We start from the raw sequence: 72,089 nt of genomic DNA on the forward strand, positions 1-72,089 counted from the left end.
CCTATCAAATTTAGATAAAAGATCATCCTTGTCTACTCAGACCTCCAGATGCAGTAGAGTTACAATTCATTACTTAAACCACCAAACATATCATTTTGAATATAAAACTACAAAATATAAGAACAATATATAGAGTTTCTCAAATGAACATTTTGCATCTACAATGAATAACAGTCATGTCACTGAATGTTCATTTCTAGGTAGGAGGATAATGATTTTTATTTCCAGAAAGACTGAATTATTAAATGGGGAATATTGAGCTGGTCATTTGGACAGTGGAATGGTTAGCTGAAAGACATTTTCTGTTTATATCTTTTACCATATAAAGGCTGTGGCTGTTGGATTACGGCTTCTGGAAAACGGAAGTGGAAATATTATATATTTCAGCTTCAAAGCTATTCTACCCCATCCTTAAGAAATCCTCTGATCCAGTTTTATCCATGAATTAACACTTTAATCAACAAAGAATGGAGAAACATGTTTTGCAACATTTCAGGTTCTAGTGTGGAGGCAGAAGATGAGCATTTGAACTGGGAGAAAGTGAATGACTGACTACAGGCACAAGTAATTCTCGTGTCAAGGCTTTGACAAGTCGTTTGTTGGAAAACCTATTTTACTGATTGCAGTCTACACTTAACAGATGTGCCATCCAGGGATATGTCAGCTCCCTTGCAGCATACCTATTAATGGCAGTCACTGGTGGTGAAAGTAGCTCTTTTAATCTTATTAAGAAAGTGGCATACAATATAATTTCCTGTGTGGGATTGTCTGAATGTGTTTTATCTGCTGAAAAACACCATATTTGAACAAGCTAGACAAAAATCCTGCCAGCCTCCTTGTACCTTTCAACTAGCTGTATTTATTTTTTCACACTTTTTCAGTCTGATCAATAGCATGGTAGTTTGGGTGCTTGTATCCCTCATATTCACACTTTATATTACCACTGATTTGAAGTTAATCATATTTTGGTTTGATAATTATTAAAATATATCATGTGGCAGAGAGTTCCTTAAATAGGAAGCTCAGTCTGTTAGACAGCCTTTTCTTGTTCTTCTTGATTCTTATTCAGATGCATGAAAAATGGAGATTATGAGTGAGTTTTGATCTAGAATTTAGACACCTACTTGCGCTTTTGTAATCCTAAAGCTACAAAACCCTGTGCTCTGCTACAACCTAACCCTCAGGGTATGTGGGGTTGCCTAGATCTTGATTCTGCTCAAGTCCTTGGAGACCATGACTACAGCAAGTATCTCAGCAGAGAAATTCTCTTATCTACTATGTCTGCTATGATCTTCTGCAGAAGACATGGGGTCTTACATCAGTAATTGCAGTCCATAGATAAAAGAATAGATCACACCCCTGGACTGTTTTCGATTAGTTTTTCTTCTTGTTCAGTCAGATGTATCGGAATAAGGAACAGGTTACCCAGAGAAGTTGGGAATATCTGTCCTTGGAGTTATTTGAGATATGATCAGACATGAACCTGACCTGATTTGATCTACTCGGCACTGAGGAGTTAGATTAGAAGACTTCCAGAGGTCTTTTCCAACCTAAATGACTTGATGATGACCAACTGATTTGGAGGATAGCCTGACCACCAAAATGAAGTGGTTAAATGAGTCTGGGATGTATGTATTCTTTGTAATTTGACTTTGTCAGTCTCCTATTTGAACCTCCATTTGGTGAGAATTAAGTCTACTCTGGTAGATATATTTTAAATTCCACAGTCAAGGATCAGTTTTTGTCTGTAAGGGGATGAGGGGTGAGAGAGAAGGGTTTTCAGCTCATGATGAAAAGTATTGAAAATCAGAAGTGAGTCTGCCGAATTAGGTAGATTTAACCTTTGTAAAGTTGGTGCAAGCAATAAAAACAGCAGGCCATATTTTGCTTGGCACTTTTATTAACAGGCCCTGATTCTTAGCGGTTATTGAAGTTGAACCAATAAGACTAGTGGGTACTACTTTCATTATTTAGTGGCTGTTCATATCATTGATGTTCCACTCACTTCACGTGCATCATTGTCTACGTTATATTTATTCCTTCTCCATGTTTGTTACTTCTGATGTGTTTCTTTTAGGTTCTGGGTTCTTGTTCTTCGGCCAAATTATCCTTTTATTGAAGTCAATTAAGTTTTTATCCTGGTTTCACTGGGAACATACAAAGAACAATCTTAAAAGCTTTTGTGAAAATGCTTCCTGTTGAGTCTAAATGACTAATATCACTCCCAGTATGACACAAGTAATAAATTATTCTCTTTCCTTGGTCTTTAAATAATATTAACATTTGCACACTGGCATTATGCAACTTTCCCTCAAAGACTGAAATCTCTTAGCAGAATTTTAACAGAATTTTAACAAGCTTTAAGCTTTGTCATCTTTTCTGATCATTCTGTCCTTAAAACCTGGTAGTAATTTTTATTTGCTCTTGTCCCTACACTCTCCCATTTCTCTCAAATTCTCTTCCACAGGGAATAATTCAGGAACATATACAGTAGTATAGATGCAGCCACCCACCATTCTGTCCCACCCAACCACCCACTCATAGTGGCAGTACCCCAACATTATTCCATTTCTGCCCTCTCTTTTCCCTTATAAACTAGCAACATCATAAAAGCCTAAATACTAGTACTGATTAAGCCCACATACTAGGATTAGGTTCAGTTCAATTACTCTTGGGTGAATGATTGAATTATACCTGCTATGACCTCACTGGTAGTAAAAGATGGGGCTTTAGTATGCTTTATTGTATGCCAATGAATTTAATAGGCTTTTTGGCACTGATTTCAATGAGAACAGAGGTAGGTTTTATTATCCCCATTTGCAATACTTCTCTGACTATGTAGCTGAAAAGATGTTGTTTATTGCTTCATTTTATTGCAAGTTAAAATGAGTTGTCCACTCACTTCTGAGATTTCTGTCAATGTTGCTGATTTCTATGTTTCTGTTCTAGCTTGAGAATGTGTGTCCTAGATTACGCTTTCATAGGTAATATTTGTAATGGCTTTGCAGGATGAGGCCTATGGTTCATATAATTCATTGCCCTGTCATTTCCATAAGCCAGTAGCAGGTGCTTCAGGAAAGGGAGAAAATTAGTACTAAGAAAGTATAATGTAAATTGTCAAGTGGGAACATTTCTTCCCGATTCTTGCTTATATTTTCTTTTTGAAAGTGAGTCAGAATTTTTTAAATCATTCTTCCATTAGTTTTTGGCTTTTATCCATTTTTGTATTCATAATGAGAGCTGTGTGAATCCTTCTGATCTTGTTTTGAACAGCTTTCAGATGGACTCTCCTGACATTGCTCCTTGCAATGAATTCCTGCTGAAATTTCAAACTCCGTAAGCAGTTGGTGTGCACTCAAGCAGAAAAAAGACCCGCTTTAAAAACTGTATTTATACCTCCTTGGAAATTGTCAGATAGTGCATGGAGGAATTTATAGTCTATATCTATACACACACACACACACACACACACACACACACATATATAAATATATATATAAAAGTCATAGCCTGTTCTCTTATGACAAATAGCTTGCATACATTCAGCTAAAGTCCTCCTCCTTCCAAAACAGGCAGGACTAATGGAAATAATCTCAGGTAAATTCCACCCCTAATCTGTCCTTCGGAATTACCTGTTAAAGTGGAATGGATCAGGACTAAGAGAAGCATTAAGTAGGAGTTTGACAATGTGTACCATCCCAGGGCAGCACATGATCTGCCTCTGTTTAGCCATAGAATCTCTTTAGGGATTTGTCCCTACTGAATCAAAACGTCGTGTTCCCTGTCACTGGTCCAGTAGCCACATTGAGAATGTAGGGTGTACCGTAACTGTTGTAAGTACTGTATATAGTGTGCACACGAGTGAGTATTGTTACAGGGCAGAAAGCATCTGTAGCTGCAGCTTCTAGACCACACAGAATTCTTTGCTGGGTTCCAGTCACTTTTGAAATGTTGAATCTGACATCTGACTTAAAGCTCCCCTAATGTTTCAGACCAACATCCGAAGAATTAAACGTATTTTCACCCCCAGAGACATACTAAAATTAGAGTATTACTGATATCATTAAAAAAAAAAAAAGTGTAGGGGGGGAATCAGTGATTTACTTCTAGGTGTAAAGTTTGCTCAGAGTGAGTAGTGGATGCAATATGTCATTGATGAAACTGCACCAAGTTTTCCATAAACGTATACTCTGTTTTAACAAGGCCTGATATCTTGTATCTTACAAAGCAGACACATTGCTTATAGAGTCTTTTCAATACGGAAAGATCTGAATATTGACAGTGTTAGAGAGAAGACCAGTTTTTGTTTTTGCTTTTAAGCAGCTGTTTTGTTCAGCGCTGAATCACCATGCAGCCTAGGATAATGTAATTCATGTATTTTGTGATTTGTATCTTTGTCTTTCAAGCGAGAGCAACAATGCTACTTTATGGGAGAATTAATTTGATACTTTCACTTCAGTGAGAAAAGGTAGCAGGGTTCCAGTTGCAGGACAAATATGTATACTCTATCAGGGAGTCATAGCTTCTTTGGAAGAAGATGAATATATTCTTAAACAACTACAAAAATGGGGAACGAACTATGTTCACGGCACTATCTGCTTTCACAAACAACTCAGGATATTATTCAGCCTCATTATCCGTGGTAAGGGAGAAGGCAGAAAGTGGAAGTGAGTGGAGCTCAGTGCTTTTCTGCAAGGCAGCTTATGAGATAGTTAATACAAACTGCAACTTTGATGCTCTTTATAACGATTCTGTATTGCAGAAGCACAGCTCAAAATATCTGGGTATTGCTATGGTCACTGAAAATCTACTTCTGACGCTACATATCAGAAATAGTTCTCAGGAAACAATAGTGACAGTGTAGGAGGTCTCTCAGACTACCTGAAGAATGCAAGGGCCTTTGACATAATCCATAAGGGTAAATCACTGTATCCAAGGAGATATAGAACGTCATTCTATGTTTTCTAAAGTATGAAATTCATTATCATTATTTTTGATTTAGTCATTATTAAATTTCAAACAGAATTATTATCTGTTTTCTATTTTTGTTGCAGAGCTTCTCTTGCTAGTAAATTGGAAGACTACTTTGTAACATCATTTATCAATGCATTTACAGACATGGTCCTTTTTGATTAAGGTTCATGCATTAGGAACTAAAGCCATGTGTTACTAAAAAAAGAGGAGAGAGAAAAAAGAATAAAATGTAGATAAGCTGTTCAGCAACACTTCTTTTTTTTTTTTTTTTTTTTTTTTTTAGTTTGGAAGAACACATTTGCATCTCCCAAAGCATTTTCCAGAATGTTAATGCATAATAGAAATGACAGCATTTTCTGGAGTGAGCTTTTCAGATTTGTGACTCTTTTAATAGATATGAAAAAACACAATAATTTGTGTTTCTCTTACACTTCCATAAAAAGTAAGAATGTCTTGATAAATTAAACAAAAGGCAAACATGTATTGATAACAATGATAAGTTACATGAGCTAAATGTTCCCAGAAGGTGACATTCTCTTAGAGATAAAGGCGTGCTATGTGAGATGGAGGAAGATACTCTTACTTTATAATGCTATAAATAAATAAATAAACATACACACACACATACACACACAAATATAAAATATTGCATATGTATGTGTGTGTCTATACACACACCCATACACATATATAACAAAACACACACATAAAATTTTGGATGCTTGCAGTCCCCTTTTATGGCCCTCAAAGGCAGTGGAGGTCATCGAGGGAAATAGGAAGCATTCAAAAGCCACAGGAGGTCTAAAGTCTGGAAGCTGGAACTGCCTTGTTAAAATCATTATTCTGGAGGTCTTCTGTTCATTTTGTGCAAAATAGTTTGACACTGAAGAGTGTACTACATATGGAAATGAGTTGGAGAGTGTAGGACTATAACTTTCCTCTGAAGAGCAGTAGTATTTCAGTTCTCTGAAAGAATTTTTCAGAATGCCTGTAACTAATGAGAAAAATAAGGTCTGTTCTTAACCCCTTGTTATAACTCCAATTGCAGGGACAACCACATTTTCTTAACTTTGCACACTGTGAGCATCTCAACTGACTTTGTGTGCCTACTCCCACTGTATAAAGTGAAGCATGTGCATGAAATTGTGGCAGGATTTGGGCTTAAGACGTTAAGTTTGCAATGTATTCTGCAGAAGACTGATGGAGGAGCTAATTTGACTGGTGCCAGCCTCCTTTTAGCTAAGCGTAAGTGTGTACCTTAATGACTGCAAAACGTGACATGAGTATTCTAGAAAGCTTGACAATACATTGGAGGAGTGAGAGCAGCAGATTTCTCGTTTGCATATTGTATATATTCTGCAGTGGGTAGTTACTGATGGCTTTTTGCTGCTCTACTAGCCTTTTCAATATGTAAAATGTTGAGTACCAGTGAGCTGGCATTTCCTACTTTAATTGGCACATGGATAGACTGCTTCTCTCTTGCAGTTCTAGGAGAATGTTATGGGCTTTGTGCTGCGTAAAATGGGTGCAGTTATTTCAGCAAATGCAGAAATTGCTAGCACCATCTATTGGTAAAAAATATAAAAAAATAAAACTGTTTTCACAAAATATGCATGTACTCAAATTAGACTCTGATTGAATAAATGACTGCTCTTGTTTTAATTATTTTAAGTGTCATTAAAATATATGTAAATACATCTTTTTATAACTAGACATTTTGGCTGGTGTGTGCATCTTATTGAAGGCACTCGTGACTTTAAAAATGATCACTGTTTTGTATAAAGTCCCAGTAAGTCTCTGAAAACAGCATTATTTTTCTTTCTTCAGAAGGGCTAAGCAAGTTGTGAGACTGGACAGAATCTCAGCTCTAGCACAGGTTTAAAGAAGTAAATAAATCTCAATGTTAAGCTATAGGTATCTTGTTGGGCTTGACTACTATACATGTTTTATTATTCAAAAGTTCTCATTTTCTCTAACAAAGATAGCAACAGAATCCAGGAAGAAAAGGAGTTTATTACCTCTAGGAACCGAAAAAAGGGTTTTTGAGGAATGCTTGCCTTTGTGTTAAAGAAAGCACTGTCACAATATAATCATCTAGCCCATACATAAACTAGCTCGTACTCTTACTGTTTTTACACATTGACTCAACCTCTGCAATAATAAAACTAAGAGAAGGACTTGACAGGCTTGACAGTTAAGACACATGTTGCTAATATGATGGTATACTGACTTCTCTGTGATCTTTGAGGAAGGCAGAAATACAAAGCACAGCATGTTTCTAAAGTGATTGCCAATGGCTAAGGCAGATTTTTGGAAAAAATATCTAGAGAGCTCTTATACTACTGTATGTCTGCACATTTTTTCATATTACTTCCTCTGATTTGAGGCCTTTTATTTCTAAAACAAGTTTGACTGCTATTCAGATTTGGTGTTGTGAAAGCTGAGTAAACGTGACTGTGAATATGGTGGAATATCCATAGCTAGATTTTTTTTTTTTATACCCTCGCATTTTACACAACAACATACGGAGGTTATACATAAGCTAGTGGTTATCTTGTGAGGGATGGTAATGACATGCCATTTGCTTTCTGATGTACAGTTTATCTCAGCTTGAGCTGTTTTGTGTTTCCCTATTTTGGCTAGTCTTTAATTCATCCTGGTAAAGTCACTTTCAGAAAGAGATCCTTCCCTTGTGAGATTGCCAAGATAACTGGTAGGCTCCCGAGCTGAGGCTAAAGATAATATTTGTATTGTTTTTATGAAGCATTTAATTATATCTGAAATTCTGATTGAAGGTCAGGATGCATGGGAGCATAGAAGTACTCAGCCTAAGTTTTTAATATATTGCCAGTTACAGTAATCACTGGGGAAGCTGAGGAAAGAGGCTATTCTGATTCCAAGTATAACAACGAGTAGGATGCATTATTTTATTCACCTTGAAGCTAATGTAACTCAACAATTCTTTTTTCCTTTCCTCAAGAAAATCATGCCAAAGGCCTAATTTAAGAAGTGTTTGGAGAACAGTTTTGGAGGATTTTATGAGTCATGCATTCCTTCATGGGTAATATCCAGGGGGATATCCCTTGGTTTAAAGACCGTGTTGAATAATGAAGCTCGAGGCCCTGGACGCTGCCTCTGCCCCTGCGCCACTCCGTGGTGGCGCAGGCTGACAGCTGTAACATGCCTCCTATCCCCAAAGCACATGCTTTTAGGGGCCAGGTCATCTCCTGTGATCTCTGCTCTTGCATCCTGATTCACAGCCCCTCACACACTAGCTATTTTTCTAGCTATGCTGTAACAGGGATCATTGAAATAAGAGGCTCAAAAACAATTCTAGAAGCAAAAGGATTATTTTCAGCTTGGCTCATGTCACAGTTTACAGTATGAACTGATTTCCAGACACAGTGTTTACTGCTCATACAGAAAAGATAGCGACATTTTTCATGGCTTTGCTATAAACAGCTATGTCTTGTGGAGCTGCATTCTAATTTATTTTAAAGGCAGAAGACTGGAAGTGTAACAACAGAGCTAAATGCTCTACTATATCTAAGAACATTTCTGTCTGAACTGACTTCTAGTCTTTTACTTTAATCCTGCACCTTCTGTGTCCCCTTGAAAAATAAATCATCTGCAAATGGGGCAATTTGTGTGTGAAACTCCATCCTTTCTCTTCTTCTCAGCAAAATGTGCTCCAGGTTCAGACATATGTTTTATCTGCAGAATGACTGTTGGCCTCAAGTAAGGTGAGAGTAATCACAGTGAATACAGGAAAACGTGCAAGAATTCCCAAGCTAGCTCTGAATGAATTAGTACTAAGAGAAGGATAGCCTCATTAGCAAGTCAAATCCTTTAGTATGGCCAGATAACTCCGGTAAAGTAGTATGCTAATGTGCCTAGCACAGGTATCTACACATGACATTGCATTGTACACATCCCATAAGACAACCAGCCTCTGCTACATGCCACAGCCTTGACAAGGAAAACTAACAGTAAGTTCACCTGCGTAGAATTTCAGCCAGAGCAAGCTGGTAGGAGGAAGGAAATTGGCAGTTCCCACGTGCCTTCTAGCTGGTAATGTCTTCAGAAATATTCTATCAAGGAGTGCTATACAAATAGCTTGCTAGTTCCCAGAAGCTTTGGACCAGCTGTCATATACTTTCCCCTTAGGTCAAGAAAGAGAATTTGAATATAATAAAAATTAATGTACAGCAGTTTAATCATTATGGAAATATTTTTGTCGTATTGCCTTGCAGAAAGCATTATTTTTCATTTTTCATATCTAAGCTGGCTTCAAACATGAAGAAAGCCTTAGCTGGAGGGGGCCTTACTTAGAAGATATTTCAAAATCCCTAAAACAAAAATAAACTATGGAAAATAATGATTTTTTTTTGATCTTAGATCTCAGTAAATCTAATGGGCAAACTTTTTGCAACATTATAATCTAATGAGAATGTTGTTTTCCCTCCTGAGAATCAATATCACTTTGTTTATCTGTGGATAAGTCTCAGCAGTTGTTTACAGTCCTCACTGACCTTTCTTGCTACATCATCTTCCTCTATCAAAAATCTCTGCAGCTGCATCATCTCCTAAAAGAATTGTCAAAGGCATAAGTGAGTTTGAAAAGCTTTTTGGTGTCTCTCAAGCCTTCTTGCTGTGCATAAGCACTTTCTTTGCCCTGCTCTACTTTCCGTGTTACAGGCAAAGTAGGCTTTTTAACAAATCTTTTCAAAATGAGCTAGCTTTTTCCTACCGCTACTGGAAGATCAAATTTTATGGTCTTGAAATAAAAGGTCCAGAGATTAGAAATTCTAGTTTGGAGATAGCCAACAAGATTAAGTCACATTTCATGAAATAAAAGAAAATGTGATTTTTTAGTTAGTTATTACAAAATCCTATTAGAAGCAAAGTTCCAAAAGCACCGTGTGGGAAGTTGTACAGAAATGCTTTGAGCCAAACCTGGTTAGGCATGTTTAGCCTTACAAATGGAAATGAATCTTGATTTTGCTCACAAAGACAAAATTGCACATATAGCATTTTTTTTTCTAATGGGAATTCTTAATTTCTTGAAGGGTATTCATGCATTATGTGGATTTCAGTCTTCCAATGCCATAAGCTTAGACCCACTTTCTGATCTACCATAAAAACATTAATTTCTTTTCATTCTGATATAGAACAATTAAAAATCATTTTTTACAAAACAAAACAAAATAGTACACCTAATTCTTTTTTTTTTTTTTTTTTTTTTTTTTTCCTTACTGAAACTGAGAATAACTAGAAAGTGCCTTTCTAGTACAGCAGGAAATAAAAAATGAACTATTTCATAGTTCCAAGATAATTTTACAACAACATTGCTAAATCACTAGAAAAGATAGAATCACATCAATCTTGTACAGTATGAGAAAAAATATTAACTCAATGTATATACTAGATTAATGAGATGAGCCACAAAGTAAAGCTTTTCTGTGGGGGCTCTAATATGTGTTAGGAAACTTTTATCCAAAGTCCTACTCTTATCCATTTTCATAGTATTCATATAGTATTTAACTCCTATGGAGTTAAATTTATTAGACTTACTCTACTTCCAAAAGGTGGACTATTTCACATAAGGAAAGCTTGGTAATATTCTCTTTTATCTTTTAAAAGAAAAAAAAAGGTATGTCTTCATGGTGTTCATATATTTCAGTCCTACCTACTTAGTACCGTGTGTATCTCTGTTTCTCTCTCTCTCTCTCTCTTTTTTTTTTTCACCCTGCGATTATTTAGTTTTTAATGGAACAGAAAACAAAGCACAGGTTGTGCTTGACTAAGTTACATACAAACAAATAAAAAGTGAGGAATAAAGGACTTAAAGCACATTATTTTTCAGACTGATTTTTCAGAGCCTGATTCTGTAGTGACACTGCATGCAGAATACTCATTAACTGCAATGCAACTACAGACTGCTCATACAAATGTCCACCTGGTTGGAATAAAAATAGCTAGCATAAAAACCTAAATCGGTTGTTGATCTGGTTGTCATTTTTAAATGACCTTCACCTTAAATCTACTTCCTTCTGTGACCACTGCTCTACCTGACATTTTCCCTAATACTCTAGGTAAAGATCTGTTGTTTCTCCAGACCAGGAAAGCTCCATCAATAATAAGGAGTAGTTCCACTGGAGGTGACTTTCAAGTATGAGGTATACACTAATTTAGCAGCCTAGAGTGTAATTCTGCTTGATTAAAGCATCAAGTCCTTATCAAACTGGCAGGGAGGAAAGAAGGCCATTTCCCTGTCAGCCTCTTTCTTTCCTCCTTCCAGTTTCAGAGATGGTTTGTATGATGGTCTAATGGTCCTACCGTGGGAGTCTGCCCTAGGCTAAAGGATTTTTATTCAGCAGTTCCTGAAAAGACCATTGAAAAATACAAGTGTTTAGAAGATCATCCTAAAGAAAGGTATTATGAAGGCTCTAGAAAACATTTTGGGGAAGGGGTATTGCAGATCACATATTGCTGAAAAGAACACTGAGACAACTTTTAATAAGGATGTAATTTTAAAGGAATAAAACTCAAGGTATTAAAAAGCTCTTAAATCTATTGGGAAAAGGCACAATATGAAGCATGTGCTGAAAGCTGATGATCTTATTCAAATCAGAAAACACATATGTATTTTTAATATGGAAGGTGATTGACAGATGAAAAAAGTGATCAAGGATTCTTCATTTTTTAATGTCATTAAATCAAAATGAATTACAGTTTGAAGAGATGTACTTTAACCAAACAGAAGTTAATGCATTCACTGTGGACAGCTTGATTGAAATTCTAGTGTGTATTCTCAGGCACAAAAATTGCTAATAAAGTCGCTTCCAACAGTCAGGCACGTGTATGCGCCCTATTCTTCTCAGCCCACAGTTCATTGGGAGTGGCAGATGCTGCCTTAATAAGGCAGATCAGCTGATACACTGGGCTGTCCTATGGAGTTTAATTGGTTGTTCATCCTTATCAGCCAAGCTGAAGGAAAAAAAGTGTGACTAGTTACAAGTAAGACCTGAATATTTTGCTGAAAAATTGGAAACTATTAAAAGTACTTTGTTATTTTATCATTTTTATTTTTTAAAAAATCTGTCAGGTTCCTCATTAGATACTGCAATGTTTCAGTTAACCTGGCCTTTCTTAACTTTGGTCTCTGTTACCCTAGGGAGTGTCTTTGCTTTCTGTCTTTAATGCAGTTGCTCTCTTCACATGCTCACTCTCCACTGGGGCTGTGAGGAGCCCTTTTTTCTTTGTACAGGTTGGAATGACTAAATCTTTTTCATCTGCCCTTCAGGAGGACTTTTCCCTTAGATTTTCACTTATAAATCTTTTCCATGACTGACATCATTATCATAGCTTTTCTCTCTCCTATTAGTCTCTGCCAAGAGACTTGAGATATCATATGCTCACAGAAATATAACACTCTGCATTTTTCGGGTGTTCAAGTTCCCTCCCTTCCTCTCCAGCATTTCCTGATTTCTTCTTTATACTCTCTAATTAGCACGTCCTTAGTTCCTCAGGTTGATTATTCCTGTTTATACCATTTTCAAAATAGTGACATAAATTCATATGTTCCAAGAATCAGTTATTACACAAGCCACTTATTAATGTCAGGATGACCAGCTTATTCTACAGTGTTGTATAAAGACTAGATGGAATAAAGAATCAGAACAAAATCTTTAGAAATGAATTGTTAGCTATGCAAAGTAACTTCATACTTGTGACACATACTGGCATTTTCAGATTAGATGCATATTATATGGAAAGCCAAATTAGATGATCAAATATCCTTAATCTGCAAAAGCAACAATCAGAATTGGCTCGTGTTACAGACTGGTGTAATCACGTGATGGGACAGTGCAGCTTTTCTTCACCTTTTGCTCACACTATGAGTGAGCTGTCAATACTTCTTATGTTCTGGACACATCTGTAGTTTGCCAGGCTTTATATTTAACTTTGATAATATATTTTTTTCTTTTACCTCTATTTTTTTATTTTTCTTTTTCTCTTTATCTTTCTTTTTCTCTTTCTTTCTTTTTTTTTCTCTTCTTTCTTTGTATAAAAGACATCCCTTCACCCACCAAAATTTTGCATTGGTTTTAGAAGTTACCCAGATCTTTTTGGAGAGGTAGATACCAACATAACTTGTAGAAATATGTAAATTTCTTATTGATGTGACTTTTTTTTTTTTTTTTTTTTTTTTTTTTTTTTTAATTGGAAAGATCTTGTGGCCTCTAATACATTGATTTTGGACAGCCTGCAATCTAACCTCTTTGCAAATATTCTTCCATGATTGACAACATTGTGTCTCAGGAGACACTGGGAGCTGTAGTCTCTTACTTAAGAGTTTTCCTCCCCTGTCATCCCAAATGTCATTTTTGAAACATTTATCACAAGACACTGTCATTGGACAAATAATGGGGCTGCGTGATAGCAGCTCAGATATACACAGCCTCTCTGCTTCAATGACAGGTCCTGCTGTTGGCTGCTTGAGATAATAGGAGAGTTCAGATCTGTCAATAGATGCAGAGGGAAGGACACAGGACACTATCTGAAATGGCACTGCGCATGCTCAGTGGGGACAAGACAGCTGTCAGGGTGGAATAAGTGCAGATTGCAGCAGAGATAGTGCTCCTTGGGAAATGATAACATTTGTTGAAAGGGCAAGAGAGAGATCTGCTTGCAGCACTTGCATGCAGGTAGATGCGCATCAATACAGAGCATGCATGATTACAAATTGTCTACTTTCTTTCAAGGGAAACTCTCTGCTTCCTTCACAGACATTGCAAAGCTTTCTACAATATTTCTCACAATTGCTGCTTTTATTTTTTGTAATGCAATTTCCCTCTCAAAGTAATTATTTTCTACTCCAGTATTGCTCTTAATTTTGTTTGTGTTTCAAATGAATGACTATGAAAGAGTAAAAAGGGGAAAAAGGGGGCTTTCCAAAGCAACTAAGAGCATAAGTCACTTTGGGGAGATTTTCAAAGACACTGTGAAGCATAAATAACTCTCCCATGGCTCATTCCCACAGTAATGAAAGGAAGTTAAGTCTCTATGCCTGAAGGATCTGTCTTGATTTTCACTGAAACTTGAGCTCTGAAAATCACACAATCAGTCTTGTTTTTATAGCGTTTAGAAGCACTTTGGGCATTCTACAATAACAAATAATAATAATAAAAAAATACCCCCCCCACTATCCTGTGCTGAAACAATCTATGATCTGGATTTTGTTGTGATATGACAAACAGTAAAAACTGACAAAACAGAGATGATGGCATGAGAAAATACCACACTCCAACAAGACAACACATTTAACTTAATTTGAGCATATGGTCCTCATCATGAAGTCCTGAGGTGTTACTTTTGTTTGCTGCAAACAGTGTTGTCAGTTATCTCCAAGAATGATATTTTTTTTCTTCCTTGCACACAAACACATATGTTACATACAGTTAATTCATGGAAAGAAAGAAAAAGGATATAAAACATTGAGAAGGTAGGAAATCTGAACTAGATAGAATTAGTAGTTAAGAGCTATATTTTCTATTTTTTTTTGTTTAATGTTGGTTTTTTTTGTGTAGATTTTGACTAAACTCCCAGTCAAAAGAAGATACATAGATGCACCCCCAAACCTAAGCCTATAAAATCAGAGGGTACTTTCTTCCACCCTGATGTTTATAGGCCGTTACACGAGAAATGGCTGTTCTGTCTACGATAGCACCCTGGAAATGTACTGCTATTTAGGTTGAAAATTTCAAATTTCAGTACCACCATTTAGATGCTCAAGTTTTAATGAGAGCTAGTGGAATATTTCCCACAGTTCACATAATATATTTTAGGAACTTTCACCTTTAGTTAATAGCTTATAAGGTGCTTTGAACTTCTTGGATAAAAAAAAATGTTATAGAATTATTTTGTACTATTTATTTCTGTAACAAGCTATATTAGAACAGAAACAATTTTTCCTATGAAGGGTTTTTTACTACTCTGGCCAATCAGTGTACCTTCATTTCTTAGCTCCTTTGGATTTTTTTTTTTCCTTCCTCTCCTATGTACTTTCTATTAAATGAAGAGTTTAAACTGTGGTAATAATAGAGCCCTTGTAAGCTCTGTCTGCACTCACTATTCATTATTTATCCAGTGACCAGGTACAGTGGAAGCAGGCACAAAGCTAAATGCTATTGGACTAACTTTGATGCAGACAGTTCATTGTCTGAGAAAAACACATTTAAGCCTCGATGTTCTCAGTTCCACGATTTTCAACACTACCTCCCCGCCCCCTCCCCTCTTTTCTTTTCTCTTTTATTAGTTGCTTTACTCTAATGTCCTTTTGACTGTGGTAGCTGGCACTGTCTGCAAAATCCGGTACAATGATACTATTCATCCTGGCTGTGCCATTTATAGATTCCATAGCATGCTCCATCCCTATGGTAAAGATCATTCCGCCTTGTCGCTTTCCCTCTTTTGAGGCTGTGATTGCTGAAGCAAAGGCCAATATTTGGAATCTGATTAGTACATCCAAGCCAGAGCCCTGTCTCTAAAAAGCTGAAATCAAGCCAGCAGCATTGGAAACTCATGTGCATGCACACAGGCAGGGTATAATGAGACATAGAAGGTCTCACAACACTGACATGGTCATGCTTCAGCAGAGACAGTGCCAGATGCACTGTTCATTAGCACGTCCTGCCTGACCGTCCGCAGAGCAGCATCGGTATCCTCTGCAGGGGTGCTGCTCTCCTGCCTTCAAGGTAGTAAAATACCACAAAGAAGACAGAAGCAGTAGTGAGAGGAGTCTTAGGAAAATACTGATACTGACAAAGTGAACTCCAGAATGAATGCGTTAATATTGGTTGATCTCTCAGCCAAAGCTGTTATCTAGTCTTCCCATGAGAAGTGGTTCTGCTTCCTGCTAGTTTGAACATTTTATGATGATCCGTGAAAACACACCACAGTCTTGGATCTGCTATTGAACAAGTGCTAATAGTTTTCTTTTTATTTATTGCTTTATGGTATAAAAGTTTCAGTTTTCTAATTTTTTTCTACTTGGAGTACTTATTTTTCCCATATAATTTCAATTTACATAAGAAGCTCTAAAGATGTATATTTGTGAGCAGAACCCTTGGGTATCCCATACTTAGATATGAATCTAGCTTTATATCCTAATATGAGGGAAGGAGGGAAGGAAGGACAGAAAGAAGGAAGAAAACAAGGAAGAAAGGAAGGAAAAGAAGAGAAAAGGAAAGAGAAAGCCAAGCAGGAAAGATGGAAAGAAGAAAGAGAAAGGGAGGGAGGATAAGATAAGGAAAGAGATATAAATTATATATAGAGAAACATTATAGAGAAATTAATTAAAAAAAATGTTCAAATCTGGAAAAAAATCAGAAATGGAATCCATGTAGAATTTATTTCCGTATGAAAAACAGACAGGGAATGGATATCATGTAAGTGAAAAGTGAAGGAAAATGAGATAGAAACAAGATGTCTGCTGTGGGCTCAGCACTGCAGTGGGTATTTCTGTAAGGCAGTGTTTGCCACTCAGTGTACTCACATAAGTAAGGTTTGTGACCTAAATGTCTTGATCTGTATAAATACATTGGAAGTAGCCACCATCAAGAAACTGTCTACAAGTCACCTGTTTGACAATGTCAGATAGAACATGCTATTTATATGGAAGAAGAGATGAATGGAAATGTTACTTAATTTTCACAAATGATGGTCATGAAACCACAGAGGATTTTCTTTCACAAACAATAATGAATACAAAAAGCTTAACAAAATGTCAAAAGTTACTGCAAATTTCCTTAAGAAAATATTACAATATTTGAACCTTAAGAGTCATTTATAAACTTACTTGAACTAAAACAAACACATATAGAAGAACGTCTGTTTTGAGCTTTGGGCAACCTGGCCATCTGTTTATGTCTATTCCTCTGCCACTATATCATGAATTAAGTATACTGCATGATAACTCTTAGGAAACTCAAACAGCAGCAAACATTCAGACGCCACATTGCAAGCTTATTCCACAAATCAAATCAACATTAAATTATACCAGCAATCCTGTCAAAACTGACAAAACTGCTAAGAGCACCTCCTTCATAAATATACTATCAAAAAAATTGTGGGTGATATGTGCTTCTAATTACGGCTTGCTATCATTTAATCTTTTACTTGTATAGTGAAAGTTAAGTATTGTCTAATGACCTATGTGATGTTTACAAGAAGATTCAGTTGATTTGGACTTGTGAGAACATTTGCAGATGTACTGAGAATCAGAATAGGGAACGCTATTCATAGTGCTACATTTTAGATCTCACTAATGTTTACTACAAAATGGGCCTGTTTCTCCTCTTTCAAAGGCACTATCTGAATGCTAAATCACAACTTTTGAAAGTAGATACTAGAATTTTGTCAGTAACTTCATAGGCAGTTAATAAATCAGGGCTTAACAGTTTTTGTGGGGCTTCTATTCTCTATTTTCTACTTTAATTATAAGAATACTTATCTTGAGACTTATTCTTTTGTTTCACCTAATAATAGATAGAAAGGTCCTTACAGTTTAAACCTGTTAAAATTAACCGCAAGCAAAATGGGAGACCATCAAGTTCCCTCAGGAAGGTGAGTCTGATAAATCCCTGTTGACGATTCATAACGTCCTGATGGTATAGTTGACCAGTGAAATGAAACTCCCAGGCAAACATGCCTGATACTGTCTGCTTCAAAAATGCAGATAAAAGTTCTAGAGTTCAGCACAATTTCCAATTTGTCTTGAGGCCCTGACTCAGCTTGAGTTCTTCTTCACTACAAACAAAATAAACGAAAAGAGCACCTGAAATTTCTGAGGAAGCTTAGTGGGGTAGCTCCAAGTATGGCACATTGCAGAAATTGTCTAAAGTCATAAAGGAAAGCATGATCTTGGTGATCCAGAATAAAAAGTAGAACTCCTTGAAAGTAGAATAACAAATGTTTTCACTCTATTGCTCTGTGTGCATCAAGAATAGTCTGAGTATCCTTTGTGCTGGTGGATGACAAATTGACGTTGAGCCAGCAATGTGCCCTTGTGGCCAAGAAGGCCAATGGTCTCCTGGGGTGCATTAGGAAGACTGTTGCCAGCAGGTCGAAGGAGGTGATCCTGCCCCTCTACTGATGAGCCCTGGTGAGGCCTCATCTCGAGGACTGCATCCAATTCTGGGCTCCACAGGGCAAGAGACACATGGAGCTACGGGAGAGAGTCCAGCGTAGGGCTACAAGGATGATCAGAGGGCTGGAGCACCTGCCCTATGTGGAACAGCTGCCAGAGCTGGGCCTCTTCAGCCTGGGGAAGAGAAGACTGAGGGGGGATCTTATCAATGTGTATAAGTACCTGAAGGGAGGGTGCCAAGGGGACAGGCACAAACTCTTTTCAGTTGTCCCATGTGACAGGACAAGAGGCAATGGGCAGAAACTGAAGCACAGGAAGTTCTGCCTGACAGTGAGGGGGAATTTCTTCCCTGTGAGAGTGACAGAGCACTGGCAAAGGATGCCCAGAGAGGTTGTGGAGTCTCCTTCTCTGGAGATGTTCAAGGCCCACCTGGATGCAACCCTCTCTAACATGCTCTAGGTGACCCTGCTGAGCAGGGAGGTTGGACTAGATGATCTCTGGAGGTCCCTTCCAAACTTACTGATTCTGTGATTCTATGGTTCTATGAAATTGAGAAAGAAAAGATGAGTCATCTAAAGCAAGAAGATACAGCTAGGCAATAAGTACATTCAGATAGCAGTGCCATGTGAGGACCTGGATAATACACTTAGTACAGTTTGTGTTAAAATTAATATTTACTTTATACTTATTTACTAAAAGGCATTTCTGCCTCACTCTAAGGAAAAAAAAGAACAGACTGTTATTCAACAATAGCTGGCTGCTGGCTGAGTGTGCTACAATGGCTTGACTTGACATTTGTGCACATATAACACATTCATGAAATAGAACAGAGGTTTTTTTCTGAGAGAAATCCCTGAATTGAACAGTATTAAATAGTCTGCTCACGAATGACTAAAAAGTTTCATGTTAAATTAAAAAAAAAATTGCACTTTGGTGTAATAAGGATATAGCATTTCTCCCTTTAAATCTTCTCTCTCCCACTCAAGAGTGATATTCTTAGAAATTTTCTCCTTAAAAAAAAGTTATAAACTGTGCACTGAAGCTTTTCCAGTTTAAATCAGCAAAGAATTTTACATATAAAAATAAATTAAGGATCAAATTTGCTATCTCATTGAAACTAGCACCTACTTTATGAACTACTTCCATCTCATTTAGATGACTGGCAAATATAAAGTGTAAGAAGTTAACAGCATCTGTGAGTTGATGAACGGGTTGTGCATTTGAAAGGATGAGAAAATAGCCTGATTAATCCAGAGCTAAATTTCACACTGTCGGGATGAAGTGAAACGGTGTTTGCATCATCAGCTTTTTTTGTTGTGATGGCTTTATTTCTAACAGTTAACTATGTCAACTGATGTCTTCAGATTCTATTTTGAGAAATGATGAGGTAATAGGCCTCTCCCAGCTCTGTTAAAAGAGTAGTATTAACCAGAATAGAATTGGGTCTACGTAATACGTTTGGCTCCAGAGCAGGGTTTTGCTATCAGGGGGACAGAGACAAACTCTTTTCAGTTGTCCCGTGTGACAGGACAAGAGGCAATGGGCAGAAATTGAAGCACAGGAAGTTCTGCCTGACCGTGAGGGGGAATTTCTTCCCTGTGAGAGTGATGGGGCACTGGCAAAGGATGCCCAGAGAGGTTGTGGAGTCTCCTTCTCTGGAGATGTTCAAGGCCCACCTGGATGCAACCCTCTCCAACATGCTGTAGGTGACCCTGCTGAGCGGGGAGGTTGGACTAGATGATCTCTGGAGGTCCCTTCCAACCTTACTGATTCTATGATTCTATGATACTATAATCGAGTGTTACTACAAAAGTTTAATTCAAACTCTTTCTGAAATTCAGATTGAGAAATCTTAAGTTGGAAGTGCCCATTAGTACCATCTCTTACAAAAAAGAAAAAAAAAAGAAAAAGAAAAAAAGAAAAAAAAGAAAAAAGTTAAATGATTCTGATTATAAGTTTTTCAAAAATAAATATGCAGACCAGTCCTTTAAATGGTTTTTGCTTGATTGATGAAACAACAAAACAGTGGTGTGTAGTACATACCTTCACTGTTCTTTTCATGCAAAAGCACCTTTATGATAAAGGATGTTGAATGAAAACATTCTGAAAGGCCAACAGTTCCTGCAATTTAAAAGGAAAACATCAGTGCGTCGCTCATTTGTTCCCAGCAAGCTTGCTGCTCCCTTTTCCATTTTCTTTAGCTGCTAATGCTATCTTGCAGTAGCGCTGTTCAGCAGACCCAGGGGAGGCAAATGTCAGTTTTCCAGATGGCAAACTGCCAGTCTGGTGATACAGCATTGAAAAGCACTCAGGGAATTCACTTTGTTGCAGGAGCAAAAGAACATCACTTCATAACACACCTTGTGTACACAATCAGTTCACAACAGCTGATGAAGTAGCCAGAAAAGAAGCTTCAGCAGCCCTCCTCAAATGCCTGTTTACATAGTGTCAAGTTTCTACATGGCCCCAGCAGCTGTTTAAAGTTATTTCCAATTTCCAGAAAGGAAACATCCCTCTTATGAAAAACAGACATTAAATCTAAAAATTACCACTGTCAAATTGACTGATTTTCAGCTTAAACTGATACAACTTTTATTTCATAAAATGCTTCTTAGAGATGTTAGGGCAGACGTCCATCTAGTATTCTTAAACACCTCATACCTCTACAGAGTAAAAACAACCGTAGAAACATAAAATCTTGAATGGAAAATAACTTTAGTTTAATTAGTACTATATTCTATTATGGTATCTCTATTAAGATAGCAAGTTGTTAGAGTACCTGCTGTTTAGGAAAGCCTGGTCTGTGGAAAAAAAAATGTTAGATATTTTAATAAAAGCTAAAATGCTGGAATTCATTCGATCCAAGGTGTTATTTTAGGTGGAAAGTATAAACATCTTTCAGTATAATGGACCATCACACTTAGGATGACTGATTTTTTCTTATGCTTTTTAATGTAACAATATAATTGTCTGAGAAACATACACCTACTTTATTTTGCATTTAAAAAGAAAGTACAATTTGATTCTGACAAATCGGACAAGTTTAACTCAACGCTTTCTGTGGGAAGTGCTTGTTTCTAGGTCTATATATGCTGTGTTGCAACTCTTTGTCATAAGAGATAAAGAAGTTGCTTTGTTCTGCTTGAGAGGAGCCTGTCTGAAGGTAACACCCTTTCACAGGTAAAAAGTTCATGGAGATGGCATAGCCCCTTCCTACATTTGTTACTGGCTGTTCCAATCCTAAGTGGATGAAAGAGTCACATATGACACCATAAAACACTTTTACACCTGTCTTGCGCTAAATGAATGTCTTGTCCAGAAAGAACAACACTTGTACAGGATTTGTAGAGGGCAGCCAAAGCTCTTCCTACTTTTCCATTTTCTTTCCAGACAGCAGTAGATGTTAAGTAAGGAACTGGTTTCAGCACTGCTAGCTTCAAGGCTATTTTGAAGATATTTAGGGAAGTAGAAGTGCATTGACTTTCAGTAGAACATCTATGGAGAAAGACTATAAACAACATGTGGAGAGACAGCATCAGTCCCTGATGGGTGCAAGTGATTAGGGCAATAGAATGGATTTTTTGAGTAGTTCCCTTTCTTGCCACTTCTTTCCAGATCTCATTTAAGACTGGCAGTCAAAAAGCCCTGTACAAGAATTGCTTTTGTAGTAATGAGCAATGTTGTATAGTGTGTTCTCTAAATATTTTACTTTCTATTTTATTTTAATCTTTATAATAATAGGAATATATGAATTTCAATAATGTCTCATTTAAGCAGGGTTTGATGAAAATAGTTAGAATAAAATATACCAAATTTTTATGGCAAGTAAAACAGTTTTTAAAAATACATTCGTATCCTCAAAACTAATGAATTACTTTGAAAATTAGATTATTTAGAAAGGTACACTACAGAGATTTTGACATCAGCTGCAGCTTACTTAAAATATTTTGGGAATTTGTTTTCAGATTAACACTCCAGAAACCCAAAAATTTATCACTGAGAAAATGTCTTCAAAGCCAATATAATGCATGTGCCAGCAAGAATTCATATTTCCATATTTACATGATCAATATGGTATTGTGTTGGTGTTTATTTACATGTGATTACAATTGCTGGTTTGTATATGCAAAAAAAATCATTTACACATACATTTGTGCATGTTTGTTCATGCATAAAGTTTGCTGCAGCTGTTGCAGCTGTTATCATAAATTTGATCTTCCTTTGCCATGCAGGGCCTATTCAAAACAAAGTTTCATTACTTTATGACCCAGTAACATTCATTTGGAACTGTTGTCCTTCAAACATCCAGCCAAAATATCAAAAAAAGGTATGTAATCTTATTTTCTAAAATCAACTTTAATAATGCTTCTGGTCTGACCAAGGGGGGAAAAAATTCCATTCTTGAGAAGAATCCAGACCAGCCTCATAGAACAAAGAGTTTTGAATGATTTTGAGAAACAATAACATTTTGACTAAGGCAAAGATCTCAATAAGTGAAAGATCTCAGTTTTGTTTTTCTATCTTAATTGCTGAGCAAATCCTAAGCAGGTGCAATTTCACTTCAGTTGCTCAGTTCTATAGATAATCAACTGTATTATGGAACAGATAAAGCATCCATTACTTTTTTGTCATCAAGTGGTTAATTACTTCTTTGCAACAAATTCCCAGCTGGTCAACTAACTCCTCACTTGAACTCCAGAAGAAAAGCTTATATTATTTAATCAATGAGGGAATAAAATACAAGCTTAACTGTTATCTCATTTGCTAACTTCTTGCATTATTGAGAGGAGGCTCTGCTATCCTGAGCTGTTTCCTGAGATGAAAAGGTGGTGTTTTCTTTCATGAACTAAAGGAGTATTTATCTGTCCTCTGTAGTTTGCTAGAGCATGCTCATCATTGTAGTATCAGAAGCCTTCAATACTGCTTTGATCAAAGCAACTAGCACCTGTCATACATTTATTTCCTCCATCCACTGGAGGAGAAGGGTGGGCAGTTGAGTGTTTTGTTTGGGATTTTACAAATATACACACTCACACACATAGTGCTTGAATACTACTTTCGAAAATTATTTTCCAGCTCACTTATGGCACAGTTTTAATGTCAGTTGGAAACGAATGTCACTGATATGACCTCTCCTCTTAGATGGAAATAAGATAACACAGTCACAGTCAGTAGCCTGAAGAAGATAACTAAAATAATTTAAAAGAGGAGGAACAGATGATCTGTTAATGAAACATGGGCAATAGCCCTGTACTGCCACTTGAACCTCTTTACACTGAGAGAAAAAATCTATTTTATTACAATTCAAATACAGATGGAATTATTCTTAATCATTTGCCAAAAGTTTTTTTTCCTCAAAAAATTTCAGCTAACTGTAAGTAGAACTAAATCATCGCATACAGCTATTTAATATTTCCTTTGCTTTTTCTGGGCTGCTTCAGGTTGAAAGGGCAAAATGTCAACAAATTCTGAAACTCCATGAGTTCAACAGTCCTTAACTCCTGCCAGTTTATAGTTTCCTTTTTCCATTTTTTTAAGATTATTGATCATATCATTCATAAAGATTTCCTTTTCTGTTCTAACCTGTTATTCCAGGACATTGGAAAAGGCCCCCATTCACAGGTGAATGCAGCCCCAGCTGCTTAGAGTATCCTGTTCTCTGAAGCAATCACTTAAAGGGTATTAAAATCCAAGAGAGAGTTTTAAGGCTTCCAAGGGTACTAAGTTCCTCACCACTTGTAAAACCCCAGAAAACTGAAGTTTCTTATTGGACCGTAGCTTTAAAAGTCAAAGGCAACTTTCCAAATTACCTCTAGAAATATGGGGATGTACTGCACACTAGAATCATAACCCTGGCCTCAAAAAGCTGGCAAAATTAGTCCTCAGCATTTTTCAGAGTTTCAGGCCAAATCTAGTACAACTAATGCTTCATGTAAGATTTGGCTGCAAATTCCCCTACTAATTTAGTTTTCTTGGGTTCTTTAATATGTTTTCCCTGCCAAATAGCATTCTGCAATATTTTGAATGCCTAGTGTAGCATTTAATGTCTTGCTCAAGAGAGAAGTAGTGTATGGCTGTCCTGCCTCCTCTGGCTTCCTTTTCCCTCTCCTACCTCCATTAAGCGATGGCCAGAGGGAGGGAAACTCTTTTGCACTCTCTTTTACACTCCTTTCTCTAGTCTCCTCCTTCCAATTAGCTTTACATCCTACTTACACTACAAGGAGTTACTTGTATTATGAGTTGCACCATGGGTGCATCCCAATAAGGTAAGGAGGAATTAAATGCTGGGAATAAAGAGCAGCTGGGTTTTGCCCCCTCAGTCCATCAAATGTTAGCTACATAAATGAGCCAGCACCAAGGCAGTTGAAGTCATTTATGGCTGGGAACGAGTATACATAAACTATATGGTGAGACATCTCTGACAGGTCATAGTTGTCTTTCTACCAATTCTCACTCTTTTTGGTCCTGACGGTGAGAATTTGGAAAGCTTCCCTCGACTTCCCTGCAGCTAGGAGCACCTCTTACTCAAGGAGCCTGATGGCATCAGGCACTGCAGTTCCTCTATCAGCTATATTCACAAACATACATGTGCAAGCATGTATACAGGCATTATATAAGAATCTGTTTGCATGAGCATAGCCTGTAGGAAATTTCAGCCTTCACCTTTATTTTAATTCTGTCTTTTCCTTTAAATAGGTTAAATTCTAATTGCAGTAGGATCTGCTGACATTCTTTTATTTTTGGTCTATTTTCTATGACTGTTTAGGATTTTTGAGCTTTCATTTTTTAAATTTGTGCGTTATCAGTTTTCTCAGTAGGATAATAGCTGCTTCCTGACTAGCTATCTCTTAATACAGAAAAGCAGGACAGAGAATCTTTCACTTAATCCTGAGGTATGAATGTGGATGTCGCGCATGTATAATAACCCACCCCCACCTCTTTCCACCCAAAACCTCTCCTTCCCATCCCCATCTTACATATTGAAATTCTTCACAGCAGCTGTTCCTGATAACACTTAAAAAGTGATTATATCTGTTGTCAATTTGGGTAAATTATTAACATCAAAGCTAGCAGCAGGCTCCCTGACATTAAATTTCAGGCTTCCACTAGAAAAGAAGGACAAGCTGAGGGAGAAAAGAGGGGGGTGGAAGGAAAAGGGTGGAGTAGCGAAGGTTGGGAGGAATTATAAGCAGATGAGAAGAAAAGTAATTGATTAGGAAATTGCTTCAATTTCTAGTTCAGTTTAGAGATGCTTTTCTGTTTTCCCTCACGTTTCCAATACACGGATTATTGTTAAAGCAAAGAGCACTGACAGTGGAATGAGATGATGTCTAACCTGTGCAGGGGTTGAGGGGGGTGAGGAAAATTAACATTTTTGTAACCTCTCTCTCTTCCTCCCCCCCCCCTTTTTTTTTCTAAACTTGTGTCCCTGCAGTGACAATGAGTTAGTACAGTCATTTCTTACCTAACAATAGCTTGCTGTTTTTCCAGATTATTCAGCAAGGAGTTTCTGACTGGATTCATAAAACAAGAATTTATTGAATTCTAAGAGATGAATGATGAAGATAAATTGAGATATGTCTAAATGAAATTAAAAATTATTACTTGTACAAAATTCAAAGTATGGCTGGCTGTACCATCAAATTTGCAGTTAACAATGTTAGGAATTAAAGGTATGTAACTGATAAAGATGGATGTCTCACTTTCTTGGTTCCATCCTGTGCCGTTGAAAGTAAATATTATAATAATTGATCTATGTGAATGATGTGCGTGTGCTAAATGACACTTGATGTATGGCACCAACTTCCTCCTTCTGGCACTGATGGATGAGCTTAGTCTTCCTATAATGAAAAGATGGTCAAACTTTCAATTACACATATCGGCACCACCACAAAATGCGATGAAAATAAATTTGATACTATTCAGCCACTGCCATCCTAACATTAGCACAGACCAAAAAAAGATTTAATCGAAACTGTGTGAGAATGAATTGGATACCATTCTATATTTACTTGTGAATATATTACTGTGTAGCATTAAATGTGAAATGCACAGCTCTTTCAGAGAGCTTGTTACATTGCCTCCTCTGGGATCAATTGCACCTTAAGTGGGATTTATGCAGAGCCATAAAGCACCCTGGGGAAACCCACAGGAAAAAAAAACCCTCCTACTGAAGGAAGGAAAAATTCCCCTCTTCCTCATGCACACCTTGAGGAACTGAAGTATAACATCTAGGATACATTACTATGTGGTGCAGGGAAACACCAACAGTTGGGGATTCAGCTCTTATTATCACTACAAGTTGCTAATTATTTTGACATTTTCAAAGTAAGCTAAGAAGATAATGTCATTTCTGTAGCAACGAAATCTTCAACAGAATAATAAGGATCTTTTTTGTAGCTCTATGTCCTTCTTTCCCTTTAACAAGTCCTGCAAAAAAAATGGAAATTAAAGGAGTGAAATTGCCGTGCAACTGAGTAAGAATTTTTCCCTAACTGATGTCTTTAGAAATCAATATATGCATGAAATTTTATAAGTATTCCACTTTTTTTCCTTTTATATATGATGTAATTATAGATACTCATATTATCTATAGAAAGCTCTAATTCTTTTTGCATTATTGTAGGAGTCTCTCAATTTAGTTTGTGATGTGCATAATTTATTTTATCAACTTTACACAGATACGAAGACTGACTTTCAAGGTGGGTTTCAGATCACAGATTAATATACTCAGTGTAACTGTGAACTAGGTATCTAAATTCCCATTGCAATCAGTCACAAACTGTTTGATGGAGTCTAGAGAGTGATCTAGCAGAACAAATACAGGCGAACAGATGCAATGCAGATATAAAGTATTCTAGACTCCATGGACTGTATGATACAGAACAGATAGTTTTCATTTGCCTACAAATGGCTGGTTTGTGACGTTGAAAGGGAGCACAGGTGGACTTGTCTGGAACAGCAGCAAACACCCCAGTATGACATCCACTGACTCCTCGACTGACTTGAGCCCCCATTGCATGAATGGACGAACTCAATGTCTTAAATCGAGACGAATACTTCCCCCCTCAATTCATGCACAAGTCCATTTCAGTTGAATAAACATTTGTTAAATTGAATTTTTCCTTGTTCCTATATACATATGCATCATAGAAAAGCACAGGCAGATGAGGAAAACAGCTTACCTTTTTATAATTAGTTCCAAATTTAGGAATCTTTACCAAATCTCAGCTTTTCCACAGCTTCTTTAAATTTCACATGGCAATATTTTCAGAATAATGAATAAGTGTTTCTGTACTTTTATTTATTCACAATGCTTCCTTGAATGTCTGTCTTCTGTGTTTTTGTTGTGACAGGACCCCACTAATTAATAAAGAATTTAGAGAGAGAGCTTACAATTGATTTTTTTTTTAATGGGATGATAGTAATTTCTGTCATTTTCTGTTGTATTTCTGATACAATCATACACCATTAACAGATGTCCTTTTCTAGATTCAGCTGTGTGTTCTATGTTTAGGTATTATTGCTTCCAGATGCTTACCACAGTTTGCCAGCTGATGAAGGAAATTTGGGTTAACTCATCTCAAGTGATGTATTTTAAGGAGTAATCTCTCAAGAACTTTCTTTCACAGGCAGAGCTGAGCAGGAGTTAAAATCTAGCAGAGTAGCAGTAGAAAGTGAGTGAGTGACAGTAAGCATCTCACATGGCACAATTGTTTGTAAATGAAATCCATGGCCTTTTTTTTTTTTTTATATATATATATATATATATCATTACAACCTGTTGGGGAGAAGTTTCCAAAAGGGTGCCCACAAAATTTTCTGATAGTTATGATTAATACTACAACTAGAAATCTAGCGGGTAATAAGTAGAAAGAAGTGTCAAGAAGTGGTTTTCTAAGATTAGTCTCCTCTCCGCCATCTTTTATACATGAAATAGAAAGTGGATAAACTTTTTTTCTGAAACATTTAAAAACCTATACTGGAGCTGCGCTCTGTGTAACGTAGCACTATCTCTTCTTAGTCTTTCCTTCTTCTATACTGAATTCTTAATCAGGCTCAGGGAAATTAATAATACCCCTCTGGACTTTTACTGAAATTTCTGTTTATACATGTCAAGTCAAGGCACCTTTTCCCATAGTAATTATCTGTTATATTTCATTTACCAGGACAAATCAAATAGTCCATTTTTTAATTGATGCAAAATACCTCCATTATTTTTTACAAGCATTATATCATGCAAGGTTAATTTCTGTCTTCAGTTACACCCATACTAGTGAAAAAAAAAATATATTTCTCAGAAAGCACATCTGCTTCATAACGTAACATTAGAATTTTTCAAACATAAAGAAATTAAGATAGAATTTATTTTCAGGACTTGTTCACCAGAACCTAGTCTGACTACCTTTTAGAACATATGCACCATTTCCTTCAGAGTTGTCTTCAATCTCACTAATCATTAAATGTTAGCCTGCATGAGGATACACTTACATCCTGGAACTGGGCAAGTCTTTTTCTCAGTGAGACTCTTACTTAATTTAATATATTTTACATTTTGAATGTACTATAAATTTTGTATTTTAAAGTATTTGTTGTGTGCCTACAGCACTCAAAGTTATTTTAATAATTTTAAGTAAATTTAAGTAATTTTAAGTAAAAATATGATTCATGTGAAATAACCATATCTTAGGAACATCATGTCATGTTTTTGAAAGTTTTATTCAGCATATAATGCCTATATATTGCATACATTACTGTTATATTTGATTAAATCTGTACTTTAAAGGACTGATAAACATTCTCAATCTGTTCAGTGTTTTCAGATTCCTTATAAGAAAAAAAAATTGGTTACAAGTGTATTTAACACATTTTCCATTAATGTTTTTGAAAATTGGATAATTTTCATCTTGGTAGTTAGTAATGACAAAATATTACTAAGACCAATGTTAATACTCACAAAATTAGGTCAGATTATAAAGCATGCGAGCTGATGTCCATGGAAGTGAAACTGAGATCAGATCCTACGTTTAAATACATATTAAATACCTGAAGCAGCATATTTTTACAAAGACTGCGAAATATTTGTCTGGTGGAATGATAATTTCATTTTTGTAGTATCTGACTTTTCTATAATCATTTGAACCTTCTTAATGTAAAGAAATGCAGTGTACTGGAGAAAGGAACCAGTAAAATATATTTCAGACTTTTGCAAAGAGCAATATCTAATGATAATCTGCTCAATAGTGGTATTCAGAATCGTCAGAATGAGTTGAAGGAGCTCTGGAATTGCTTACATTAAGCAAGCATATATCACTTCAAGAAATTTATCAAAGATATAATCCAATACAAATATATATTTGACCTTTTAATGTATTGAGCCATTCCTAGATAGTTTTGCATGTCAGTGCAGCTCTATAATCATGGCGCAGCAGTAAAGAGTAGCTTTCTGTTTGAGTACCCTCACATCAAGAATGAAAAGGCTGAATAATATAAAATGTATTTGGTGAGCAGGGGTATTTATGTACATTGTGCAAGGAGATGAAACAACCTGCAAGTTTGACTGTGCACTTCTGTAACTGCAGGTCCAGATGATAACAAGATGCTTTATTCTTAATCCATGCTGGATTTTTTTTGGCATTCATTAAAGTGGCGATATACAGGAAACGAGGAACGTAGTCCTCATGTGCTAAAGAGCAGATAAACCCGCAAATATAAACAAACAGTAAAAAGCCCTAGCATAAGCCCTGCTTCTAAATTTAATAATAATGGGATCTAGCTGCCAAAAATACCCAGTCTGTAAAGCCATAAAGACTTCCTATGTGTAGCTTGACACGAGGAACAATAGACAACTGAGCTGTTCAGAGGAAAACAAGAACTTAGGCAGATGAATTACTGCCTGCTCCACAATTACTCTTCCTATTGAGGAGGTGTCTTCTTCCATGCACAAGCATACGGGGAGCCGCATAACCCGATTTCTCAATGTTTTAGTGTTAGACATCATAACGTGAAAGAAATTGAAATGTAGCCGTATGCATATATGCTTATATGCGTCACACATTATTATTAGATACCCCTTTGAGACAGAGAAGTGATGTTATTCCAATTTTATAGACAAGGGTCTGCAATAAGAAAGTTATTTCTGAAAAATACGACTCAGGGAAAGCTTAAATGAAAAGTCTCGCCAGAGAATTTGAAATCAAGCCTAAAGCCAGTGTCCTAAGTATGTGACTAACTACATGCCTTCTTTTATAATTAGCACTAAGGGTTTCTGCCCCTGGAAACCACTGGTACTGTGAGATGATCATATGAGTCTTATCAGTTATAGTGTATCTTATAATAATTTGTAATTTCTAATATTTTCCCCTCTCATTCATCTGTTGTGCCCTCATTCAAATACGTTGCTGGAAGAGATTATGAACTTACGGGTTTCCTTTTTGCACTTCAGGTTTGAAGCACTAGCACACTTTTGTTTTTAGTGAAATAACAGTAAAAAAAACCCCACCATATGACCAGGAAATCTCATCATATTTATAAATATATATGTATATAATAAAATAAGCTCAGATAGGTTGCATTATTTTTGCCTATCTTTCAAGCACTTACCTGAAAATTCAGTTTTCATTTGTTAACATTTTAATTAGAATTAATTTAAGTTGTAATATGAAAGATCACCAAACACTAAAAATTATGGTCGTTTTAACTTAGAAAATGTTAAAACAAGGATGTTTCATCAACTTTGAATTTTCCCCCCTATTTTTTTCCAAACATGAATTTTGTCACATTTAACACTTTTCCATAAATGTGTGCATTTTCAAAATTGGCATTTTCTTATTTAAAAATAAATTCTGAAAATAATTAATCCTCTTACTAACAAAGTTCAAAGCATTTTTTATCTCTTTCTTTGTTTTAAGGAAGTTTATATTTAGCACACCTGTTAAAATGATTTCTTTTCAAAAATTTTCTTTTAAAAATATGGCACCATTTCTGATGGCTTAGATGTAAATATCATCTGGATCAAAATAAGTAGATGGAATAAGCACCATAATATTATCTGGCATAGAATCAAAAGTTTTTAACAAAGTCTGAAAAAAACCAAAAACCCTAACACTGATTTTTTTTCCCATGAAATTGTCTGAGGACTTAACAGCAAACCAAAACAAACAACAAGTAAGTTCTTATTTAAAATTCTCTTCTTTCTCTGAAGGAAAGCATCAGAATAAAAAAAATATATATTTTTACTAGCCAATGTTATTCACAAAGAAAATAAATATTAATGCTTTGGAATTTTTAGACTTTTAAAATAATACTAAATAATAAATAATGCTTTAGGTTAAAATTAATAATAATAAATTATACATGCAAAAATAAATTTTACAACCAGGAAAATAAAACCAACAAAACAAAGGGTTCCTCAAAAATTATAGATGAGCTAATAACATGCCCAGCTATCTAAATAACCAAAAGGGAAGATTTAAAAAGAGTAACCTGAGAAGTTTCTCCAGTAAGAAATGAACATTGGAAATGAAAGCTAGTAATGAGCTAGTAATTATGCTAGTGATGCTTTGCAATGTAGATATATTCCATTTAGTTCATTTGATGTTTTATGTAAAGCCTTATCTTTGGAGAAAAAAGAAATACTTAATTTAGACCAGGACATCCAGGGACCAGTACTGATCTTGGTGTTAGTTGTATTGGACAAAGTTGTTTTTTCCCCAGAACAGTGTATCAGAAGAGGGACAGACGAAGCCTTCCTCTCACTTGAGGGCAGAGGGAGCCTTGCACTTACTAAAAGGGGAAGAGGGTGGCTTTCCGATAGCAGTTCTCCTCTGTCAGTCGAGGGGAGCTTTAGAGGAGGCACAACCCTCTGAGATAAAGGTTGTGGGATCAAAACAGCATGGAATGGGCAGCTGGACGTTCATACAGAGGCTGCTCACGTGGGAAGCATGCAGCCCTCCTCTCCGTTGCTTATTCTGTAGCAGAGCATTCTCCTGGGACTTCCCAAATCCATGGGCTGAACCGCAGATGCTTGAGAGCCGCAACCTGCAGAAACTCAGCCAGTCGTGATTTACAGGGCTGTAGTAAATCTCACAGACGCAGAAAGGTCAAGTGCTCGCTGATTTAAAAAGTGCAAGGTACACAGAGGAAACTTTCCTCCTCGATCGAACCCTTCTCTGAGGGAGCAATACGCCACCAGATCTAGCACTTAACAAGCACAAACGGAAGCCTCGATCATCCTTGTTTCAGCACCACCCATGCCACTGGTGGTGTCACCTATTTTGATTCCATAGCTAGTTTCTTCTTCAAAGACAGCCATATAACCACAAGCTCTGATTTACAAATGATAGCTGTTGAGAAGCATGGACACTCACATAATCACTACCATAATTTTTCAAGCAGCTAAGTACAAGGCCAAGTGAGACCTACAATCCCATGGTGTATTTCCTAGAAAATTCTGGCATATGACCTGTGTATATGTTTCTAAAGTGTTGCTCTTTGCGGGAGGGTTTCAGAGGCAAGATCATGGATACTGAAAGAGTCTAGACTGTCTTGTTTGACAGTGTGATAACATAGAAAGGAAAAAAGAGATTTGCAGAGATCCATCACTTACAACATTTTATAGCTTTGGATACTCTGACACTGAATTATAATGCAGGGTAATCCTTTCAAAATGACAGAACGTCTGACTGCCAAGAACGGATGGCTCAATGAATATGAGAAGTCTAAGGTGGCAACAGTCTCCTTAAAGACAGCATGCTATCAGGTGGCAAATGTGACTTTAAAAGGAAAAAAAAAGGATCAGTGGATTTACACTGACTTTACTCTAGGTTAGACATAAGATTACAATCAATATCTTTTCCGGGCAAAGCAAGGTTAAGACTTTAAGAGGCTAAAAGATGAGATGGAAGCCGTAATTGTACAGAGAAAAAGAAATCTCTGTCTCTCTGGGATTATATATTTTATACACATAGTGGATGAAAGTACAAGAGAGAGCTTGTGCAAAACTATTTAGACTCTTTTAAAACCACCACGTCTTAAGTTGTCTTACTGCGACTGGAGTAAAAAAGATGGAGAAGACATTGATGGAGCAACTATGTACAGGGGACTATACTTGCTGTAGGTTATAAAGAGGTCTCTTTAATATAATGTGATAACATAGGCCAAGTAATAGCCAGATTAAATCTCATGGGCTGCAACTGTAATTCCTGTACATAATCTGCATAAGTGATGAAAAAGGCAAAGGCAAAGGAAAAAGATTTGTTTTTTCAAGTCCTACCTGTAGCTGTAGCTTGGTTTTCAGATCCTTTCCTACCTCAACTGTGACAATTTGAACTCTGCTCCATCTTTGTATGTTGTAGTGAATGTTTAATAAACATAGTTGTTAAACACCCATTTGATACTCTTTCCTGATCTCTACAGATTGAGAAAAACCCATCTGATTGCTTTACATAGCCAACCTACTAATTTAGGGGTATTTCCATAGAAGACATCACCATATATAATAAATCTTGATAATAAGAAATACAGAATTTCCTCAGCCCAAGTCTCTCCTCTGTTCTATTTGTGGATGTCTTTTAATTCTGTGTGAAGGTGTTGGTGATTGATTTCTTTTTCACTGGCTGCATAATTATGGAGACACTTTTAGAAATATTTAGTTATGTTTATAAGCTTTGTAGCCTGTTACAGGAAAGCTTGCTGAGATCTGGGTTGATCTCCCGTGGAAGTTTGTTTCGTAACAACCATAATGAGCATGGTATAATTATCTAGATGTCAAGTACTGAGAACACCATTGAGAACACCAGCATCAGAAGATGATACTGAGCTCTGTATGTTGAAAAAATAAACAGATATTAGATGTCACACATTTTTATAGTAGTACAGAGGAGAGAAAAAAATCCCTTGGCATACTTATTCAAAGGTTTAGTTCAGAAAAAAAAATCAATGAAATTTCTAATTTCTTGACTAATTCTTTGCCAATCCCAGATTATACCCATATATATATATATATATATACATACACACATTTGTATGTATGTATATATACATCTAAATGCTCTTTTCTAATCCGTTTCTGGGAATACTAGATGTTGACCTTGGGGCAAACTGCATGCAAACTTGCCTTTACTGAGAAATACAAAATAATACAAACAGTTCCTTGAGCTTATGAGATAGTGAGCATGATTTTCCACAGCTCTTGTCTTTCTGAGATGACTAAAAAAGTATGAGAACTGACTTTCCTTGTGATTCTGGCACTTACAAGTTTTCTCTTCCATCTGGATTCTCTTGAGTCTAGTTAGAGGAGTTCTCATCTTGTAGTCCTTGGGACACTAATAGAGTCTCTTCTTCCTACCTATTGTCCTACATCTGGTAGGAATTATCTTTATAACATATTCTTCTATTCCAAATTTAACTGACATTGGGAGAAAAGACACATGAAACACATCTAGACAGTATAATCTTATATAGTTTTTATCAATAGGAAATGAGGCTAAAAAGCAAAGGGATTACAAGAAGTGGAGAATATCTGGCAGACACAGTGGATGGAGAATGAAAGGAATTAACACACATATGAGTAGGAGGAAATTTATATTACCCACATATATTTGTCTTTTGATAGCTATGTGATAAGTTTAGTCTGTACATCTGGATATGTCTTTCAGATGTTCAACTTCAGTAAAAGCTTCTCTTTAAAAATAGACTTGTTCTTCCTGTTGCATTATCTTTCAAGTAATAGAATTGGAATTAAAGGAACAGCCTCCATTATTCCCATCTGCCTTTTGCAGAAATTATCCTTACAGTATATTCTGCTATTTCCTAATTCTATTTGCAAAGAACTTGAGTGATAGGACCTCCATGATTTTCTTCAAGATAGTATCATACAGTCAAAATAATTAAGTTACAAAAGCCAGTCATTGGGACATTTTTTTCCTCCTTTTTTGATATGGAACTGTCCTAAAGCAGCTTAATAAAGGTAAAATTGACCATTGTTTCTAGAAATAATTCTGAATCCCTTTCATTAGGGAACGTGATTCTTTCTGTACAGTTTATAAGACATCCAACAGAAATGAAGAAGCCCAGTTTCTATTTCTGGATTAAAATTTTGCCTTAAAATTTAAACCAAATTTCCATAATGAATCCAGAATACATTTTTTCACTAGTAGTTCTATTTTTTCCCCATGATACATGTTTTCTCAGAAAAAGATATAAATTCTTTGCATTTAATGCACTTGGGACATTAATGCACAGCCATTATTCCATTTGCCTACTGGGGAATGGTCCTGTAATTCAGACTCTCACTGCTAATAACCCCAGGAGTTCCAGGAAGGCAAGATATCCTCAGTCCTGTCTCCAAAACCAAGAGCCTAGAAACCCTGGTATTCTCTTTTCACTGAGCCATCTGGGCTTTAAGACATGGATTCCTCGAAGTTCTAGGAAACATAGCTACTCAGTGATGAAGAATCAGCCACTTGAAAGCTTTATGACCTTGGTATAATGACTAGAATGTCAAGTTTACTTTCCTTTCAACATTTTCCAAACATAGTTTCCATTCAGTTTAACTGAGGTTGAGGTTTAAAGTCTCTTTAAAAGGAAAGGTAAAACAAATGTTTATTTTTTAGAGCAAAATTTAAAAAAGAATTTTAGAATTTATTAGAAAATAGAAATTATACCTTCTTATCAGTTCTGGTAGATCCCCCTGTGGCAAAAGGAGCTACCGGAGAGAGTCCAGGGTAGGGCTACAAGGATGATCAGAGGGCTGGAGCACCTGCCCTATGTGGAACAGCTGCCAGAGCTGAGCCTGTTTAGCCTGAGGAAGAGAAGACTGAGGGGGGATCTTATCAATGTGTACAAGTACCTGAAGGGAGGGTGTCAAGGGGACAGGGACAAACTTTTCAGTTGTCCCATGTGACAGGACAAGAGGCAATGGGCAGAAACTGAAGCACAGGAAGTTCTGCCTGACAGTGAGGGGGAATTTCTTCCCTGTGAGAGTGACAGAGCACTGGACCAGGTTGCCCAGAGAGGTTGTGGAGTCTCCTTCTCTGGAGATCTTCAAGGCCCGCCTGGATGCAACCCTGTCTAACATGCTGTAGGTGACCCTGCTTGAGCCCGGAGGTTGGACTAGATGATCTCTGGAGGTCCCTTCCAACCTTACTGATTCTATGATTCTATGAAAAGAAAATTAAAATTGATCTGTATCTTTGCCCCATTTTTGAGATTGAAATATTGGATAAAATTGAATAAAAAACAATTTCCTTTTTGATTCCAGATACCTCCATACCTCTAGATTCTGAACCTAAAGCCAAAGTACTAAAGTACTCATAATATTGTCAGAAGTAGAAAATACTAGAAAATTATGTGAAGATCTTTTCTTGCAATATTTCCAGTTTGGTTTTTGAAAGTCAAGGAATTTACAATACAGCATTTCAGAAAAGGATTTAGACATATTGAACCTTTTACAATTCATTCTTCACAATTAGAGGTTTCATTTCACAGGTGTGTATCATAATCAGCACAATCCAACTCCACTTTCCTCAGCAGACTCTTTTCCACTTAACACAGTGAATTGCTTGTTTTTACTGTTTATTCAGCCAAGTCCCTTTTTTTTTTAGTTATATGCCACTTTTTCCACTCAGAATGTATCTCTTCTTGCCCTTACCTGCAGCAGTTGATGCCTAGAGACTCATGCAAAAGATGCCATCCCTCTCAGCAAAGCTGTGATCAGGCATTGCATTGACTGTGTGATGGAAACTTTTTAGCTCCAACAATGCCTGCTAGGGATATGATGACCATTAATAAAAAAATAAGCTTGACAGAAGTCTTTTAGTCTTGGCAAATATTTGTAGAAAATGGTACTACTTTTCCATATAGTACCATAACAGCAGTGTTATCTGTCAATAGAACTTTTGCAAGCATACTACAAACCTTGTAATGCAGGGCCTAGTAAAACAAACCTTTTTTTGTTCCTCCCTATACAACATTAAATGGTTGATTAAAAGACAAATATTGTCTTTAGCTATGAATCCATACTGATCCCTCCGATGTTGCTAGAAGTGAAGCTTGGTAGGGATCTTGGCACAGCTCATGACTGGGTATGTATTCTCAAGGCATTCTGAAACACATACCTACATAGTTTATACAGTTGCCAAATGATACTGCTTTTTTGCAGGTGGGGGAGTGACACAAACACTTTTAGGTGAAAATTTTAGGAGAACTGACAGCTACCAATCAAATAGTCACTCAGCACAGCAGTTAACCCAGGAATGGTCATACTTTATTCTATTTCTAGTAAAATTGGGCTTTACTAAGTATTATCACACTTGCTGAATAGGCAAATTGTTTTTGCTCTTGCTTCTTTGGGTTTCAGTCTCTTAGGCTCTACAGACTCCTTTAATTAGTGTGAGAGCCCTGAAAATAATGCATAATTTAGCCTCATCATTTTTTTTTGTCTCTTATTAGTTGAGATCTTAAATCTGAAAAGGCCTTTTTAAAACAGATTTACAGCATAACAGTTGTGACTGATCTAAGTAGTTTATGACTACAAGAGGGTTTTTTTTTTTTTAGGAAAAAAAAGAAAGGTTTGACTTAGACATATGTTGTCTAAGTCTTTCCCTTTTCTTCTTTAATTCACAGAAGAATGAATATGAATATGTTACCTGTAAGATAACACAAGCTACAAAAGTTAAGTTAAAGAACTGGTTAAACACTTTATCACAAAGTCTGATATTCTTAACCTAGCTATATTGATCTTTTCCTGAATAAGGATCAACAGTGGGGTTCTGAGGCAAGCTTTCTTTTGATCTTAGGAATATCCTGAACTTCCAGAATTCAATAGAATTCAATGCACTAAAGAAGAGCAGTGATTCAAAAAAGAAAAAAAAAAAAAAAAAAAAATCCCACTCACAACTTCATATTAAATTATGTCTTCCTGATCCGATTTAAAGATTATTAACTTTTAAAAATCCCCTGGAAATCATCTGTAACTAGATCTTATATTCTCAGCTATCCTTTCTATGGTACCAAACTAATGCTGACTCTGACCAAGCAATAAATAACATGATTAGGGCATCGAAATCCAATGCTAATCTTTAAGTTTCTGCTGGGGGTCTTCATTGCCAAATGCCCTGTTTTAAAGTGCAGGAGCACTTTAAAAATGTGGAAAATCTTAGTAAAAGATTTCCTTAGAGAATACTTTTGGAGTGGTTAGCTATGCTGTCACATTTCTGTACATCATCTTTGGCAGCCTGGGTCATAATCTAAGATCCAAGAGCTGCCTCTCACTCTACAGCACAACATCAACCACAGCACTGACCACTCTGCTGCTCCCACATTCTTGGGTATGATGTGTCTCACTAGAAAACCCTTAGCACACTGAGTGCTCATTTACTGAGCTGGCCATGCTAGGTAGTGTGCCTGCTTGTAGTGAAGCTTCCACCCACAAAAGACCACAGTCTTGTGGGAAGACTATGCATATAGCCACAGTAAGAGTCAGACCTCACCTTACCTCCAAACAGCAATGCTACATGCACTACTACATGATTTTGGCTTTCAGAGGCAGTGCAACTTCTCTGCTTTATCTTCCTTTGCTTCTTTCTAGCTGAACAGATATGAACCTCCAAGCAACTATTCACATCAGAGTTTGGGTCCGTGCTGTCCAAACACAACAGACCTGGAATAGAGCAAAAGGTACTGTTCACTAACGTGTTCTGAATGGGACACTAAATAGAGGTTAGTGCTTGGGAGAAGCCAGAGTCAGTCCTGTAGGGGTCTGCAGCATCAGTTTTCAGAAAATTTTGTAACTGAGTATAATCTCTGTGGGTTCCTCAGAGAATGCTGTCTGCTGAGATCACAGATCTCACAGTTCAAGGTTTTAAAACTTCATAATTTGGCTAACTTAAAAAGTTTTGAAATCTGATAAGATGATTTTGGTGATTTTTCATAGGGACACAGAATGTGTGTGCTTGACCCCCAAATTACCTTCAAATCCTTTCTTCAAAAAGCAATGAGGGGAAATTAAAGTATCTATGCTTTATGTTAGACATAAGACTGAATTAACATCACTAATCACTCTCTTGAATCAGCTAAAGCATTTAAGCATAATTTTCACCAAATAGGAAGAAACCCCTCTGATCTTGTGGCAGACACAAAGCATAAGAAATATTAACCCAAATATGTAAAAATTACAAAGCTATGAGCAACTGAAAATAAGCTCTTCTATTATGAAATACCTGGCAGTTCTAATAATAGTTGGTATTATCAGCATACATGCAGTAATGTATATTATAAACAAGTATAAAAGATATATTTACATACTTGGTCAAACCAGGAAGGTTTTTTAAGACCTCCCATTACCATAACAGATTGTTTCTCAAAATTGTCACTTCATTAGAGAAAGTAGTAAGACACAATTTAAAGATTACTATACCAGCACCCACTATAATATTACTTACTGGCACCATACAGTAGATAACACATTATTAAAACCTACTCCTACTCTGTTCTCCATCTGGACATAAGCTGCACATGCTGCAAACATTGCACATATGAAGTAGTGGGTAGGAGGACTTTAATACTACAGTAAATGACTCAGGAAGGTTGACAGCTCTATTAATAAGGTCTTCCGCTCCAGTATGTCCTAGTCTTGGACTTTTGCAGATGCTGTTTTGATTGTGGAAACCTGTTGACAAAGCTACTGCTTACAGGAATTCATAAAAAACACCCTGAGACCTCTCCAAAATGCAAATGCATTTTTCATATGCACTAGGATAATGAGACATAACAAGACTGCCTTAGCAGGAATGAGAGGAGAGAGAGGCATAAAAGATTCATCAATTTCAGAAGTTAAAAATAATTCGGAATATTCTGTAGGAAATTGCAGCTTTGTGTCAAACCATGGATGAGGTAGCCATGTCTTTGTAAATTATGGCCATTGCATGCAAACAATGGCCTCATTTATTGGCCTGCTGTATGTGTGCTTACAGTGCTTGTAATTGAGGATGATTATGGTTAATGATTCTAGTAATGTGTACTTTCAAACCAGCAGGACAGTGTAATTTGTATCAAACCTATTCAGTATCTCTTCAGGCATTTTGCCTAGTTTAATCTTAACCCAGCACTTGCTGTAAAGGAAACCTCTGGAAGCTTCACAGCTGGCTCAAATAGGAGATTTCATGCTACTTTCACAGTACATTCAAAAGGAAATAAAACTTCCACAGCCTTCATATCATCTGGATGTCTCCTAGTCTGTCATACTTTAATATGACAAGACCAAGATCTCTAGTACAGGAAATAGTTGCATGTAGCATGTAAAAAGAAGACAAAACATCCGTCTATGAAACAGCTGACAACAAATTCACAAGAAAAATTGAGTTCTCCTGGAGAATGGATTTACATTTCTAATACTCTGGAATATGGAAGTAAAGCCCATAGCTCAGTATTTTTTTCCAGAAGTAGTATTGACTTGTCGTGGCACTTTGTTATATGCCTTTAATAGAAAGAACTTTCTGAGCTTATCCTTCAAATAAGGAAAAACACATTTTCAACAGAAGTTATAATCAACTTGGAAGGAAATATTTTCAAAATTATATTGTTAAGGAAAAAAAAGGGGAATTTTCTCAATGCTATTTATTAGTGTTCCTTTTTTGCCAAATTAGTATCTTCCTTACTAAAAGCAGTTCTGGGAATACATGTACAAACCCAAAAGTTCTTAGCTCTAGTTTACAGATGAGGAAAAGAGATATTAGAAGCATATCTAAAAAAAATTAAAAAAAATGCAAAGTCAAACAAAGATTTGAACATAACTAGGGACTTAATTATGCTTCTTTGCCGTTCCATATATACGAGTTTTATATTTGTTTTTTCTACTTCAGTGAATGCCATTATTATGTTTATCTATGTCTTTTTTCGCTTCCTGGCTTTCTTGTTTTTTTTCTTTTTTTTCTTTTTTTTCTTTTTTTTTTTTTTTTTAGCGGTGTTTTCTGTTCTTTTACTTGTTGATGTTAGTCAATAATCGTTCCATACAATAAAGACCATTAACATGACTGTACCAGCTTGCCCAGTTTGGTCTAGCACACTGTCTATTTTTATAATGCATATGCATTTAATGGCATGTTGACTTTTCATTCTGGAAGGCTGTCTGAGTACTTCACCAGACTTGCTGAATTGCTCATTGATTTCATAATTACTCAGTGTCTGTTATTACTTCAGTGTTCTTGTCTTTTGTGTTTTGCTTTGTTGGCGTCATTTCTTCTCTTCTGTGCTAGGCCTTTGAGATCAGTCTGTGACTCACACAATGTCATTACCCCGAGTTTTAGCCTTGAAGAAGGAATTCCTTTTGGTTCTGGAGCATATGTGAGAACGTTTTTTTTTAAGCTTACATGACATTCTTAAGGCTTATAGAAACTCCAGGCTGGTGTGAGAAGTTGCAGGGTGGAATAGTGCATATTCATCTAATATTTCCTCTCTGTATAGGATCTACAATTTCTGTTCTTTTCAGGCTTCCATTCTGAGATTGAGCATTGTAAATGTCAGTGAACCATGCTCCTTCTCATGTAAACTGTACTTCACTTCTACCATTGAAACTGCAATTCACCGTTTGTAACCCCATCCCTAGGGGAAAAGGCAAACTGCTCCCAAATGCCCATACTTTATATTTTAAATTTCTATGAATAAAATATTCAGAGGCGCAGAGGAAGGGAACATTTTCCTTTTATTGAAACTTCAGAAGACTGTAAAAGGGAAGAAAAGCCTAAACCTTGAAATAAAATGAGAAACTTATTACCATGGAAATGTATAGCATAAACATAACCATCTGATGTAGCTCTTTCACATACAACTTGCTGTCTTGTCAAAGGGAGATGAATGAAATCTCACAAAGACTCCAAACTCCTCATGCATTTTCATAGTTGCAGCTGTAGTTTTTAAGGGTTCCATTTTCCAAAGAGAAACAAGTCAGAATTGCTAACATACAAAAATGTACAATGAGGCTACAGTCCAGGAGGAGCTCTGATTTTGAGCAATGCTATTGTACTGCAACCTAGTCTCAAGAAATTATTTTCATTCATTAGATTCTGGTGTTAATAGCTGCATTTCTTGTCCTGGAAAAGAAATAGCATTTCTGGTCCAAAAAGAGGTTATGGTGTTATTGAAAAATTTTATGAGGATTAGAGAAGATGAGTACATACTTTTATAGATCAGATGGCCTAAGTGTCATCACTAGTGTCATGACTAGTAGCTGTAAGTTATCAGCCTGGAACTGATGCTGGAATAAAGTAATAACTGATCATTCAGTTCAGCAAATCTAATAGACTTCAATAAAATTATGTTAATGCATTTTAGATGTGCATTAGATACCTCTACTTATGCCTATATTTATAAACTACCAAACAAATACAAGTCACCCTGGGATTCTCTCTTTTATAGAAACTCAGGTTAAAACACAACAAACAAAAAACTGATCAAGCAATGAGTTTGATTAACTCAGCAAAAATTCAAAATGTTGGACAAACCTCATCCTGTCAGATTAGATAGTAAATACTAACTATGCTAATGTTTCTGAAATACACTAAGATTTGATGTGACAGGACTCTCTCACCACCATGGACTTTAGGAGTGAAAATATACTGGAAAACTCTTGGTTTCTTTTTTTCCTGAAAAGCTTTGCAACTTGGTGAATACAAACAAACAAAAACACCTAAAGTAGTTAATCTAAAAATTATGTTACTTTTTTTAAATGCTACCTTCAGTAGTTGATGGTACTCAAGACTGAGCACTACGGTTGTACTTTGCTTCATGTAATGTGGTAAGCTTGTGATTTTGCAGAAATAAACTGATGACCCATGAAAACCAGTGGCCAAACTGCATCACAGAAAATGACATCCAGCTAGGGAAATCAGTTCACAGGTCACTGCAACTCATTTGAAGAACTTCTCCAAGTAAAACCAAAATCAAAACATTTTGGTTCTTAGAAAAAAAGCTAAAATGCTTAGATTCTAGGCATTGATGCTTAGGAAAAAAATCAACATATTACATGGAAAATGATAAATAAATTAATGTATTTTTTTCATTAAAAATAGTATTTGTAAAAAACATTTTAAATAGGGTTAGTATTGACAAAAAAAGATAATACTTGCAAAGTGTCCTAAAACGTCCTTTTATCATTCCACAATCTTGAGGCTGCAAGTAATTTCAATCATTCATTTTCATGACTGAGTAATTTCACAGGGCAACTATTTCAATCTACCTTCAAGTTATAAAAAATATCTACTCAGCAACTGCCCAATTGTAAAGTGTTGACACACTGCTGGCAGTAGGAACAGTTGCTGACTTTTTATTTTGTAAATGTGATACGTGAGGATGTATAAACTTTTTTAAGAAGCAAGGGTTCTGCTGGCTAGAGGTTAGAAATTCTGGAACTTCTGAAAAAGGAAGACGGAAGGTTGTATTATTGTTTTCATAATTTTCTGTATATCAGCAGGAACAGTATGAAATATGGCACAAGGCTGCATGACTTTAGTCTGATCTAGTGTGCAAATGGAGTAATATTTTACATTTCAACATAAGCAATCCTTGATCCACCCCCACATAGCAGCTTACATTATTACGATGAATTATAATCAATTATTGTTGTTCGTAAAAAAAATTAATTTTATGTGACTGTATAGCTATGCTATTTGTATCAAGAAAAATGGATAATAGGTCAGTGGGATACTCAGAACTTCAAGAAACATTAAAAAAAGTTATTGTTTATTAGGATAGGTATCAGGATAGATGTTTTTATCATCTAATGTATTAGTCATTTTCTGTGTTCATTCATGACATTATCATTTGAATGTGGAGTATTAACTGGCTTTTATTCTTGCAAGCTAGCATGCACTTTTCTGCAGTGGCCTCCAGTCTTCTCAACACACTGGCTTCACTCTTGGAACTTAATTGAAAATTGCTTCTTTATGGGACAACCTTTTATAATTTTGTGCAGTGTTAGCAGAGTTAGAATTTTATAACTACTTGAATCAGACTGACTATATGAAAAGCAATTTCAGGCCATTAGATAAGATAATGATCTCAGTTAAGGGACTAAGGGCAAGCTGAGCCTTTGGGTTTTGCAATTCCAAAAATGCAAGATCGTCCACTTGTGGTTGTTTTGAAAAGGATTTAATTTCTGATTTTACAAGTAGCAATATTTGAATTCCAAAGATAGTCTTCTAATATACTTCAGCTGTTAGCCTTTAACTAGGATTTATCCTGGTCATGTGTACAGGGCAACTACATTAAAGATCATGAAATAATTGAAGTAAGTAAAAGAAAAGATTCAAGAACAAATTAAATAAAAAGCTTTGGGATTTAGAGAGGTCAACTCTAATTTCTGCTGATTTAGGAAATGAATGAATGAAATAGCATATATCAAATATCTAACCATTCATGAATCTCTGAAAACTGAGTCTGTGTGACTATAAAACATCTAAGATTTCTTATTTTCGTCTCTTCTCTCTCATTTCAGAGCTCTCTTTTTTTTTTTTTTTTTTTTTTTTAACCAGAACAATATAAAAGTGGTATCACACCACTGCAGAATATTACATTCTAAAGACTTTTATCTGGATCACACTGAAACTCCTAGGCAGTAGTGTTATTGTTAGAGAGGCTACTACATTTTGTTACAGATAGATGGAATTTTCTATTCTATGAAAGCAAAAGGTTCCGGAAAGAAGATTTTTCTCAGGTAGTCTGTGTTATGAGCCTGAGATAGCAACCACATTACAATAATCTCATTAAATATAGAATAATACTAAACCGTAGACACATTTCCCTATTATCATTTTATTCTCTTTTCTTCTAAAGCCAGCTGGTAACCTTTCATTGCCTGACATCTACTACAAGGGCATATTGTAGAGAGTCGCTCTCTAATTGACACTGAATCCTGAGCTATGTGTACTCTGTGTATTCTTTTGATAGGTAGGGAACCGAACAGAAGGTATTTTCCTGATACCACAAGCTGCTTTATGAAAGTGACTGTTAGTGGGGGTTCTGATTTTAGTCTGTACTGGAGGCAGTCACATCATAAATGTAAATTACCATAATTTCCCCACATTTTTTCACCCTCATATCCATAAACCTTTCTCTCCACCTAAGAAGCACTTTTATTTGTGGGAGTTATGATAGATCTTTTGCATGTCAAATGTTCTTTTTAATAATTTTACTTGACTGGAATTTCAGAATAGTTTTTGAGTTTATGTAGGACCTGCACTGGCTGAAATCTAACATACTATAATGTTACATAGCTATATGTATGTATAAGGGTATGTGTGTGCATGTAAAAGAATGTTTTCCAACATACAATGATTTCTAAAAACTCAACTAGAACTAGTAAGGTATAATATGTGCCTTTCCTGGAGGGTGTGAGTTTCCTGGCCTATAGAATATTTCAGGGAACTAGTTTTCCAGCCTTATATCCTCTTTTTCATTTTCAAACATTTGCAAAACACACAATGAGTGGAAAGACTAAGTGGAGAGCTTGGTAGTAACTAACATGGAAATAATTTAAGGTATTTCTTGTTTCCGTGCTTGGAAAAGATTCTTTTTGTCCTTTTTTCTATGCTTTGTTCCAATGATAAAAAATCATCAGAATACTAGAAATATTTCCTTTATATATAAAATATCTTTTTGTGTAATAGAAATAGGGAATAGTAACTTTGTTGATTTCTTTGGCAGAAAGTAACGGGTGGATGATTGAGACATCTCTGGCTTCTGACAATCTACCATTGATGCAGAGGTCTTGTGACGTAATTTGACTATTCCCAACTTCTCACATATCCCAAGAGTAAGGAAAAAAAACAGATTGACTATAGCAAAGCTAACCTTCATTCTACTGTTTTTTTTTCTATTATATAACAGTTATCCAGCTGTAGACCTAAAAGAGCTTTACAAAAGCTAGCCACTATTAATCCATCTGTAAGTATCAAGAGACGAAGACATAAGGTTACCTATTTTAGCTGGGATACCAGAAAGGCAGTAACTTTGTTTATGTGCTTGTCTAAGAAGGACAGGAGAGGGAAAGAGCTAGAATATTGTGTATTACTACAACTTCCTATTTCTATATTGTCACATGAAGGCTACCCATTGAACTAAAAGAACCGTTTGAGTCCAGGATGACAAGACACACCCCCGCTGACTTTGCAGGACCATCCTCCATGCACCTGGTAGCTGATGCTGGCCTCCGTGTGTTACTGAAAGGATGTATGAAACAGGCACTGACAGAGTGGGCTTGACACCAGGAGTTATGTCTTCCATACTGATGGGGCTTTGGCTTTCATCACTTGTTGTCTTCCATTTCTCCATGGTCTTTCCCTCCTCGACATGCTGATGCAAGTGCAGGGCCTTTGCACTCCCATCAAGTGAACAGGAAGTAATTTGTGAGGTGTGTTTTGGTCAGTCTTTTGGTGTTACTACTTGCATGCAGTAGGAATAAGAACAAGTTCATCCATGAAGGCAGAATAAAGTTTGCTTTCCTTCATTTTTTCTAAAGCATTTACCTTAGCGTTAAAGTATGAAAATTTTTACAAACTATTGCCAACATTTTGATTGAAATTTGTTTTCAGAAGTGTCCTTTTTAGACTTTCTTTTCCCTCCGGAAGGAGTAGTTTCAGTGACAATATTTGTTTGATTAAAAACTATTTCTTGATTAAAAATTATCAAACCATCACTGAACTTTTTTGCCTATAAAAGCTCTAGCTCTCACTGAATGACCCTTGTTTTTTTCAGGAAAACATTGTGAGTGATTTGAGTGAACAAAAAGTAAAATTAATTTTTTGATGGAAAATGTATCCATTACAAGGCATTTGAAACAAAATCTAGTAATTTTAGTTATTTCTGAAAACAGAATTTTAATTTTTTGAATCAGTTAAACTGGTGTCTTAATTTTCCAGGTGACTGTAGTAAGTACTTAGACATTTTGTTTCAGGATGGAATGGCTGGTGGATTAAAAAAAATATTTTAATCTTTTAATCTTTTACCACAGAAAAAGAGATGATGATAGGAAAACTTAGACTACTTTTTAAATTAATTTAGGAAAAAAGCCTAGAGATAGCATTTCTAAGTTATCTTTAAGTATTAATATCTGACATCAACTACTACATAGAATTTATGCAACCTTACTTTACAATGAAAGAGAGTTAGATAAAAGTTAATATTGTTATTCTTCTGCAGACTTTTGAATACACATGCAGTTCAATTCTTTCATAATATATTTTTAATGAGCAATTTGACCATCAGAAGATGCCATTTGTCCGTTTTTCTTTTGATGTCTCCATGACTGCTTGTTATAACTTGATAGCATACTGACAATTTATGAAAACCTACAGGATGGAAAAAAAACTGGAGATCTATCTATGATAATTTGATGGTATACTGTAATTATTTTATGATTTCCATATAACCTTTCTTTCTATTTCATATTTAATTCTGAAATTGTGTGTGTTATTGATGTTATAAATTCCTTGGGATGGAAGCTGTCTTTTTGTTATGTCTTTACGTAGTGCTTAGCACAATAAGCTGTTTGACAAGTCTCTTAGGCATTTTAATATGCTAAATATTTTTCATTGTCTAATATCCCTTTGAAATACAACTAAATTTATATATATTATTTCATTTTATTTGTTTCTTCTCAATATAAATTTCCATGCCACTGCAAGGCTCTAGTAAATTGTATATGCCTGATAAGCAGCCTAAATTTACAACAATGTTATTCATTAGAAAAAAATAAGACCTTTTATATCAGTGCCATTTTAAGATCATTGTTCAGAAGCAGTAATGTAGAATGAAATGCAAACAGCCTGTATAAGTTGTGAATGCGATTGTATATCATTTTTTATATCATTCATAGACATAACTGTTTCATGAGTACCTGCCATTAAAATTCAAATATATTTATTGACACTGGTGTCTACAGGGTTGTCATGTAGTTTAGACATTCCTCTAGGCTGCATTTGTCTAGACAAAAAGATTTTGTTAACAACTTGCTTACTTAACTGGCATTTTTTCAAGTTTATGGCTTTTCTCTTTGATTAATATAGTATTCTGTGAGCAGATATTCAAAATAAATGAGATTCAAGCTGTTGATTGTCAACAATTCTTGTTTTGTCTTGTTGGTATGTCTACAAATTCCTCAATAGTTCAAGCAGAACTTAAAAAACTATATTTTCCTAAGTAAAATATTGTTTATTTATAAAGAAAACCTGATAAAATGTATATTCTACATGGGAATTTTTTCAGCATGATCATAGACACACGAAGTCTTCACCAAAACTTAATTTGGATAAAATTTATAGATTTATTTCATCTAAAATTTTTATTTAATTTCTACAAATATTTCATCAAGCATAGTCATTAGCATATTATTGTGAAAGCACCAAATTGTGGCTAATATTTACAAGTTTAAAATGGGAAATATGCATTAAAGAGATGAAAAATTAAATGTAAAATTGAGGTTCATCTGATTAGATGTCTACTTCAAATTAATAGATCAAATAGAACAGATGAATTTCTGATACATAATAGAACTGAAGAGTTCATTTGTTTTCCCTGATTTTTATGAGGGATATTACTTCTTAGGGCTCTTTGCCTTAAATTATTTTTCAGTGTGTCCTCTGTGCTTAGATTTATGTAAAAAGCATTTTTACTTTCCATTTCTTTCTCCACCAAACATTTTATTTAACAAGGGTGTCTCGAGATGCATTCCCCAGAAGTGTTTTCCCTCCAGCAGACTTTCTCTGAAGAGGCATTTCTCAAAGGATTTTTTTTTTTCTGATTCAGTATTGAGCCAAATGTCATCACAGGATTTTTTCTCCTGCTGCTACAACCCTGTAACAACCCCCTGTTGATAAATCCATTCTAATACTGGCTTAGGGTGTTGTGGTGCAGCCAGTACTCGCTTAGCTAACACTAACAGAAAGATGGATTGTGCACATGTTGCATACGGATTTAACCTTGAAGAAAAATACAACTCAATTTTTGCTTGGCAAGGATCTTGTTCCAGATCTTTCTTTATTTGGTCCAATAGTTAGTGCCAGAAACCAGCTAGATTGTTGTTGAAGCTGCATCCTCTGTCACATTCAGGAGATTCTAACAGCTTGAACCTTTCTAGGAGTAATAATTTACACTGGTTTTGGTGGCTATAGTGCTCTTGTTGTGTTCTCCACCATACTATTTATTTTTGCAGGATATTTTTAATATGAATTTCTAGCATCTGCTCATGTATTGGCACATTATTCATTGACATGTCTGTTAGTCTTATCTGTGTACAGGTCCACCGCTTCTATTGAGAGGTACAAGTATCTATCAGTGCTACCTTTGTAGTAAGTGTCTCTTTTAGAATTTTTCCTCAAAGAAATAGAAATATAAGCCAGGCAACAGGAGATATCTTCTGCTGAACACTAGCAGACAACTCAACAGTATTTATAACAGCATATCCATTAGCTCATGGCTACCATGTTATCGCAGCAATCATTCTTTGGTACCAGAGTCAAATCCTCAGTGGTTCACACAATGAAACCTTTCTGTGTCCCTTAGTGAGACATGTGTCCCTACCATGAGACCCTCAAATGAGATGTTGTACATATACAGGGCTATGCAGCACTGCATGAACATTGTAGCTCAGTCCCAAAATCAGTAAGTCAGCGAGGCACCCAGACTGAGCTGCCATGGACAGTGTACGTCCAGTTACAGAGCTAGCCACGTGCCTCTGCACACTACATGGTGTAGGCATCCCCTGTAGCCTTGCTCAGCTTCAAAGGGCAGAAACTTGAATTCTGCTGTGATCTGACCCTTCTTAAAAATTCCACTGCCGTGGGTCTATGGCACACATCTGCTTTACAGCAGCAAAAATAACTCGCCTCTCTTCCTTCTTGCTCTTGACATCTTTCTCCTCTCTTTTTTTTCTATCCTATCCAAAATTTTGGGTGGATTCTCATGTCCACATTTAGATAGAAATCTGCAAAGTAGACATCTACATCTGAATTCTTTATTCATGCTCTCTTTGTAGCTGGGGATAAATGCAGATACTTCTAGAAGAAAATTTGTTTTACCTCAAAATAGACATTTAGAATAGGTCAAATGAATCAATCTTAGAAGTGCTTTTTTCTTTATATTGTTTATATAGTTTATTGTTCATTTGGATAGCATGCTTAGGTACAGATGTCTGGATTATAGATAAATCTAAATTTTAGCAAAATTAGTTTCACATTTAACCCAGATTCTCCTATTTAACCATGAAATATGGATATTCCTTAATTTCCTGGTCTTTTATCTTTTTATCTCCTACTCCCTGTAAATATTATCCAAAAAGTATTATGTGTTCACATTCTTCCTTTAATAAGCATTGCTTTTATAAAACCCCTTAAAAGACTTCTTCAAGAAGGAGATATGTGGTACTGAAAATAAAGACACAGTCCCTTCTCCCTGGGCACACAGATGTTACAATTAGTAGAAACTATCTGTCAATTGTAGGAACAATAAACCTCAAAAGCAGGTAAAATATCTGAATATAATATTAAGACCACACTTCAGCTTCATTTGAGTAAAGACTTGATTTCTTGTTTCTGACATAAAGTGTTTTGCTGCAGAAGAAATATCCATTTTACTCCCTAATACACAATCATTAGTTCATAGTAGGACTTGTCTCATGAAATACTTACATACTCTATATTTTATACATTGTGTTTTCTACTGTTAATGCTTCTGTATGTTTATATTTTCACATATATTTCTGCAAATGTTCTCCGTTGCCTAATGCCTCTTAACTTTCCAAAACAGAATGTCAATGGAAACAACTACGGTTTGCGTAATATGAGGAGAGATTTCAATTTTAATGAAATAAATTATAAATAAGAGCCTTTGCATGATTACTCCACTGTTTAGTGGTTCTACCAGATATGCTGATCTATCATATTTGTATTAATGAGAAACTTTCAGCTCATATTGGTGGAAGCCCAAAGTCAGTAGATGAATCAGCTACCAAATGTCAGTTTGGCAGCCTTTCAAAACATTGAAAACAGTTGTTGCTTCTCTAAGAAAAAAGGATTCATTACACTTTCCTGATCTTTGCTTCTCATTTTATTGTTTTACATTATCTGTTCAGCCACTGAACTCTTAGATGTTATATAAGTGAGAACTGATAGTACAGTTCAGCAAACAGGAAATATTAATCACAACATAAGGGAAATATAATTATTTAGACTTCTGTGCAAACAGCAGTGCTGGAAAATATTTCTAATTTTGTATATTCTTCATAAACAGATGACTCAGATGGGATTTTCAAAGAAATGTAGATGTTGTAGAAAGCTAGTCTAGATTTGTGGCTTTTGAAATCACAGATTATGAATATTGTTTTTGAAAAATTCCAACCTTATTTCAAAAACAGTTTGTAGAATCTTAGGCCTGGATTCTTAAGAATGAATTGCTTCCTCTGTAGGCAAATAAGGTAGAAAGAAATCCTCCAGATTTCTAATTAGCTACCTCCTGCCTCCATCCACCTACAATCCTATGGATCAGCATAAATAATATCATGTAAGGGCTTGTATGGCTCAGCAGGTAGCGAACTACTCAGATTCCTACCATTTGAGTGACTATTTTATTTCTTGTTTCTAAAGTCTTGTATTTGCACATAAATCATTCACATTGCAGAAGAACTACCCATTTTACTCTCTAATACATTTTACTGCTATACTTGTAGATCCAGTGAGACCTGATATTTTGGAGGTGCTCAGAGCACAGCTCTGTCATGGCTTGAACCTCCAAAAACAAAGGATTGCATTGTGGAAATAAGAAATAGACTGAAGTCTTCATTTTCTGTCAGGAACTGGAATTTACATCTCACCTAACGGAAGACACCTGATTCTTTGGGTTTTGAACAATCCTAATTCTGAGTTTTGATTTCATATTCAAAACCATCCTCAGTGACTGCATTTCAGTTTTGACAAGCTAAGAAATTTGTGTTTCCAAGAGATCTACCCTGTCAAACCCTAAACAAAAGGATGTAAGCTGGAAATGATGTATTAATGGTGGAGGGAAGTTACCAGGAAAGACTAGTTCAATCTGGACTCAAACAACATACTGTTCTGGAAAGGCACATTATTATCTTTTCTTTTTCCAATTTTCCCTCTTGTAATAGACAGTCCTAACTGAAAGAACAGATATTGCATATACAGTGACCAAATAAAGTTATTATGATACAAAATATATAGATATACTGTCTGAAATTAATTTTTATTTTGGGGTGTTTTTTCAAGTGAAGTAAATTTAGCTTTTTAAAAAAATTTCAAAGTGAAAGGTAAATCTTACCTTTTGATGGAAGTGGAAGCATGGAAACCTGGAACTATATTAAAATAAATAAAGTAATACTTTTTCTCTTGGAATGATTTTGCTTCATTTTTGTACTATACCCATTTTATCAGATCAAAACGACACGTTGGCTGTGAGATACACTTTTACTTTACAGTTTCATTTCTTAGTTTGTCAATTTTCCTTCATTGCTTTTTATGCAAAACTTGCAGCCTTAGTAGGAGTTGAGATTAGCACAATGGCAAGGCCAAGCCATCCGTTAGGACTTTTTAACTGTCCACAATTTAGCTTTCATATTTAATTTAGCATTTTTTTAATTTAATAAAAGATTCTAAGAACCAATATGAAGATAGTCGTAAAGTAACTAAATCTGACTACATTTTAAATATGGTTTACTGATTATATGACCATAAGTATAGAAGACATTTAATGCAGAAGAAAAAGCAATAAAATACAGTAAAACTTTATTAATATACATGGCAGGGTTATCACTTATTATCAAGAGAATGTGCAAACAATAAATAAGCAACATGCAGCCTCACAGAAACAGTTTTTTGAACTGGTTTGAACAGAATTTTGAACGGGTTTGCTATGCTAACATTTTTACCTGGGCCCTTATTTAATAAAGAGAAACAGTTGGCAGCCTATACGACTGAGAAAATATTCTTTCTGAAAATAATCCTCTGTTTACAACTTGAGTACTTAGTTACACAACAGTAATAAGCTTGAGAGGTGTGAACTGTTTTGATTTATCTTTAGAAGTATTAAATTTGCAGCCAACAACAAATATAACCGTATTAATGTTGCCTTTTTCACATATTCTCAACATGGATTCAAAGTTGATCATTTTCTCAAAAATGGAAAATGATGCCACTGTTACAGCTGAATGTTTGATACAATATACACATCTTCCTCAATTTCATATCATGATTTCTTATAGTATCTCTCTAATTATATTATTTCTGTTTTCATATTTACAATGATACTTCATGGTAAATGCTAACGAAATTCTTGAAAAGCAAAAGTACCTTTTCAGTACGAAACCTCATATCAACATTTTCCCGTGTAGTGGAGATAATATGGATCCTGGATACTTTCCCACTTCTTAATAATGCACACATTGCCACGGAATTCTCCATGGAAAAATATTAAATGTACAGACCATATCAGCCTCTCCCTTTCTATCTCTCAGGCTCCCAGATAACACTGAATTAAATATACTATTTGTTAACTTTTTTGTTCTACTTTCTCCCCTCATTTTCTTTCGTTTTTTTTTTTTTTTCCTTTTGTTCTAGGAAACCTAGACTAAATGCCTAATTTCATACAGCCTCCCACTGAGAAAGATCTGAATATTTATTTTTTGTTTATCATTTATTCTGAACATCCTGTGTTTATTTTTATCGGCAATTCCACTCTTTCAGGCAACTGCAGATGTGACAAGAGGGTGCAGATTTAAAAGCTTGAGAGTTCTATCCTAGTGATTTTTAGTTATTCCCAAGGATAATTTTGCTAATGATAAACAAATATTGAGCATGTGTCAGTATTCCAAAGGATGCTGTAAACTGAGGCTAGCACGAAGACGTGATGATGCATATACGATAAAACCATATTACAGTAATCCACCATCTTAACATTTTCCCTTCTCTAAAGAGAGGATGAAGGTTGCTACATTATGTCTGAGAAGGTTATCAAAATTAAGAGCATCTGCTAATTCATAAGAGTGTGTGTCAAGCTAAGGAGAATACTAGGGTATAGTTTTCTACAACTCCATAGTAGGAAACAGTTTTACTCTCTGTTATTGCACAGTTATCCAGGAGCTGAGAAATTAAAATAAGTTTCCATGGCTGCAGAGGCTTCAAAAGCTTTTAGTGACTCAAATCTGATGCTACTCGGTCATGAGCTCCACAGATTCTTTGGTCTGCCACTAATCATATAATTATAAACTGCAATATATTAATGCTTTATGAAGAACATGTCAAGTAACATCTATGATAACTAGACTATGAAGATAAAATAGATCAAAGTTTCTTTACTACAATGTATGACTGGTATTTCCCTTGAAATTCTTTTCAGGAGTGAAAGAGTTAAGTCAAGGCTTTCTGAAAAAAAAATATTTCTGTTTGCTTAATTACTAGTTAGAACTAATTCTGCCTTCTGATTTTTGTAGTTTATGGAATGGTTGCTGCAGATACGAATATCGAGTAGGAAAATATCACTATGTATTCAGAGTTATTAATGATTTTTGATAGTAAAACTTTCAATTGATCACATGAATTAGAAGTTAATGTAGAATAGAAGAATATTATGAAAATTACTGTTTTTGTTCAAGGCTCATTTTTCAAATGTACTGTCTAGCTCACAGAAAGGATTGTCAGAAACACTTTAAATGAAAGTTTCATACCTTAATAGTTAACAGAAGTTTAAAAGAAATTGTTTTTATTCCTTTCAAATTATTGATATTTATTTAATTTGATGTATTTAAAATCTAGCTGTTCAGAAATATAGGCAGATTCAGAGGTCACTTTGCTAGCAAAATTTATGTATAAAACATCTTGGACCATTTCATACATTATCCAAACTAAATCTTTCTTGATCTCCTTTTAATTTCCAGAGTAATTCTCCGTTTCCATTTCCTTCTATACCATTTCCTTCCACTGGCATTTCATCCTTTGGGAAGAAATGAGGAATTTAAATGGAAGGACAGTAAAATCATAGCCTAGTAGAGCAAGTTCAAAATGAAAACCATCTCATCGAAAATGATTTATTTTCATTTCTACCTCATTACCAAACTGGAAGAATTTTAGCCCAGATGTTTCACCTGGTTAGTACTGAGCTGAGAGAGAAAATGCCAGACTTATCTAAAGCACTATTATTATAGAGTTATACAGAGTATTATGTGAAGTGTTACTTAAAATCATACTTCTGCAGATGATTTCTTTTATACCCATGGCTATGCTGGTGACCATAAGTCCTTACTCCACTGTCCACTGACTACAGAAGACTCTATCCTTGCTGAAAGAAGCAGACCATGTTGTAGCAATACAGCATACCCCACAGAGGCTACTCTGCATGCAGAGAATATGACACATACTCATGGGGTCTTATAAAGGTAGTCAGACTGTAAATGACTCCTGTTGAGCTTCTGGGCATTTCTTATTCATGAACGTTATTTGTCTGAGCTGCTAGGAAAAGGCTGAGAGACAAAGCCATTGAAGCAAACAGAAACTCAACATTTCTACCACTCTAAAGCTTCCTTATATTTTATCACAGTCTTTTCATATAAAGAGGCAATATATTCAGTGACAAAGTTTTGACCTGAAATTCAGAGTAGTTGAGATTCATTTCTCACTCTGTCAATAGCAACCACTCTTTGACCTTGGGCAAGCTGTGCTTGCTGTATGTGCCTTCATTTCCCCTTCCACTCTGTGAATGTTTTGCTCTTTTGAGATCATATACCCTACTAGGGAACAAAAAATGAGTAATGAAATGTCTGTGGAATGCTAACTTTCCAAATTGCCTGACCTAGAATTAATGAAGAGAAGAAACAAAAATCACAGTAGTTTAGATCATCTCAAAGGAGAGTGAATTGGGGGAATATTTTAGACATTAGTTGGATATAAGCAAGCTTAAGGCATTTTTGGCTGCTTAAAAGCCTTTTGTCCTGCCCTCTTTTGCACAAGAAAAAACACTCTACATGAACCTAAGATTTAAAAATAGCTGGTTTCTGTCTTTGATTGAGGGAGAAAGACACAAGGCAGATTTATTGGCTGTCGAGAGACCTTATGTTCAGTTTTCTCTTGTCACATTCGCACCAATTAAATGTGAGAGTTTATATGTTGTCCTATCTGTAAAGATGACAGCCAGATCCTTGTCTGGCTCATTTAATTGTCTCTGTGGGAGAAGTTCCTCCACCCCTGTACAGCAAACAGTATTTCATATAGCTACGGCAAAATCCTGCTTGTCTGAATATTTGCAAGTGAAAACAAATGTTCAGAAAAAAGTGATTGGTAAAAGAAGGTTACATTCCTTACTCTCAAGCTAACATAATTTTTTCTTAAAGGGAATTTAGAAATGCATTATTAAGTTGAAGGTGAAAAGCCATATATAATACTTGCCATACCTATAAAGACATATATCATAAATAAGTGTTCAGGCCAATTGTTGTTGCCAGCATGCACAATGAAGTTACTGTTGCTATCTTGAATACAGAATCAGAAACTGAAGATCCAGTGAAGTCATCATGCTTTAAAACTAACATGCTCTAGGTGACCCTGCTGAGCAGGAAGGTTGGACTAGATGATCTCCAGAGGTCCCTTCCAACCTTACTGATTCTGTGATTCTAAGTATAAAGAGGCAGGCAAAATCTTTTAAGTTCAGTAGCCGATCCTCTCTCCTATACATTTTTTTGTTCTCTCCAGTCTCACTGCAAGACTTCTCTCTTCAGCTGCAGCTTCTTTAAACACCTTCTGTAGTCAGTTCCAGATCCCATTAAGTGTCTTAACCAACTACACCACAAATATCATACAAGATATTTTATTTTATTTTATTTTATTTTTTGCATTTCCATGTACATGAAAGTTTCTGTAGTCTTTCCATTAATTTCTAACGGGACTTAGTCAAAAGAAATAAAATCAGCTGATGAATTTTAAGTGTGGACATTATTTACGGAATTTTCTAGATCATTTTTAACCAACAAAACTAGTGAATTTTAGATACAATGCACTGATATAAAATTGGATTTATAGGAATCTCCTTTATAGGAGAACTAGAATGCTCTCTAGAACTTAGACTATTTGATAAAATGTATAAATCATATAAGCTTCACATGAAGTATTCCCTAAATAATCTTAAAGTTATACCTCTCTACAAAATATAAAATAGTCTCTGAATCCTGTAAAAAAAGTCTTTTAATAATAAAGTACCCATGATTAAACTGAACATTAAACTTCAAGTACTATGAATTCTGATTTTTTATGAATCCCATCTTTGTTTTTGATTTCCTCCTTCATGATTCTAAATCCAGTACTTTGTTGTTTTGTGACTCCTACTGTGAGTAAAACTGACCTAACAGACTGTTATTTAGTTACAAGCTGCTATAATGTGAATGATTGAGATTTGATAATATTCCAAATTGAATTTTTTAAGAAACACTCATAATATGTCTAAATGGTGTCAATGAAATGAGGATATATTTCCAGTATAATTGGAGTCATATGAACTAGCTGTTAAGAGTCATACACTTTTACAAGAATATGTGTTTTATGAGATACATTATGATGTCTTTACATACATTAACTAGCATTATATTCAACTGGTGTTTCCACTGGCTTCATAAGTACCATTATAGATGAATAAAGGAATCAGAATATATTTCAGAATGAAAGCATAATGTAACTATTTCATTATTGTTATGTTAATGAGAAAATGTCTTTGCATTTCATCCTCATTTTTTAAAATTTCAATTAATGATCATTGATACTCTATGCTTTAAAGTCAAAATTTTATACTTAGAAATGTATTTCTTTTTTTAAAAAACATTGACTGGTAAAATTGTATTGCAAGTAATTTCTTCTATCATCAAAAGTCTTAACACATGCAGCAGATAAAACTTTAATGTTGGGCATTAAAACCTACCCCATTACTTCTTTTACATGTCTGATACACAGAACGGTATCTACCATTACTTCTCAAATTCTTTCTGCTTTACTGAAACTGAAAGAACAACTACCAAGAATCATCTTTTTGCCGACTGCAGCCATCGAGATCTACTTGAAGTTAAAATTGATTGATTCATTTTTTGAGTACCACTCAGGACAGTTCAGTGAACTGTCATGTAGAAAATCAAGTAGACAGCTCCTGAAGCAATGCACTACATTTGCATCTTAGATTACTTTGAATATATTCTTTTTTAGTTCATTCTTTGAAGTAGTTTTCCACCAAATCAGCAGTACTCCAGCAAAGACACACCTTCCTGGCCCTTTCTACTAATGTAAAGCAGGTTTTCATTCAGATCATGAGCCATTTCAGGAGGCATACTTCACCTTACAGTTTTATCTCACATTTTATTAGCACCAGTGATATAGCATAATGATACAATAAATATTAGTTACAACTATAGGCATCCTATTGCCAGTAGCTTTCCCCACTGACTGCTGGGATGAATTAAGAAAATAAAGTATTGCATTTCTTATGTTTTCAGTGGCTTCCCCACATTATCTGCACTCATCCTTAGGCTCTTAGAAGAAGAGCGGCTCCATGTTAGGCTTCTGTGACTTCACTAATGGAAAACAATTTAAGGAATAGTGTCTGCAACAAGACAGTGAGGTTTTTAATGGCCAATGACTAGTAACATATACTTATTTGAGAAAAGAAAAAAATGCTTGGTGACCTACATACTGTCTGTAATGACTTTGCCTTCAGGTACTGAAAACACCTTTTTTTTTTTTTCCTCCTCCAATAGAAATATACAGGATTCTATCATCAAGGCAAATGTATTGAATAACTACTTATATCAGTGGCTATATTGTCATAATCTGTGATATACTCCTCATATATTCCCATACTCCATTGAATATTGGAAGCCACTGACTGGAGATGTACATAACTTTCTTAATGATACGTGGAATTCAGGAGAAATTGACCAATTTGCAGCTTCCAGGACCAAAGTAAAAGCTATGTTTTATTCATTGTAAAATACTTTGAAAGCCAAGGGCTTAATATATTTCAGCTATCTTAGAGAAGTCTATAGTCTATATTATCCAAGGTAAAAAAAAAAAGTTAAAAAAAAAAAAAAAAGTTCTGTCTTTCTCATAATATTATTTTTTTAAAGACAAAAAATATTAGACTGATATTAGACTCTGTGAAACACTGAATTAATCTCATGTCTGATGGGTAGGTTTATAATAACTAGGTTGAGTTTACAATAATCCCTATCAGTAAATAAGAGGAATAAGTGATCAGAAAGCAGTGGACAAAACCAGTCAGTCAGAATTTAGTTCTTACTGATAAACAAAATAACAAAGAGTTATTTTATAAACCCTCTGACGGTCAACAGTTTGACAGATTTGGGGAGAATTAGTATATAGGAAGGGGTGAGCTTTCCCATTGTGCTAGCCACACGCCAGCATCTTCCTTTCATCCCCTCCCGGCATCACAAGAGTTGTCACAATAATCAAGAGCCTCCATCAGCCTAGTTTTAAGAAATGGGCTGACACAGAAAGAGACACAAAGGGTCTTGATACTCCCATTTGCCTTGGCTAATCCTCAGTGCTATCTGTGACTTTTCTAACTCACCCCTATTCCTTTTTCTCTTTTTATTCTCCATTCAGCTTTTCTGCCTGTTCCATTCCTCTGTTTCCTACTTTCTCTTTGAAAATGGCCTGACTTTGCCAGACAAGACAGTTTTTTTTGCAATACTGCTGTGAGCCCCTGACCAAACAAAGGAGTTAAAAGCAATGCCTTAAATAATAAGATATTGACATAAGTTTGCCAGATCTTGGGAGTAGCTGATAAAATCACGTGCTGTGCTTATATTTTTTTTTTCTAATAGTAACCATGCATATATGAATCAAGAATACAAGCTGAGGTTATTTTTCCTCCCTTCCGTCTACCATTCCTCTTTTGTCTTTGTTCGTTTTCAAGGAAAAAAGATTGAATTTCAACATAAACCAAAACAACTGTTCAAGCCCATCTCAATAAATTTCCCTTTTCCCCAAGAAAAAGATAGTGATTACTGACTGTAGTACCATCAGTAAGACTAGCAAGCAGAGTAAGGTTTTTTAATAAAAATGTCTCAGCAAATGGACAGAAGAACAGTGAAATCTCTGCTCTTTTTCTTTGTGTTTCTTTTTTTTCTTTTTTTTCACTTTTCAGTATAAAGGGTCTTTATGCATTTTTCAGTGTGGTTTGGAAGTGCTGATGTTCATATTTTTTGTTGGATGAAGCAAGCTGAGGTATCTGTATAAAAAAATTGGAGAGTAACTAACTGCTGAGGACTGTACAGCAACATATCCTGTCAAGGACAAAGTCGTTAATATGACAGTCTACTTATTCCATGAGATTTGATCATAGATTTACAGACCAAAACTGGAGAAAGAATTTTGCTGATTTAGTTTTTAACTTTCAGATTTCTGAGTTTCAGGCTCTGATGTGAAATTCAGGTGAAATGAACACCTGAGAACTAAGTTGGTAAAGAAGGCTTATTTAAATTCTAAACAAAAAAGCTAGCTCCCATATTTTGGCCCTAATATTTTACCAGAAGTGTGAAAAATAATGAGATTAGATTAAGTCTTTTTCTAAGTATGACTTTAAAACTAGTTGGGGATAAATTCTACACAGATCCTCAAATAAATCAGACAACAATAGAATGAAATTACATATCTCAATAGATTGGAAGGTTGAACTTCAGCTCAGATTTTATATTAATCTGGAAGCACTCAGAATCCAAACCAGACTCAATCTACTGTAAAAGACAAGATAAGTCAAGATATTAGTATATTCATTGAATGTGTTTTGTAAATATGCATTATTAACCTGATATGTAACCCAATGTATGCATATGACTTCAATAAAAAACATATCAGTGAAGAAAAAAAGAAGAATTCTGTATCAGAAAGAATTCTGAACACAGATTTGTTTTTTTTTCCAGGCATATATCAAGTATTAATTATCATAACAGAGAATATTTCCATTTTTTTTAAAAAACAGAAGTGGATATTAAAAATTAATTTGAAACAATATCTGAATTACTCTTTTAGGATGTGTGAAAGGTAGTAGAATTGATTTTAAAAATATAAGTATAAAACTGTTATTGAAAGAGATAGGTGGAAAAAAAATCTAAATATGACTGATTATGAGCTCTTTTTTGAACAAGTCTTCTGGCACAGGATTTAGCGTTCTGAAGGATGATAAAACCCTGAAAATTTTCAGGTATCAAATAGTGGTAGAGCAGAAATATGTGCAATCCGTACTTCCTTACTCAAAGATCAAGGAGGTGGAAAATGGCACTGTCACTAGAGCAGTTTTTTAGCCAGAACAGCATTTTATTAAGGAACTATGTAAGAGACTTCTAGTTCATACCTGGACATTGCGTGTATCATTCTTGCTGACATGGGCCAAAACTTTTTCAGGGACTATTCTAGTATTTAACCTGTATATTGGTTACACGCCAGTTAATAGTGACATTGTAAGAAGTAAAATGAGATCAGAGCAGAAAAAGTCTTCTCACAGCATGAAGACTATGCACCAGCTGAACAAGACTCCCCTTCTGAGGGAAATCTTGACAGAAAAGCCTACCTCAGATAAGAATATTGGAACTGATGATAACTAGTACAAAGTTATTATTTATTTTTTCCTTTGTCTTTAATTGAAAGAATATTAGCAGGATTATGCAGCGGATTTATCCCAGATTAATTAATTTGTGTTCTGCATGCACTTTTGTTGTAACAGTATTGCTATTGCTGGCCAGTTAGCTAGGACATTTAACATTTTTCAAGGGGGATGTGTGAACATTTACTTTATATGGCATTTCCTTGTCTACATGGCTATCTTTTTATTCTAGGGTTAAATGAATATAACATTCTGTATTTGCACAAAAAAAAACATGGTTCTTACGTAATGATTTTGGAGCAATCATGTGAATCAGAACAGGAAACAAAAAATAAACATCTTGAATATACACTGACACAGAAGTCACGTCAATTATTAGACTAGATTTATTAGCTAATAATAGGGCATAAAGTAGGACTTTGTAAACTTGTAAATAGAGCTTTCAGGTCTAGTTTAATTTTCTTTTTTTTTTTTTTTCTTTAACAGAAGCTGAATGAGTTCCATGTATTCTTGGCAGTTTTCTTCTGTCGTGTTCTTCTATAACTGGATTTGGATTACTTTTTATTGATATATGCTTTAGTTCCCCATGTAATCCTCACAGTCTTCCTAATTCTTAAATAATGGTTCTAATCTATTGTTGTGGCAATGAAATTCTGGAGATGACAATATAGGGATTGATTAAGAAACACTGGGAAAACCAGCATTTTTTTTTTAAGAATGATCTTTCTATGGTGTGTCATGCTTGATTTCAGTCTCTTGCAGTCCAAGAATAAAAATTACTTAATATAAATTAATTGGCAGGTCCTATCACATTTAAATAATTAATAACTTTTCCTTTATGAACTCTAGTGAAGATTTTTATTGTAATTGTGATTTGCATCATAGTAGTACTTTCATTCTTACAACTAGATGCTCTAATATCATATAGTAAAAGGTAAGTCCTGTTCTGTTTTGCTTAATAGATAAGCTATAGAAAGAAGAGAAGGATGTTGTATAACCAAAGCTGCACAGAAACTACGCAGGAAAAGCAGGAGAAGAATCCTTTTCCTATTACATGGATATTGTAGCTAAAGAAAATACTAAGGTGCATGAAAAAGAGTAAGTGTCATGTCTGTACAAATACCAGCTCTGGATATAAAAAGGATTATTGCATCAGATTGTAATTAGCTACAGCCTGACAATGCTAATTCTCTTCATGTTGTTGTAAGAGTTTACATTCTAAAACATAAGAAAATTCCAAATATTTCTCACGTTTCATTCCTAAAAATAAAGGAAACAAAACCCTGAAAGAAAAATAACTTGAAATTGATAACAGAGCAATGTCACAATCAAAGCCAGCAGCAGTCTTGCGTCTTCTACATTTCAGATATTCCACAGGGATAAGCACTGATGAAATGTAGAAGCTGTGGTCAGAATTCAGAAATGTTCCTTAGATGTATAGGTGAGAGGCCAGTCCTTGGTACAAGTTTTAATATCATCAAAGAACTTCAGAATCTAACAGTTCACTCTGGCATAAGGGTAGGAATAAGATCAGGAATTTTATCCATAGCTACATGTGGCCATTCATGCTTTCTTTGCTCATGTTACACAAGTGTTGGAAAAGTTATCTTAGTAATTAAATGTTTCTGAAGGAATTTAAAAAAAAAAAACAGACAGAGTCAAAAGTTCAAGGATTTTGGAAGTTCCTGGAATGAAGAAATATGGGAATATGGGAAGATTTACTTTTCTCCATCTGCAGGGGTAGTGCCCTCAAGTAAGCTTTAACACAGAAAGTGTACTCTCCAAATGAATATATGGACAAACTCTTTCCTTAAGTTTGAGGCTCTTCCTCTGGGTCAGGTCAAAGCTAGAGCTGCCATTCGATTCTACTACCTACTTTTAGTCATGCCACCTCCAACACTTCAGTATTTATTCTCTAATTAGTAATTTGTTTCATTCTCTAATTAGTAATTTGTTTCATAACAATTTTTTTTGTGTCCATGTGGAGTAAAATTCACCATAAGGTAAAAACCTCCTAGAGGTTTCTCCCCAGCTCCCTGAGGCATTCTCTGAGACGAGTAGACTGATCACTTCCAAATGACAAAATGAAGGCCAATGGAATACCACTTCCTCACCTTCAGGGAGCTTTACAGCAGGAAGCAAATGCCCTACAATGCCTTGCATTGAATAGTCCACTTGCACTACCAGCAATACAAGGAAGAAAATTGCTCCCATTGAAGGTGTCACGCAGGTTGTCTTGCTTCCAGCAACTCATGCCACCTCTGGCACAGCTGGGGGACAGAGTTCCCTGTGTCCAGCCAGGTAGGTTTAAGATGGAGTTTCCTTCAAGGTTATGGATGCCTTAGGGACACATTTGTTACACTGTGTGTGAAGCCAGCTAAATGAACCTGCATTTACTTTGGGGCTATCAGAGCTCAGTCCATACAAAATGAAAATACAGTTATAAGAGTATGCCCAGTTCGCATGTCAGGGAGATGTGCATAGAATGAATCTACCACATGAGCTTTAGATCATAAAATCTCAAGGAAACAATATAGGAGGACTGATGTTCTCCTAGAAGCAGTTTATCATTTATAATGCTAAACTGGCAATATGTTGCATGTGTTATGTTTTTAACTGAATAAAAGTGAATATAGTAATTTAGCACCTCTGGAAGAAAACTATATATAATTTAAATGATTTCATATGCTGTGCACTGTGCTTAGATTAGTTATGTCCTGAAAGCTAGGGCAAAATATGAATAAAGCAGCTTGCCAATCAGTAACACAGTAAGGCAAGGATCTGTGATAAATGATTGAAATATGCAGTCCTATAGAAGTTAGAGGCAAACTCCTACTGGTTTCAAAAGGACTAAATATTCATGTAACAATGAAAAAAATCATATGGACTGTTTGTGAAATTTTCAGCAATAATTCTTTCCAATTCAGAGATGACCAGATTCATAAAATTTATTTCTGCAGCATTCGGATTTTGAATAATATTTTTTTTGTAAAAAAATGGTTCTTTCTATCAGGTAAATTAAAACATTATTACACTGATTCAACTTTTTATTTACTTATTTTTCTATAAATATGAATAAAATTCTCTCCACGTTTCCAGCACTACTCCTCACCCTCTACATATGGGGGGAATCTGCTATACAGAATATTAGTCTCTAGTTTAAGTTTGAAAATTTAACTGAAAAATAGCAGATCTCCTTATTGATGGCTAGCTAGTAAGGATAAAGAGGATAAAAGATTTTTATTCTTCTGAGAAGATGTAAATTCTAATTTAAATATATTAGTTCAATTCATCATAAAATGTACAGACAAGACATTCAGAAATGGATTTCATTCCCAAAGCCATTCATAAAACATTTATCAAGAGATAAATGTCACATCTGGAATTTTGACTTTTGCCCACCTTCTGTTCCTTAAACATTAGGTCAGAAGAAATAAGATTCAAATTTTCATAATGCCTCAGGGACTTCTCAGTCTTATGGAAAGGGCAATACATTTTAAGCCCCTTGTGGCTTAAATGCGCTGTCCGTGAAATAAGATTGTTTGAAGAAAAGTGCCTACTTTCAAAATTCACACTTTCAAGAAGCTGTTTAAACACATTTCATTTATATTTCTTTTTTTGGATATGTGGCACTACCCTAATTTTCTTTATTCATTGTCAGAAAAGTTCTATTGAATGACAAAGTTTGGATTGTCTTGTCTTAGCATTCACTCTCCAGCAGCTTGTAAGTGTGAATTACACTGGAGAAGGATGATCGTTCTTCACTCTGCAGAAGAATATCTACGAATACTTTTCTTCATGATTTGTTATATCCTAACAGAAGAGTATAAGTAATTTAACTTATATTGTTTGTGGGATTTTTTTCCTCGTGTATGTAGCATGCCTGTTTCTGGGGAAAAACATAACCTACATAACTCACATCTCTTACATAATAGAGTCTGCATCTTTCTTTTGAGTCTCAGTGTAATAACAGACTGATACTGAACTGCAAATTATGTTTCCTGTGGCAAGGAGTACAAGTATATAATCATCATATATCCACAGGACAATCTATATGGTATCTCATTAATATTTACAAATGTTGGTATCATGTAGGGTAACTGTGAAAGATGGGCTCCCAAGCAGCTTTTCCTCGTCATGTTATTTTTGTACTATACCCTCAAAACTGTGCGTGTGTGTGTGTTCTTCTTCTTCTTCTTTTTTTTTTTTTTTTTATTTTTTTTTTTCCCCAATGAGGGCTTTATTGATCCATTCTTTTCCTTGACAAACAGAGCCAGAGCTTAGGCCATCTTCCATAAACCAGAGCAGCTGTTAAAATTGTGGTCCCAAATATATGCCTCCACAAAAACAGCACAGACAGCTGCGCTGGCTGGAGAGTGAAGATGGGAAAGGTATTTTAGCTTTTAACAGAAACTAAAACTTTATTTCTCAATGTTTTCCTTCCAGTAATTTCCACTTAGAAATATAGGCAATTATGTCCTCAAATTCAAGAAGTTCTAAAACAGGTGATTGATAAAAGTCTATAGGTATAGGATGTATCCAGGAAAGGCTCACTTTGTTCCTACCTTTTTCCTACTGTTGTTTTCCCAAATCCCTTCAATTATTCATGAATGAAAATTACATACTGGAGAAGACAGTATATAGGGCTTGGCTTAGTTTGAACTCATATTATATTAACATTTTCAGATTGAATTCAGATTTACTATGCATGTTCACATATGTGAATAATACCTGTATTTTTACCATTTTGTCTTCTTCCAGTTGTGTAGGTCAAATATAATAATAAGCTATTCATTTTGCTCTTATCTTCTTTCTCTCTTGTCATGGTCAAATCATTCAAAATATAGGATAACTTAGTCTTAAATGGGTCTGCAAGGTAATTAAATAAGAGTTTCATAGTTAGGGTCCAAAATATCATGAGTAATACAAATTCCCATCATACCTAATGTACAGTAGATAATGCATAACTTACCAGTAAACAAGCTCTTTTACTAAGTTTAGATAGCTCTCTAAAAATAATTTGAAAGGATTTTATCCTCTATGCTATGTATTTGTCAGAATGGCTGTGATATTTTTAATTGTTTTACTTTACCTTTATACCATCTATATAAACAAAGGAGTTCATAGAGTTTTGTAATAATGATAATGATTTCTGTCAAGGAAGCAACTAGAACCCATTGGACCAAAAAAAAAGACAGGAACAGGGACTGACCTAGCAGCCTTTGCATACTCTGTCCAATTCCACTCCACATAGACCGTTGTATTTATTTCAAAACCAACCCAAAATGGAACTCTAATGTTAGGTTTCACCTCAGACAAAGATTCTTAGCAATGGCATAGACAGAAAGTTTCTCAGAGGTTTTGGAAGCCCACATATGCCTTTGGGAAGCCTCTTTCCAGGCTTCTTTCTTCACAGCCCAAACACTAAGGCTAAGCCCTAAACACAGCCCTAAAGACATGGCCCAAAACGTAATTTTCTCACAGCCCCATTCTCTTGGTAGCCTGCAGTTGCCTTAGGGATCCCCTTTCCAGTCACAGTTCACCTGGACCCCTCTGCTTCCTCTTTCTCATAACCCTAACACTAACATAAAGCTTAATTTCAGGTTTTCCCCGGGAAAGGTCCCCCAGCCCTGGCCAATTCGAAAGGTTTCTCACAGCCCAATTCTGTTGGCTGTCTACACTTGCCTCGGGCAACTCCTTCCCAGCCCACTCCACGTGGACCAGTAGGCCTTCTTTCTCTGAACCCTAACTTAAATCCTAGCACAGTTTTTAGCCTGACTTTAGACAAGATTTCTAGCAAGACCAAGACAAATAGTTTCTTACAGCCCAGTTCTCTTGGTTGCCCACACAGGCCTTTGGCAGCACTTCTCCAGATCCACTCTATCCGGACCCCCTGGCTTCTCTTTCTCTCAACAGTAAACCTGATCAATGGCTCAATAAGAATTTTCAGGTGTTTTCCAGAAGCATAGTCTCACAAGTTCCCTTGACAGCCTACCATTACCTTTGGCAATTCCTTTCTAGTCTCACTTCTTCCGGACCTTTCTATCAACAGTAAATCTAACTCTAAGTGTACACCGATTCCTCTTTTTTAGATTTAAGTTGAAATAAGAATTCCCAGCTATTGTGCAGAAGCAAAACTTCTCACAATACCATTGTCTTGGCAGCCCACACTTGCCTTGTGCAACCCCTTCCTAGCCCCACTCCATACGGACCCAAAAGTCTTTTTCTCTCTCCTCCACCCATAACTTAATTTTAAAGCATCATCCATATAGCATTCACCCTGTATCTATATCATGCCTTCATCAGCTAGAAAAATACAAGTTTGCGGATGATATATCCAATATGGCTAAAATGAACATGGAAAAAAATCAAAATAATAATTACAAAAAAGAAGTAGTGAGTAAAGCAGTGATACTAATCAGATAAACAATATTTCCACATATATGAAAATACTTCTCAGAGTTTAGGTTTTTTCCCTGCATTGTTTTTGTTTTATCTTTGAAATCTCATCACTGTGGATTTAATTCTTCTCTGATTTTTTTTTATTTTCTGTAACTAATAAACACATAGCTCAATTTGCCTCTTAGATATTCTGAGTACACACATATTATGTATCTATTCATGTAATGTTTCACAATTTTACATTTGTTTGCCGTAGGGTTATTTGATTTATAACTATTGGTGAATCTATTTCTTGAACTATAAAAGCCATTATACCATTCTTTTAATTATCTTCTCAAGAATTGGTAGTACATTATTTGTGGCATTATTAGCTTCATCAAATGAATACTGTATGATAAAGCACAAAAGCCGCATGCAGGGAACATAAGATGATCTAATATAGCTGTGACCTCTAATGTTCTTTAAGCACCTGGCATGAACTTAAGGGAAAGTGAAAAGGAAAAAAAGAATTGCAATCTTACAGCTCAAGTACTTTAAACTGATTCACAATATTTATGAGTAGCACGACTCTACTGGAGTCATTTTAAAGTCAGTAAAGTTGGAGTTTAAGTTCTATTAGGATATGTTCAAGCTCTCTTTTGTGTTTGCAGATGGTTAACAACCAACAACAACAACAAAAAAAAAAGTTACTAATCTCTGTTAAGACTATAATAATTAGCAACAAATGTGAGCACATTTTCTTCAGTGTTACTACAACGCCTTCTTTTCATAGCACTTTCACAGTTATAAGGAAGTACAGCTGACAACTGAACTTTTGAAACCACCTTCTAATTGAAAGAAAAATCTGCAAGCCAGTCTGTGTAAACAGGGGGTGAAGATTGGTTTACCTACACCAAAGATCACGGATTTATTCAAGGCGATATACACAACTATATTTTTGCAGGATCTGTTTGGTATTCATTTTTTTCTATATTGTGCTTGGAATTTTTATCCCCTATCACTAGAAAGCAATAGCATGCCTAGCCATGCTGTAATTCTAATCTGAATCCAGTTTACTTTATATCTTGGATTTGTGCCTATGATTGACATAGTAATTAAAGTTTCTTGCCAAAAAGGTGCTGAAAGCAACTTTGGAGCCAGATAAAAGAGGTTTAATTAGAAAATAAGCACAAAGCTTGTGTTTCCGTATCACAGGTAGCTGTTCTCTGAGATTGTATAAACACACAAACAGTGAGATAGGCTCTGTTTGACACAAAAAGCTAGTCATAGAGAAAAAAATACAGCTATCAAGAACTGCACTGTTGTTGGATCACTTAACAGTGAAGAAAAAATTAACCCCTGTTCTTCCTTTCTGCAGTTGAAAGTCATCTCTTCTCTTAAATGTAGCTAAGAAATAACCGTTCTCCAGGCACTAACTAGCAGTGGTTTAAAATGGCTACAGAACACCTGTAATGGCATTAGTTTGGTCCCAGCTGAAGGAAAACAGATGTTCTGAAAACACGGCTCTTCTGGTCCTCAGAGCAAGGGGGAATATGGGTTTTAATGCTCTAATATTTCTGGAAGGTACCACTGCATAAATACACTTCTCCCTCAGTCCAAATACAGTGTGAAATGTTGATCTACAAAATCTAGAAAAACCTACAGGGATCATTTTTTATTGCTGGTTATACATAAAGCCAAAAACAGTTGTATCCTTATACAGAGCAACAGTTTCTAAGTACTGTGAAAATACAAAGAGTAGAACAATCATTAATAGAGTCCCAGATTTCAAGATAAGCTTGGCTAGGGCTTTATGGACAAAGATATAATGACTGAAACCTGTTAAAGGTCCTACAGGGTTTCAGGTGGGTCCAAAAATGGCAGGTTCCTAAGCAGCAAAACACAGTATGCTGTTATTCCCTCACCATATGCTCTCAAAAATTGTAAATCAATTGTACTTATCGTCATATAAGGTAGCAAGAGTTTTCCTGACCTTTTCAATACTAGTAGCCATCCACTGTGAATGTCTGAGGCTTCATGGCTGATTTATTTTAGGCTTGATAATAGTCTGTTCTGGGTCACACCGCTGTTTGTAACTCTCTCTTATCCTGCCTTCTCACTTACCTCTTTCTAAGGAAATGTAGAGTTCTCTGATATTTTTTTCTGTGGAAACCCTTCCAGTAACTAGTTTCCTCAGCTTATCAACTACTATCTACTTTTGCTATCTCCTTCAAGGTTTTTTTTTTATGAACAACCAACTTTATTTCCTGTATATGCTGCTTTGTGGGCATTTAGGCTTAAATTTGAGCTTGTTAATCTTAACAAGGCAATGGTAATCAGAAGTATATTGTAAATCTAAGAAACATTCACATGAAAGAAAAAAATAGTTCTAAAGTCAATATTTTCCTAACCAATTACCACAGACATCTTCTGTTCTAATTACATGGAAAACTGCAATGATTTCAGACATCACTGAAAGATAGCTGCATGGTAAACATTATCTATTAAAGCACTGCACACGCCACTCTACCTGTTATTTTCTTTCATGTTTTTAAGGAGCAAATATAGAAGAAAACAATTGCATTCAAATATATGATTCCTGCTCTGTGCTTGAAAGAAAAAAATAGAGGTGTCAATTGCCAGTTTGTACAGTCTATCCAGGGCCAATGAAAACAATAATTTCAAATTCTTCTTTGGACATACATCTAGTCTGAAATCTTTAAAAAATGATGTATTTGTGAATGCGTCGTGTTTCATCTTTCACTGAAACTGGAGGTTTGCTGACAGGTGGGTCTCATAGTGCGATTGCTTGGAGTTGCTCGGGAGCTTCATGCCACTGAGTAAGATTTCCTGTGGCTTAAAGCACCGGCTGTCCACAACACTAGCAGACTGTGAAATCCAATTAATTACACTCTGCAACTCATGTTGCAGCAGCACTTAGAGAACCGCTACTCCAGTACAGGGAAGAACAGTCTGTGTCTTAAATAAGACTATCTCTGGATTTCATAATTTCTTAAGCATTGTAAGGCAAGCATGTCTCCTATTTCTGATTTGTTCCATAAATGGCAATGGTTTTCCAAATTCACCCCATTTATACCTTTATCTTCAGGGACATTGTTGAGGCTATTGCCTCAAAAAGGTAAGAATGATCCTTTACATTTATTTACTTTAAAATTGCATATGGCATTAACTAAGCATTCAATGAAGGCATTTCACAAAGCTCCCAGAATCTCTTACTGTAGTGAGACACTGGGCTTTCCCTGTTTCAAATGTCCCCGTTTTTGTGAGGCGAATGGGAAGCTCTTTTGTTTTGCTGACACTCAGACTGTATCTGTTATTGATTTTTCTCCATTGCTGATAACACAAATGCTCCTCCTGCTTCATCTGCTTCTTTGTTTCCAAGAGACCCTGCAAATCACATGGGTGATATGTTCCAACAGAGATTAGATCACTTGCTTGCTCATTTGTTCTCACTTTTGGCTTCTAAGTTATTTTTGCAATTTACACATTCAGCAGCTAATGTGCTTACCTCAGACAGCCAGACACACTGCAATTTCTCCCTTGCTGTAGTGTCACAGCCCTGTAAGCTAGTGGTAATTTCATCACCTTTTCCAATTTTCTTTCAACAATATAGCAAAGAAACTGTACATCCATAACTGCCTAGTACTTCTTGATGAAAAACTATTTCAATAATTAAAACTTACAGTGTTTATATATGTAGAAATTACTTATAAATGTCATAGTATTATTTTCTATTATATTTTGATACTTTTAGACTAGCATTCTCTGATGAGTCTTCAAATACAACTTAATATAATAAGACCACAGTGGGATCCAAAATTCGAATCACTTAGCTTTGTGGTAATCCCTTTGATAGGCTCATCGTTGTTTTCGTCAGGAGTGTGTCCACCTCTGAAGTTTACACATTGAA

This window comes from Rhea pennata, chromosome 2, assembly GCF_028389875.1.
Source record: "Rhea pennata isolate bPtePen1 chromosome 2, bPtePen1.pri, whole genome shotgun sequence".
In the NCBI taxonomy this organism is placed as follows: Eukaryota; Metazoa; Chordata; class Aves; order Rheiformes; family Rheidae; genus Rhea; species Rhea pennata.